Source organism: Muntiacus reevesi, chromosome 18 (genome assembly GCF_963930625.1).
Source record: "Muntiacus reevesi chromosome 18, mMunRee1.1, whole genome shotgun sequence".
NCBI lineage: Eukaryota > Metazoa > Chordata > Mammalia > Artiodactyla > Cervidae > Muntiacus > Muntiacus reevesi.
In genome coordinates, this window is record NC_089266.1 from 21,081,524 (window position 1) to 21,144,566 (window position 63,043).

At 39.6% G+C, this 63,043-nt stretch overlaps 5 protein-coding genes and 1 pseudogene across 18 annotated transcripts; 5 read left to right on the forward strand and 1 right to left on the reverse strand.

Annotated features, from left to right (window-relative positions):
* Positions 1-6,314: 6,314 nt before the first annotated feature.
* Positions 6,315-8,253, reverse strand: LOC136149383 (keratin-associated protein 9-1-like). Its single transcript, XM_065909617.1, has 4 exons — positions 8,243-8,253; positions 6,670-7,242; positions 6,478-6,552; positions 6,315-6,366 (listed from the first exon to the last, which is right to left on the reverse strand). The coding sequence occupies exons 1-4, from the start codon at positions 8,251-8,253 to the stop codon at positions 6,315-6,317; spliced, it is 711 nt and encodes a 236-aa protein (XP_065765689.1).
* Positions 8,254-12,539: 4,286 nt separating this feature from the next.
* Positions 12,540-13,034, forward strand: LOC136149033 (keratin-associated protein 4-1-like). Its single transcript, XM_065908885.1, has one exon. It carries the CDS (start codon positions 12,540-12,542, stop codon positions 13,032-13,034), a length of 495 nt encoding a protein of 164 aa, XP_065764957.1.
* A 13,198-nt stretch (positions 13,035-26,232) lies between these two features.
* LOC136150129 (keratin-associated protein 4-1-like) lies at positions 26,233-26,844 on the forward strand (annotated as a pseudogene).
* Positions 26,845-33,122: 6,278 nt separating this feature from the next.
* On the forward strand, positions 33,123-33,896 carry LOC136149031 (keratin-associated protein 4-7-like). Of its 9 annotated transcripts, none has more exons than XM_065908875.1 (2): positions 33,123-33,595; positions 33,704-33,896. In XM_065908875.1, exons 1-2 carry the CDS (start codon positions 33,123-33,125, stop codon positions 33,894-33,896), a joined length of 666 nt encoding a protein of 221 aa, XP_065764947.1. The 9 variants fall into 9 exon arrangements, with proteins under 9 accessions (XP_065764947.1, XP_065764946.1, XP_065764948.1 ...); XM_065908874.1 differs by having other exon boundaries at positions 33,123-33,571; positions 33,674-33,896; XM_065908876.1 differs by having other exon boundaries at positions 33,123-33,571.
* Positions 33,897-37,860: 3,964 nt separating this feature from the next.
* On the forward strand, positions 37,861-38,622 carry LOC136149032 (keratin-associated protein 4-7-like). Of its 5 annotated transcripts, XM_065908882.1 has the most exons (3): positions 37,861-38,174; positions 38,262-38,381; positions 38,493-38,622. In XM_065908882.1, exons 1-3 carry the CDS (start codon positions 37,861-37,863, stop codon positions 38,620-38,622), a joined length of 564 nt encoding a protein of 187 aa, XP_065764954.1. The 5 variants fall into 5 exon arrangements, with proteins under 5 accessions (XP_065764954.1, XP_065764951.1, XP_065764952.1 ...); XM_065908879.1 differs by having other exon boundaries at positions 37,861-38,410; positions 38,489-38,622; XM_065908880.1 differs by having other exon boundaries at positions 37,861-38,381.
* An 8,355-nt stretch (positions 38,623-46,977) lies between these two features.
* On the forward strand, positions 46,978-47,592 carry LOC136149489 (keratin-associated protein 4-7-like). Of its 2 annotated transcripts, XM_065909781.1 has the most exons (2): positions 46,978-47,114; positions 47,232-47,592. In XM_065909781.1, exons 1-2 carry the CDS (start codon positions 46,978-46,980, stop codon positions 47,590-47,592), a joined length of 498 nt encoding a protein of 165 aa, XP_065765853.1. The 2 variants fall into 2 exon arrangements, with proteins under 2 accessions (XP_065765853.1, XP_065765852.1); XM_065909780.1 differs by having other exon boundaries at positions 46,978-47,592.
* The last annotated feature ends 15,451 nt before the right edge of the window (positions 47,593-63,043 follow it).

The following is a 63,043-nucleotide window of genomic DNA, read 5'->3' on the forward strand; positions in this document are numbered from 1 at the left end:
AAGACTCATTAAGAAACAAAGAGAGAAGAACCAAATTAACAAAATAAGAAATGAAAAGGGTAAGATCACAACAGACAACACTGAAATACAAAGGATCATAAGAGACTACTACCAGCAGCTCTATGCCAATAAAATGGACAACTTGGATGAAATGGACAAATTCTTAGAAAAGTATAACTTTCCAAAACTGAACCAGGAAGAAATAGAAGATCTTAACAGAGCCATCACAAGCAAGGAAATCGAAACTGTAATCAGAAATCTTCCAGCAAACAAAAGCCCAGGACCAGATGGCTTCACAGCTGAATTCTACCAAAAATTTAGAGAAGAGCTAACACCTATCTTACTCAAACTCTTCCAGAAAATTGCAGAAGAAGGTAAACTTCCAAACTCATTCTATGAGGCCACCATCACCCTAATTCCAAAACCAGACAAAGATGCCACAAAGAAAGAAAACTACAGGCCAATATCACTGATGAACATAGATGCAAAAATCCTTAACAAAATTCTAGCAAACAGAATCCAACAACATATTAAAAAAATCATACACCATGACCAAGTGGGCTTTATCCCAGGAATGCAAGGATTCTTTAATATCCGCAAATCAATCAACGTAATACACCACATTAACAAATTGAAAGATAAAAACCATATGATTATCTCAATAGATGCAGAGAAAGCCTTTGACAAAATTCAACACTCATTTATGATTAAAACTCTCCAGAAAGCAGGAATAGAAGGAACATACCTCAACATAATAAAAGTTATATATGACAAACCCACAGCAAGCATCACCCTCAATGGTGAAAAATTGAAAGCATTTCCTCTGAAATCAGGAACAAGACAAGGATGCCCACTCTCACCACTACTATTCAACATAGTGTTGGAAGTTTTGGCCACAGCAATCAGAGCCGAAAAAGACATAAAAGGAATCCAGATAGGAAAAGAAGAAGTGAAACTCTCGCTATTTGCAGATGACATGATCCTCTACATAGAAAATCCTAAAGACTCTTCCAGAAAATTACTAGAGCTAATTAATGAATATAGTAAAGTTGCAGGATATAAAATTAACACACAGAAATCCCTTGCATTCCTATACACTAACAATGAAAAAACAGAAAGAGAAATTAAGGAAACAATACCATTCACCATTGCAACAAAAAGAATAAAATACTTAGGAGTATATCTACCTAAAGAAACAAAAGACCTATACATAGAAAACTATAAAACACTGATGAAAGAAATCAAAGAGGACACAAACAGATGGAGAAACATACCGTGTTCATGGATTGGAAGAATCAATATTGTCAAAATGGCTATTCCACCCAAAGCAATCTATAGATTCAATGCAATCCCTATCAAGCTACCAACGGTATTTTTCACAGAACTAGAACAAATAATTTCACAATTTGTATGGAAATACAAAAAACCTCGAATAGCCAAAGTAATCTTGAGAAAGAAGAATGGAACTGGAGGAATCAACCTGCCTGACTTCAGACTCTACTACAAAGCCACAGTCATCAAGACAGTATGGTACTGGCACAAAGATAGAAATATAGATCAATGGAACAGAATAGAAAGCCCAGAGATAAATCCACGAACCTATGGACACCTCATCTTTGACAAAGGAGGCAAGGATATACAATGGAAAAAAGACAACCTCTTTAACAAGTGGTGCTGGGAAAACTGGTCAACCACTTGTAAAAGAATGAAACTAGAACACTTCCTAACACCATACACAAAAATAAACTCAAAATGGATTAAAGATCTAAATGTAAGACCAGAAACTATAAAACTCCTAGAGGAGAACATAGGCAAAACACTCTCCGACATGAATCACAGCAAGATCTTCTATGACCCACCTCCCAGAATATTGGAAATAAAAGCAAAAATAAACAAATGGGACCTAATGAAAATTAAAAGCTTTTACACAACAAAGGAAACTATAAGTAAGGTGAAAAGACAGCCCTCAGAATGGGAGAAAATAATAACAAATGAGGAAACAGACAAAGGATTAATCTCAAAAATATACAAGCAACTCCTGAAGCTCAATTCCAGAAAAATAAACGACCCAATCAAAAAATGGGCCAAAGAACTAAATAGACATTTCTCCAAAGAAGACATACAGATGGCTAACAAACACATGAAAAGATGCTCAACATCACTCATCATCAGAGAAATGCAAATCAAAACCACAATGAGGTACCATTACACGCCAGTCAGGATGGCTGCTATCCAAAAGTCTACAATCAATAAATGCTGGAGAGGGTGTGGAGAAAAGGGAACCCTCTTACACTGTTGGTGGGAATGCAAACTAGTACAGCCACTATGGAAAACAGTGTGGAGATTTCTTAAAAAACTGGAAATAGAACTGCCATATGACCCAGCAATACCACTTCTGGGCATACACACTGAGGAATCCAGATCTGAAAGAGGCACGTGCACCCCAATGTTCATCGCAGCACTGTTTATAATAGCCAGGACATGGAAGGAACCCAGATGCCCATCAGCAGATGAATGGATAAGGAAGCTGTGGTACATATACACCATGGAATATTATTCAGCCGTTAAAAAGAATTCATTTGAATCAGTTCTAATGAGATGGATGAAACTGGAGCCCATTATACAGAGTGAAGTAAGCCAGAAAGATAAAGAACATTACAGTATACTAACACATATATACGGAATTTAGATAGATGGTAGCGATAACCCTATATGCAAAACAGAAAAAGAGACACAGAAGTACAGAACAGGCTTTTGAACTCTGGGGGAGAACGTGAGGGTGGGATGTTTTGAAAGAACAGCATGTATATTATCTATGGTGAAACAGACCACCAGCCCAGGTGGGATGCATGAGTCAAGTGCTCGGGCCTGGTGCACTGGGAGGACCCTGAGGAGTCGGGTGGAGAGGGAGGTGGGAGGGGGGATCGGGATGGGGAATATGTGTAACTATATGGCTGATTCATGTCAATGTATGACAAAACCCACTGAAATGTTGTGAAGTGATTGGCCTCCAACTAATAAAATAATATTAAAAAAAAAAAAAAATAAGGCCAATATTCCCCTGTTTATTTTTTGACCTGGATGATCTATCCAGTGGTGAAATTAATGTCCTCAAGTGGAATATTAATGTCCTCAACTATTACCATATACCTGTCTACTTCTTCATTAAGTCTGTAAATATTTGCATTATATTAATACATTTAGGTTATCCAATAGCATAAACATTTTGACCACAAAATTCCATAAGCTATTCTATAATTTTTGTTTTCCAACAAAAATGCAAATATATAAAAATTATGTAAGTAAATATATATTTATATGTAATATTTATTTATATATTTATCAAAAGACATACAGAAATGTTTTTAGTTAAACTAGTTTAACATCTTTACTTTTTCAATAGTCTCAAACTGCAAACTATAGATATATGATATATATATATATATATATATATATAAAATATCTATATAATATTTTTGGATGAAAAGCATTTTATAGCTGCAATTTAGAATACAGGGAGCTTTTTTCGGTCCTTAGATGTTGTCCAGCCACTCATGCATTCATCTTCATCAAATATTTGTAAGCATACAGTGTGAGAAAGAATATCATCTAAAGAAATGTTCTTTGACCTGAGAATGTGATGACCAAGTAGAAAGAATTAAGTAACTTCCTGCAAAATATATTATGCACCAAAGAAGTCTCTGAACTGATTCTTGCATACTCAGAGATCTGCTCTGATTCACATACCCCTCTCTTCGAGGCATAATAATTTTACCTATTCCATAAACTAATATGCCAATTTATTAACCACAATTGGGCTTCCCTGGTGGCTCAACTAGTAAAGAACCCACCTGCCAATGCAGGAGACACAAGAGACATGGGTTCAATCCCTGGGTCAGGAAGATCCCATGGAGAAGAAAATGGCAATCTGCTCCAGTGTTCTTGCCTGGAAAATGCTGTGGGCAGAGGAGCTAGAAGGCTATAGTCCATGGGGTTGCAGAGAGTTGGACACAACTGAGCACACATGCGCGCAAACACACATTAATCATAATTATAACTGTAATAACTATTGTTTTGACAGTCTATTAGATCGGTCATTTCTCTGTGCAGGAATATCTAAAAGGAAAGTCAAATAGTAACTAGAAGTTTATTTTGTGATAGCAAATAATCAAAATAAGTATTAGGAACAACAAAATGTTAAGTAGTATCCCACGCACTCATGTCAAGCACGTGGTCTTTCCTAAGGGACTGGAAAACTCAGGAGCAGGGCCCCTCGCCCCTGTGCACTGCCAAAGCTTTTATGTGTGCCTCTCCTGACTTCCATGGCCAGCTATCCCATCCCCATTTAAGAAACACACATTCATTTTTCAAATCCTCTTCAAGCTTGAAGAAATTCTGCTAGTCTTGATATCACATTTTCTCTCTAAAGTGTCTTGTTTTAACTGGTTCTATTTATGTCTATTCATGTCTGTAAATTCAACTTTAGAGGGGAAATCCTGTCAACTGCAGTTGATACGACTATTTGTGCAAAAAAAAATTTTTTAAGCCCATCTATTGATAAACGTTTAGAAATAATTAGAATGTTTGGTTATAATATCAACACACATAAATTAATTACTTTTATATATGTCAGAAATATTGAGAAATTAAAATTTTAAGTTGTACCCTATAGTAGCATAAACTATCAAGTAATTAGAAAGAAATATAATAAAAATGGGAAAGACCTCTATAGAGAACAGTATAAACACTTTGACCAAGCAGTTCTACTTGTAGATATTTATCCAACAGAAATGTTTATATATATGCAGCAAAGGACCTGTTTATAAAAACATTGCTTTTATTATCCCCAAACTGCAACCAATCCACATATATATCAATAGTAAATAAATAAAATGTATCATATTCAATCACTGAAAGATTATACAGCAAGGAGAATGAATGAACTGCCTGAAAATGACAGGGATGAATGTGACAATCATAATTGCCGGACCAGCTGGGAGGTTTCAGCGAGCAACAAGACTCGTTCCTTTAGGCTAAGAAATAAAGACACAGGACAGATGGGGTTGAGAGGATCGCTGCAGTCAACGATGATCCTTTATTTCTCTAAGCTTCATTTATACTTAAACCAAGAAGGAGGCATCCCAAAGAAAATTCTTCCCCATGTACATCATCTTTAAGATAACAATCACTAGAACTCTCACTAGGCGCCAAAGCACAGGAATGGCATCCTGATTTATCTTAGGGGTAATCGTAAAAAGGCTATCTGTCTGCGTCATGTGTGCATTCAAGGCTTACTAGTGTTCTGTTTAACTTTGGATAGTAAATTCCAGAGGGGTGGCGGGACAGAGAGCTATGTCCTTGAACAGACCCTTGATAATCAATCAAGGCAGCTCCCAGAATCAGCTCTTTCACGCCGCTCCCCGCACATAATATAAAGGGAAAGTGACCAATTCTGTAGTACTGAGAGTTATATTTGAAAGGGATGGGGTTAAGTTCTATTTCTTAACCTGATAATAGTGACATGTGTTCACTTTGAGATAGTTTATCAAGTTGGAGATTTTCTCACATGAGAAATGGAAAAAATAATTTGTGGGGGATTGTATGAGCTCAGAATGAATAATACATATCAAATGCACATGTGTATAAATCCTTACATCATGAATACTGTTGTTGTTTAGTAGCTAAGTCATGTTTGACCCTTTTGAGACTCCATGAACTATAACCCTCCAGGCTCCTCTGTCCATGGGATTTCCCAGGCAAAACTACTGGAGTAAGTTGCTGTTTCTTTCTCCAGATGCTGTATAATAACAAAAAAAACACAGTATGGGATGAATAGTGGCACAAGATTTATTTAGAAATCCAGGTAAAATTCCCTGCACCTAGAGAGACAACTCAAAGTGATTATGAAAAGAAGAAAGTAAGATGCAAAAATAATTGGTATATTGAAAAGATAGCGATTATAAAGACTATTATGAAGATAAATATTATAAACTAAAGAAAAAGTCTTGAGGATTTTTTCCCTAAAATACATGTACCAAGAAGGTGAAGATCTAGATTTCAAAGTCAAAGCCAAGATGCTCCATTATAATGATGCAGGAAGCTGGCACATGACCCACACAGATAGGAAGGGGAGAATCAGGGTGAAGTCCTCTACATTCCATCAGGCTGGTTCAGAAGCTTTTATATAGGTAGATGAATAACAACAACAAAAAAAAATTGGTAATAGACTGCTGGCTTTCAGCATCATTTGAAAGTGAATTTGTCCTAGGAACAGCAAGGTTGATTTGTGAGACGGTGGTTCTTTGGTGAGATTTTCAGCAGCAGGAAGGCTGGCAGCAGGTGGACACACAGCTGGGGTGGCAGCAGGTGGTCCTACAGCAGATGGGGAGGCAGCAAGACTGGCAGCAGCTGGATCTGCTGCAGGTTTGTCCACAACTGCTGGACCCACAGCACGTGGGCTGAAAGCAGGTGGTCACACAAGTAGGCTTGAGGCAGGTGGTCCTGCAGCAGGTGGTCTGACAGCAGACAGGGCGGCTGCAAGGCTGGCAGCAGCTGGACCCACAGCTCTGGCCTTGGCACCCAGGCAGGCAGCAGCATATGGGGTGGTAGCAGGTTCTGTGGCAGTACACAGGTGCACAGGAAGCTGGCTGGCAGCAAGACTGACAGCACCTGGACCCAATGCAGGTTTGTCCACAGCTGCTGGATCCACAGCAGGTGGGCTGGCAGCAGGTGGTCACACAAGTAGGTTTGCAGCAGGTGGTTTCAGTGGTTTGACAGCAAGTTTGGGGGCAGGAGGGCTGGCAGCAGCTGGCCTCACAGCAGGTGGGCTGGCAGCAGGAGGTCACACAAGTAGGCTTGAGGCAGGTGGTCCTGCAGCAGGTGGTCTGACAGCAGGCAGGGCGGCAGCAAGGCTGGCAGCAGCTGGACCCACCGCAGGTGGGTTGACAGCAGGTGGTCACACAGGTTGGTTTGCAGCAGGTGGTCCTACAGCAGGTGTTTTCACTAGTCTGATAGCAAGTTGGGGGGCAGCAAGGTTGACAGCAGCTGGGCTCACAGCAGCTGGGCTTACAGCAGGTGGTCACACAAGTAGGTTTGCAGCAGGTGGTCCTGCAACAGGTGGTTTGAGAGCAAGTTGGGGGGCAGCAGGACTGACAGCAGCTGGGCTCACAGCAGGTGGGCCGGCAGCAGGTGGTCCTGCAGCAGGTGGGCCGGCAGCAGGTAGGTTGACAGCAAGGGGAGCAGCTGGAATGGGTCATGGTGTCAGATGTGGAGGGGTGGCTTCTGAGCAGAGACAAATTTCTCAGAATCTGAATACCTCTTCTCTACTAGACCTTTTATACTCTGGTTCCCAAATTTAGGACCAATGAACAGAATTTTCCTTGTTATTATTTATAACATTTTTCATGATCCATGGAAAATTGCCTAAGGAGGAAGTGTTCCCTGAGTATTATGAATCTTCTGAAAACAGGATTATTTTCCTAGTTAATATTAAACCATAGAAACTTATTTCCAGAAATGGGAGAAACCATCAACATCCATACCCTTATTTAAGTATGAATCTTCATTTCTCAAGACAGAATTCATCCTTTTGTCACCTACCAGTTCAAGATAATTTGTTGAAGATTTCAGAGACATTGTCCCCACCTACATTTTCCTCTTGGAGCTACTTATTTTGGGATTCACCCCTCAAGATAGGTGAAACAAAAGTGATGGATTCAGCTCATATTTTAACACATTCTGAATTAAAGTTACTTTTTAATAAGTCTTTCATCTATGCCACACAAAATTCAATGATAGATAAATCTATGAGTAGGAAGCTTTTCCATTTGGTATCTCATTTCCTAAAAACAAGGGACTGAACTCACTATATTAAACATTATCTTTCCATGCTAAACTTCAAATCTGCTGACAGACCTGATAACAAACTTGCTCTGGGGATACTATCTTTATTATTTCCTTATTCCCTTTATTTCATGACAAAAGGAAGAGTCTCAAAGCAGTTAATTTGACAACTAAAATATTTTTCTTTCAATTGCAGTTTAAAAGAAAGGCTATGGAGGACAGCAAAGTGGGTAAAGATGGGCAAGTGTATGGTGAAGGAAACCATACCTTTGATGATGATCATTTGGTAGTGTATACAGAAATCTAAATAGAATATGGTACAAGCAAAACTCAATGTTATAAGCCAATAAAAATATACAAATGTCAATAAATTATTAACATGCAGGAACAAAAGGGACACCAATGACTCATTGGAGCAAAGCATAATATTTTGGATACTTAGCAATTTCCATATTTGTAACCTTTTGAAAGAAAGAGCATATTTATTTCACTAATTAACACTGTGGCCCCTGATACTTCATCTGCTCTGACTTAACTGCAGTTATGGATTTCTGATGCCTCTGCTGCTGGGCTTCCTGACCTTGGTGGCGAAGTTGTATAAACCCCCTGTTAGTAGATCCAGTAAATGGGTAATAGTATTACCAGTTCATCCAGTCTAATAATCTGCTGTTGTTCATTGAGTCAGAATGGAATCATAGCAGAAGTGGGATGGGTTGAATATCATCTTTCCCTTCTGTGCCTCTGTCCTGAGAATGGCTCTTAGAGGGTGGGAATCAACATGGATTCACTTGAATAAAGGAGAACTCCAAGTTTACTAGCTTGAAACTTGAACTAGAAGTAATTTGTAATAGGGCTGATTAATTGGGATGTTGGTTTGGAAAAGTGACCACCTCTATTTTGAACAACCTGAAGTCATGTGCCTTAAATCCAGTTATATTGCTTAGCTTCTTCATAAGTTATGAGTGTGTTATATGCTGATTTTGCCACCAGCCACTTTGCTATAGTGTATTGAGGTCTGAGTTTTGGTGCATTAGTTTATTCATGTTTGGATTTAAGTATTGTCCAAATAGCAAGAATTGTGATTGTGTGTCTGTTTTGGGTACAAGAAGTTAAATGTCTTTAAGGCTAAAGAATAATAATGTTCAGAGTATCAAATAACACATTTTGGAAAGTATAAGAGGGAGTAGATGAGATGAAGATGAAATAAGAAAAGAAAGGCAAATGCTCCTTTTTAGGGATAAATGATTAAATAAAGGTATGTAAGCATACTCTTTAAATACCAAAGCTAACCAAATGCTGCATCAGAATGTCTGATAATCTCCTTTTAAACATGACAAACAGCAGCTAGAAAATAATCTTGGACATGATGATGACATCTCCTCATCAGGGTATACAAAAGGATTTGGGAGAAGACTTCCATTTGAGAACCTCACTCTCCTGGAAACCCAGAACCTGCACCCTCTAACACCATGGTCAGCTCCTGTTGTGGCTCCATCTACTCTGACCATCTACTCTGACCAGGGCTGTGGCCAAGGTCTCTGCCAGGAGAACTGCTGCCAGCCCAGCTGCTGCCAGACTGCCTGCTGTCACCTCAGCTGCTGAGTCTCTAGTTGTTGCTACCCCCTGTGGCTACAGTTCCAGTTGCTGTGTCCCCAGCTGTGGAGTGTCCAGTTGCTGCTGCCCAGTCTGCTGCCAGACTACCTGATGTCTCCCAGCATTACAGATTTTCTTGTTGTTGGACTTCATTCCTCGCCCCAGCCCTGAGTCAACCACCAGTATTCTAGTGTATTCATCTTTTTTTTTTTTTTTCCATTTATTCTGTCCACAGCATCTGGACATTCAGATCAAATGTCTACTCTAGTTCATGGGGACAGGCTCCTTATCTCATGACTGCTGTGCATGACCTGGCCTTTGCAGTGAGTTCTGTGTGATGGAACAACTTCATATCCATAAACACTTGGTATCAGAAATATTTTTGGCCCTTTGTTTTATTTAGTGTTGATTATGAACTGGAGATAAACTTGTATTTCTGTCATGTGAACAAAGAAAACTGATTTTACATATCAATCAAATCCTGTATCAGAGAAAATGCTAAATAATGACTTTCCCCCAAAAAGTAGATTGTCCTCCTTGCCTGCAAGTTTATTGAGAGAAAACAAGAGCTTCCTTCTTACTACAGTTGAATTATGGCCCACCCTGCAAGGTCCTTTGGGGAAGCACTAAGTCAAATGTGACCCAAGTCCCATCCCAATGTAACTCACAATGAAATCTTGGATTCAATAGGAAGACACGTGTCAGGCAGAGTGTATTGGTGATATTGGTGAGAAAGAGAAATCATTCTGTTGGAGACAGGTAATGTATAAAGATGGATTCTTAGAAATAAAATGTGTCATGTATGAAAATTTAAGGAATAGTGTACAGTTTACAACCACATAAGACAAAGTGAAGGAGTGAATCAGAAGAAAGCAGAGTGTTTATATTCTTATAATGTAGTTATTACTTTAAAACTACTCCCTCAAAACACATTATAATCATTCTAAGGAGGAGGGATATTTCCTAGCTGTCTTCCTGCCTTCAGACAACACCAACCATCTCCAAACAAATGAATGACTGTAGAACTGTGGCCTAATTAGATCAAAATCTCTAACACCTGTTCTTGTCTTCACTTTGTGACTTCTTACTGATATATGAATTTATGTCTATATAAATTGTAACTTTCTTGCTATCATAAATGCTTTCAAGCTATGTTGGAACTAAGTGCAAAAAAACTATTATACACAGTGAAAATTTATAAAACCACAATTATAGCAGAGACTTTAACACCCTGTTTTAGAATGGTCATTTGAAGGAGAAAAATAAACAAGGAAATAGAGAATGTGAGTAGAACCATTACCAATTTAGATGTAATTGATATTTATATGCTCTCTCAGGTGACTCAGCGGTAAAGTATCTGCCTGCTGATACAGGAGCCACAGGAGATGTAGGTTCAATCCCTGGGTCTGAAAGATCCCCTGGAGAAGGAAATGGCAACCCACTGCAGTATTCTTGCCTGAGAAATGACATGGACAGAGAAGCCTGCCAGGTTATAGTCCATGGGATCAAAGGAGTTAGACATGACTGAGCATGCATGCCTGACAAACTTTTCATAATTTTCATATATATATCTCCAGGATGTTCACAAACATATAGACTACAAAGAAAACTCTTTTGGCAGAATAATATAAACTTCTCTCTCTTACCCAAATGCGATGAAATTAGACTTAAATAACTGAAAAACAGCACAACCAAACATGTTCATATAGCTTTACTTTCTTTTTTACCTTCTTCCCTCCTTGCTGAAATTTTGTCTAAAAAACAAGGTGTGTCCATATGGAATAGGTCTGTTTTGCTGTAAAAGTGTACTTCATTTTCCTTATTAAAATAATTTAAAAATTATAGAAAAGTTGCAAGAATAGCTCAAGAAGTGTTCTTCATGACAAAATGATGCTCTGTAACATGGACCCTGTACATCAGAGATATTCTCCTCCATAGTCACAATACAGTTCAATTTCAGACTTTCATTCTTACCAACAATGCTGCAAAGAACATTTTGAGTTTTTATCCTGGAGCTCCTGCTTATGTGCATCTGTTGAATATGTTTCTAGAAGTGAAATTGCTCAATCAAATCTTATAGTTACTGCTGTATTACTTTATAAAGAAGTTACTCCAGCTTAGACACCTAAGATATGAAAATATCTGTTTCCTTTTAAGCTCTCCAACTTATTAGAGTTTAAAAAATTAGATACTTTATATTTTTCATTTCAAACTATTCACTGTTGTTATTCCCAGAGCCTAGAGCAGGACCTGGGACATTATAAGTGTTCAATATTTGGTTTACAAATGTATAAATTGTTCAATTAAAATTTTCAAAATTATAAATGAGACTGAACATCTTTTAAAACCTTAAAAGGCATTCATATTTCTTTTTCAGTGAAATGACTGTTAATATCCTTCCCTCAACTTTCTTTTGTTGTTGGCCTTTTTTTTCTTACTATGCATTAGGTCTTTTGGGTTATATTGGTTAACCCATTTGTTATTTACTTACAGCTTGCTCTTTTGTAGTCTTTTGGTTTTGTTTAAAGCTTTAAAATGACTAATTAGACATTAAAATTTTTCTGCTCTAAAATTTTTCAATCTTTTCCTTTATTGTTTTAAGTTTTCTGTCTTAGAATAGCCTCTCCACTTTTTAAAGAAAAATGCCTCCAAGTACTCCACTATATTCACAGTTTATTTTTCTCAAACCGTCTTTAGAGAACAAGATCTACTATCCCACTTGAGGGCTGGTATGAGACACGGCTTTAAGGATGACGCAGAGTGTTGACATTTAAATGATGTATTATATGACAACAAATTAGATGAAGAAGCTGAGGAGTCTTTGAAATCAGATGACACATATAAGAAAGAAGATGAAATGTGAGTCAAGAGGAAAGACTAGATTGGATGAACCACAACACAGAGAAAGGAAAAATGCATTCTACTCAACAAATAACTAACTTGATAATTGCCTATCTATTAAGGTAAACAATAACAAGGAAATAGCCCTTAACATAGTGATAGGAGTCCCTCAGGTAGGTATAAAAGGGGACATGTTGCAATGAGACTTCCAAACTCAAGAATCTCACTCTCTAACCCACCTAGAACCTCCACCCTCTGACACCATGGTCAGCTCCTGTTGTGGCTCCGTCTGCTCTGACCAGAGCTGTGGCCGAAGTCTCTGCCAGGAGACCTGCTGCCAGCCCATCTGCTGCCAGACCACCTGCTGCAGGACCACCCGCTGCCGCCCCAGCTGCGGCGTGTCCAGCTGCTGCCGCCCCGTCTGCTGCCAGACCACCTGCCGCCCCAGCTGTGGCGTGTCCAGCTGCTGCCGCCCCGTCTGCTGCCAGACCACCTGCCGCCCCAGCTGCGGCGTGTCCAGCTGCTGCCGCCCCGTCTGCTGCCAGACCACCTGCCGCCCCAGCTGCGGCGTGTCCAGCTGCTGCCGCCCCGTCTGCTGCCAGACCACCTGCCGCCCCAGCTGCGGCGTGTCCAGCTGCTGCCGCCCTGTCTGCTGCCAGACCACCTGCCGCCCCAGCTGCTGCCGCCCTGTCTGCTGCCAGACCACTTGCTGCCGCACAACTTGCTGTCGCCCCAGCTGTGGTGGATCCTTTTGCTGAAATCAACCATAAACCAGTCACTATCACATTAGTGTGGACATGTCATTCATTTTAAATTTTCCTTGTTTTAAATGACCACCAGCTTTAATACCCTGTGGTACCACTAAGCCACAAGCAAAAGGGCCCCCATTCTGCATTCAGGACCATTCTTGTTCCCCACAGATCTCTTCCCTGCATCTAACCTCATGTGCATGACGCACTTGAACTAAACCTCCAAATATCTGACTATTATACTTGCCTTGACCTTCTCAATCATGTTAACTATTTCTAAATAACATCTAAATATCTTGATATAATAAATCGGTGTATTCTTCTTTAGTTATTTCTGAGAGTTGGTTTTCTATTTATTTTCCAGCATTCTTTTTCTCAAGATGAATAAAAGTGTGGGTTTCTATGGCCAGGAAAGAAAACTTGTTTTTCAAATATCGCCTAATGCCTGTATTATATAATAGAAAGGACTTCATGTATTTTTCAAAACAAGATAAGCCATCCTACCTAACAAACAATAATTTTCATACCCAGTTAGTAAAATGATCCATCCCTGGGCATGCTCTTGCACTGCTGGGCTCTGCAGATCTTTCCAACATGTGTGAAGCATGATTTCTTCCTATCAGGAGCTCACAGTCCAATACTGGAGTTAAGAGGACCCACCCAGGTAGGTAGAATATGTTGGGTAATATTCTTGAGAAGAGGGAATTTCTGTCTGCATGTGTACATGCTAAGCTGCTTCAGGTGTATCTGACTATGTGAGACCCCATGGGTTGCAACCCACCAGGCTCCTCTGTCCATGGGATTCTCCAGGCAAGAATTCTGGAGGGTGTTTTCATTTCCTTCTCCAGGGGATCTTCTCAATCTCTCAGCATTATTATCAAATTTCTAAGGTAATTATTAAGTACACCAATGTTAGAGAATCTCTGTTAAAACTCTAGCTCTCCAAAATCACTTACCACGCCTTAAACCTGTCTCTGCCTTTGTACATGTCAGCATTTCTGGCTCAAGTTCACTCTCAAACTGTCTCCTTCTTGTTATTCAAGGTCCATGTCTAACATCACTTTTGTGCATCAGTTTTAGACAGTTAGTTACTTCTCCTACCATATGGAGGTCCATAACACTTGATTTTCTATATAGAATTATTCTTTGTGCTGTAACTGTTTGTTTATCTCTTTCCCTACACACACTGAGTTTCTCAAAGGCAAGGATTCTATGAGTTATTCAACAGACATGTATATAGAGCCAGCTCTTGGCCATGCTGTGAACAAAGCATGGGGATTATAATAAAGACCTTTTAGTATCTTCACAGCAAGCTCTGGAAAAGTGATAATAAAGCAATGTGAAGCACATGAGGAGCATGCTCCTTGAATATTAGAAGAGGACTAGGGAACAGTGATTTGAGTGGAGAGTATCTGGAAGGGTTTATTGGAGGAGATAATGACAACTAAGTCTTAAAGAAGAAATAGGATGGTGGTTCATGCATAATGCCTAGAACAGAATAGAAGGCTCTCAACCACTATTTGTTGAATAGATGAGTGACAATCTACAGCAATATGGGACTCCAGGTTTATAATTCTATCAAATCCAAAAGAGACCTTTCAAGGGGTACATTTATACCCAAGATCTTGCAAACATGGACCTGATGTTGTAATTCCAACTATGAGTCACTTGGGGCTTTTTTAGACCTCAACCTAATCCTTACATGACCCTGTGTACATTCTGAACACTGAAAACTGTGGGGTCAGTGACTCACTTTCACTCTCAGGAAAGTAATTCCTTGCTAAGGGTATTATACATTCCTGAGAGTGTTATAGGTCAGTGCAATAATCCATCACTTGACTGACGTAGTACCTGAATCATTAAGAAAGGATTAGGACAATGTCCTGAATGTCTCTGACATTCTTTAAGTCTCTTCCTTTGATATTCAAGCAATAAAATCTAGTTAATTTGGGCACATCCCACTTTGGACATGTGTAGCTTATTTTTCCTGACCTGCATTTCTATAAAATTTGGCTTCTTCCATAAAATGATTGTTTGTAAGGCAAATTAAAGTAAATATAATTACAGAAGATATATTTAACTCAATGTGGACCTACTTAGCACTAATTAGGAATGAATCATATCATTCTCTACCTAAGCCTTGACTTATCACTTAGAAGCTTTCTTTAGCTATGATTCTCAATTATGCTTTAAATGTACTGGAAAGAAGGTAAAAGCTATATATTTTTAAAGTTCTAGCTAATCAAATTTGACAAGTTTGCCTTTTTGAAAAATTGAAGCATAGTTGACTTACAATATTATATTAGTTTCAATGTACAGCATAGTGTTTTGATATTTCTGTAACTATACATTATGCAAAGTTATAACATTATTGACTATATTCTCAGTGCTATATATTGCATCTCAGTGACATTTATTTTATAACTCATAGTTTGTACCTCTTAATTTCCTTCACCTATTTTGCTCTCCCCAAACCTCCTTTCTTTCTGGCAACCACTCGTTTGTTTTCTGTATCTATGAGTCTGTTTCTATTTTGTTACATTTGTTTGCTTTGTTTTTCAGATTCCACATATATGTGAAAACATACAGTATTTATCTTTCTCTGTCTCGCTTATTTCACTTAGATAATACTTTCTATGTCCATTCATGCTATTGCATGTGGTAAGATTTCCTCATTTTTTATAGTTGAGTAATATTCCACTTATACATTCTTCATCCATTTACATGTCAATGGACACATAAATTATTTCCCATATTATGACTACTGGAAATAATGCTGCAATGAACACTTAAGTGTATGTATCTCTTTGAGTTAGTGTTTTCCTTTTCTTGGGGGCAAATACCAGGAGTGGAATTCCTAAATTGTATGGTAGTCCTATTTTTAATTTTTTGAGGAAACTCCATACTGTTTTCCTTAATGTAAATGTTACCAATTTACAGTGTACCAACAGTGCACAACAGTTACCTTTTCTGTATATCTTTGCCAAGAATTATTATTTTGTGTCTTTTTAATGATAGCCATTCTGATAGGTATCAGGTGAATCTCAATGTGGTTTTGTTTGCATTAGTGATATTGAATATGTTTTCATGTGCCCACAGACCATATATGGAAAAATGCCTATTTAGGACCTCTGTCTATTCTAAAATTATATTTTCTTGTTCTTTGATATTGAACTATATGAGTTCTTTGGCTTCCCTGGTGGTTCAGACAGTAAAGAATCTGTCTGCAGTATGGGAGACACAGATTTGATCCCTGGACCAGAAAGATCCCTGGAAAAGGGAATGACAACCCACTCCAGCCTGGGAAAAGCCATTGACAGAGAAGCCTGGTGGGCTACAATCCATGGAGTTGCAAAGAGTCAAACACAACTGAGTGACTAACACTTTGACTTTCATTTGTATGAGTTCTTTACATAGTTTGGATGTTAATCCTTTATTAGTCCTATCATTTGTAAATATTTTCTTTCATTCACTAGGTTACCTTCTCATTTTGTTAAGGTTTCTTTCACTGTACAAAGACTTTTTAGTTTGATGTCATCTCACTTTTAATTTTTTTTTGCTTTTGTTTCCCTTGCTTAAAGAGAAAGATCCAAAAAAAAAAAAAAAAATTGTGAAGACCAAAGTCAAGGAGAATACTGTCTATTTCTTCTAGGAGTTTTATACTTTCTGGTCTTAAGTTTAAGTCTTTAATCTATTTTGAGTCTATTTTTGTATATTGTGTGGGAAAAAAATCTAGTTTTATGTTCTTCCATGTAGTTGTCCAGTTTTCCCATCACCAATTATTTAAGAGACTGTCTCTCCCCACTTTTCCTCATTGTAAATTTTTTCCCCTTTTGACATAGTTTAATTGAGCATATATGTATGGATTTATTTGGGGGCTCTCTATTCTGTTCCATTTATATATCTGTTTTTGTACCAATATCATACTGATTTGATTACTATAGCTTTGTGGAATAGTTCAAAGTCATGGAGAGTGATAACTTCAGCTTTGTTCTTCTTTCTCAAGATTGCTTTGGCTATTCCAAGTTTTTGTGGTCCTATACAAATTTTAGGATTATATAATGAGGTTATATCCTGATAGGCCAATTGTAATTTGAAATATCATAAGTTAAAAATGCATTTAATACACTTAACCTAATGAATATGATAGCACAGTGGTAAAGAGTCTGCCTGCCAATGCAGGAGACACAAGAGATGTGGGTTTGATCCTTGGGTTGGAAAGATCTCCTGGAGTAGGAAGTGGCAGTCCACTCCACTTGCTTGGAAAATTCCATGGATAGAGGAGACTGGCTACAATCGATGGGATCATAAAGAGTCAGACACAACTGAGTGACTGAGCACACACTCACACTGACTATCACAGCTTACCCTAGACTACCTTAAATATACTCAGAACACTTACTCTTGCCTACAGTAGGGCAAAATCATTTGACACAAAACCTATTTTAAGATAACATGCTGAATATCTCATATAATTTATTTAATATTGTACTGAAATGAAAAACAGAATGAGGATGGGTACAACATGAGCACAGAGTGGTTGTAGGTGTATTGGTTGTTTGCCCTTGTGACTAGGAGCTATGGCCCATTGCTGCTGCCTGGAGTATCATACAGTATATCACTAACCTGAGAAAAGATCAAAATTCAAATTTTAATTCAAATAAAATTTCTACTGAATGAGTATCACTTATGCACCATTGTAGAGTCAAAAAATCTTAAGTTGAACCACTGTAAGACAGGGACCATCTGTAGTGCCATTTACTGATATTAAGACTGAGAGAAAAATAAACCTGAAGGAAGAAATAGACCAAGAGTTCCGTTTTGACCATGTCAAATTGGAGATTAATATTATCCACCCAAATGAAACTATTAACTAGGGAGTCTTCAGCTCAGTGGAAAAGTCAGGGATTGAGTTAAAAATGTGGTGTTCACCACATTAACAAATTAAAAGATAAAAACCATATGATTATCTCAATAGATGCAGAAAAAACCTTTGAAAAATCCAACATCCATTTATGATAAAAACTCTCCAGAAAGCAGGCATAGAAGGAACATACCTCAACATAATAAAAGTTATATATGACAAACCCACAGCAAACACTATCCTCAATGGTGAAAAATTGAAAGCATTTCCCTTAAAGTCAGGAACAAGACAAGGGTGTCCACTCTCACCACTAGTATTCAACATAGTTTTGGAAGTGTTGGCCACAGCAATCAGAGCAGAAAAAGAAATAAAAGGAATCCAGATAAAGAAAGAAGAAGTAAAACTCTCATTGTTTGCAGACGACATGATCCTCTACATAGAAAACCCTAAAGACTCTACCAGAAAATTAGTAGAGCTAATCAATGAATACAGTAATGTTGCAGGATATAAAATTAGCACACAGAAAACCCTTGAGTTCCTATATGCTAACAATGAGAAAACACAAAGAGAATTTAAGGAAACAATACCATTCACCATTGCAACAAAAAGAATAAAATACTTAGGAGTATATCTACCTAAAGAAGCAAAAGATCTATATATAGAAAACTAAAAAACACTGATGAAAGAAATCAAAGAGGACACAAATAGATGGAGAAATATACCGAGTTCATGAATTGGAAGAATCAATATAGTGAAAATGAGTATGCTATGCAAAGCAATCTATAGATTCAATGCAATCCCTATCAAGCTACCAACGGTATTTTTCACAGAACTAGAACAAATAATTTCACAATTTGTATGGAAATACAAAAAACCTCAAATAGCCAAAGTAATCTTGAGAAAGAAGAATGGAACTGGAAGAATCAACCTGCCTGACTTCAGGTTCTACTACAAAGCCACAGTCATCAAGACAGTATGGTACTGGCACAAAGAACAAATATAGATCAATGGAACAGAATAGAAAGCCCAGAGATAAATCCATGTACCTACAAACACCTTATCTTCGACAAAGGAGGCAAGGATATACAATGAAAAAAAGACAACCTCTTTAACAAGTGGTGCTGGGAAAACTGGTCAACCACTTGGAAAAGAATGAAACTAGAACACTTTCTAACACCATACAAAAAATAAACTCAAAATGGATTAATGATCTAAATGTAAGACCAGAAACTATAAAACTCCTAGAGGAGAACATAGGCAAAACACTCTCCGACATAAATCACAGCAGGATCCTCCATGACCCACCTCCCAGAATATTGGAAATAAAAGTAAAAATACACAAATGGGACCTAATGAAACTTAAAAGCTTTTGCACAACAAAGGAAACTATAAGCAAGGTGAAAAGACAGCCCTCAGATTGGGAGAAAATAATAGCAAATGAGGAAACAGACAAAGGATTAATCTCAAAAATATACAAGCAGCTCCTGAAGCTCAATTCCAGAAAAATAAATGACCCAATCAAAAAGTGGGCCAAAGAACTAAACAGACATTTCTCCAAAGAAGACATACAGATGGCTAACAAACACATGAAAAGATGCTCAACATCACTCATTATCAGAGAAATGCAAATCAAAACCACAATGAGGTACCATTACATGCCAGTCAGGATGGCTGCTATCCAAAGGTCTACAAGCAATAAATGCTGGAGAAGGTGTGGAGAAAAGGGAACTCTCTTACACTGTTGGTGGGAATGCAAACTAGTACAGCCACTATAGAGAACAGTGTGGAGATTCCTTAAAAATCTGGAAATAGAACTGCCATATGACCCAGCAATCCCACTCCTGGGCATACACACCAAGGAAACTAGATCTGAAAGAGGCACGTGCACCCCAATGTTCATTGCAGTACTGTTTATAATAGCCAGGACATGGAAGCAACCTAGATGCCCATCAGCAGACAAATGAGTAAGGAAGCTATGGTACATATATACCATGGAATATTACTCAGCCATTAAAAAGAATTCATTTGAATCAGTTCTAATGAGACAGATGAAACTGGAGCCCATTATACAGAGTGAAGTAAGCCAGAAAGATAGAGACCAATACAGTATACTAACGCATATATATGGAATTTTAAAAGATGGTGACGATAACCCTATATGCAAAACAGAAAAAGAGACACAGATGTACAGAACAGACTTTTGGACTCTGTGGGAGAAGGCGAGGGTGGGATGTTCTGAGAGAACAGCATTGAAACAAGTATACTATCAAGGGTGAAAGAGATCACCAGCCCAGGTTGGATGCATGAGACAAGTGCTCAGGGCTGATGCACTGGGAAGACCCAGAGGGATGGGATGGGGAGGGAGGTGGGAGGGGTATCGGGATGGGGAACACATGTAAATCCATGGCTGATTCATGTCAATGTATGGCAAAAACCACTACAATATTTTAAAGTAATTAGCCTCCAACTTATAAAAATAAATGAAAAAAAAAAAAGACTAAATTGAGACTAAATCCACTTAAAAAATAATGTGGTGTTCTTGGTGTTCTATGGAGTTGGGTGAAATCAAACAAGGAAGATACATAGGCAAACAGAAGATAAATAAAAGGAGCTAAAATCAGAGCCATGGGGGTATCTCACCATTTCAAGGTTAAGAGAAGGGAAATTACAGCAAGGAAGATTTAAAAGGACAACCTTTAGAATTTTAATGTGGGATAACAGGGACACAGAATTGTCTTTATAATTTTAATAATGATTGCCAACTCATCCTCCAAAGAGCATCATCAATGTACACTCTGACCTTACATTCTACAAGCCTTCCAGTTTCTATGCATTGCCACCAACCCTGGTTGTAATCAATCCAAAATAGGATTTGTTTTTTTAAGTTGTATTTTCTTAATGACAAATTAAATAGCTTTTCTTATGTCTATTAGCTACATGCCTCTATTATCCAGAGGGGGGGGGCAGAGTGTACCACCCCAAAATATGCCTCTTAGGCATAAATACTATTTTAGGCTGATTATTCTTGAGACAGTAGATATGGGAGACACTGAGTAGAATCACCCTTTTGTAAGAGGCATTTATGTTTATAATGGAAGTCTACATTTGTAAGGGTGTCTCCCTCTCTATACTAGGAAGAAAAAGGTGATTCTAAATTTCTAGAAACTCTTATTACTGGACAAGGCAAATAACTTAAATCTGCAAAACAACCTTACCACTCTTTACTGTGTTTTTCCTGGTTAACTCCCATAATTAGCCTCTCCTGTTTCCAAAATCTTTTGCATTTAGCTAGAGATGATATTTGGAGAAGGAAATGGCAACCCGCTCCAGTATTCTTGCCTGGAGAATCCCAGGGACAGAGGAGCCTAGTGGGCTGCCATCTGTGGGGTCACGCAGAGTTGGACATGACTGAAGCGACTTAGCAGCAGCAGCAGGGATGATATTTAAGGTGGTAGCCTGGCTCATTTTGAGGAGCTCCTTAGTTTTTCTGGGTATCTCCCATGTACACAGAGGTATCGGTTCAGTTGATTTCTGTTCAGTCACTCAGTCGTGTCTGACTCTTTGCAACCCCATGAATCGCAGCACGCCAGGCCTCCCTGTCCATCACCAACTCCCGAGTTTACTCAAACTCATGTCCATCGAGTCGGTGATGCCATCCAGCCATCTCATCCTCTGTCGTCCCCTTCTCCTCCTGCCTTCAATCTTCCCCAGCATCGGGGTCTTTTCCAATGAGTCAACTCTTTGCATCAGGTGGTCAAAGTATTGGAGTTTCAGCTTCAGCATCGGTCCTTCCAATGAACACCCAGGACTGATCTCCTTTAGGATGGACTGGTTGGATCTCCTTGCAGTCCAAGGGACTCTCAAGAGTCTTCTCCAACACCACAGTTCAAAAGCATCAATTTTTCGGGGCTCAGCTTTCTTCACAGCCCGAGGTATACATGTAATTAAATTTCTGTTTGTTTTTTGCCTATTAATCTATTTTATTACAGGTGGGTCTCAGCCAAGAACCTAGAAAAGTAGGTTCTCTCTAGAAAGGTTTCCCTCTCGAATGATAGAGGAAACATTATTTTTCCTCCCCTGAAATGCTCTCTCGATCTAATTCACAGCATGCTCCATTCTGATAGTTCCACATATACCTCTGCTTCTTTAAGTTGCCCAGTTGCTGCAGCGCCAGGTCCAAATCTGGCATCTCATTCTGGGTGCTTGAAGCTCTAGCCATGCACTGGAATTGCCTTTATAATGAATAGAGAGATGCTTCTCCCAGACCATATAAGTCAAACTATATGGAGGTGTACTGAGAATCATGCCTAGTGCTGCGCCTCCTATCCAGCACTATATGAACATTTCTGGTTTATAATAAGCCTCTTTCCTCTGGTGGAGCTTTGGTTTCCTGCCTACTAAGCAGTTTAAACGTACACTTTTTGTTGAGTGCGCTCACCTGAAATGTATCATTGTCCACTCTTGGATTTGTGAATTGGCATTCCAGGGCAAGAATGAGATTCAAATTATTTATAAACCAGTAGTTCAAAGTCACCAAATAATCAGAATAGACATAAGGCTTATCCCTAGAAGAGCAGCCCTTCTCACATTCTTGACTACATCATAACAACCAGTGCAGCTGAACTGGTGCTACCCTCTGAGCACCATGCTAGCCTGGAACTCCCCCAATACCCAGTCCCAGTGGTTCACAGTGGAGATCTCTATGTAATGGTATGACAGTTTTCTTAAAAATTCTTTCTGTTTAGAAAAGAAAAACAAGTCATTAAAGAAAAATCAAAGAAAAAGTATTAAGAAGAAAATTAAGCTTCCATAAGTCTATCAACCAGTGATAATTACTATGCACATTTCTGGTAATAATGTCAATATTTTTCTTTTTATTTATTTATTTATTTTAATTGGAGGCTAATTAATTTACAATATTGTGGTAGTTTTTGCCATACATTCACATGAGTCAGCCACAGGTGTACATGTGTTCCCCATCCGGACCCACCCTCCCACCTCCCTCCCCATGCCATCCCTCAGGGTCATCCCAGTGCACCAGTCCTGAGCACCCAGCCTCATGGATCAAACCTGGACTGGTGATCTATTACACATATGATAATATACATGTTTCAATGCTATTCTCTCAAATCATCCCACCCTCACCTTCTCCCACAGAGTCCAACAGTCTGTTCTTTGCATCTGTGTCTCTTTTGCTGTCTCACATATAGGGTCATCATTACCATCTTTCTATATATACATTTTTTCATTTATTTTTATTAGCTGGAGGCTAATTACTTTACAATATTGTAGTGGTTTTTGTCATACATTGACATGAATCAGCCATGGATTTGCATGTATTCCCCATCCCGATCATATGACCCAGCAATCGCACTTCTGGGCATACACACTGAGGAACCAGATCTGAAAGAGACACGTGCACCCCAATGTTCATCGCAGCACTATTTATAATAGCCAAGACATGGAAGCAATCTAGATGCCCATCAGCAGACAAATGGTTAAGGAAGCTATGGTACATATACACCATGAAATATTACTCAGCCATTAAAAAGAATTCATTTGAATCAGTTCTAATGAGATGGATGAAACTGGAGCCCATTATACAGAATGAAGTAATCCAGAAAGATAAAGACCAATACAGTATACTAACGCACATATATGGAATTTAAAGATGGTAACGATAACCCTATATACATTTTTCTTTTCACAATTCAGGTTACTCTGTATATTCTATTTTGATGTTGTTGTTGTTCAGTCGCTCAGCTCAGTTGTGTCTGACTCTTTGTGACCCCATGGACTGAAGCACGCCAGGCTTCCCTGTCCTTCACCATCTCCCGGAGTTTGCTCAAACTCATGTTCATTGAGTTGGTGATGCCATCCAACCATCTCATCTTCTGTCTTCCCCTTCTCCTCCTGCCTTCAGTCTTTCTCAGCATCAGGATCCTTTCCAGAGAATCAGCACTACACAACAGGTAGCCAAAGTATTGGAGCTTCAACTTCAGCATCAGTCCTTTCAATGAATATTCATGGTTGATGTTCTTTAGGATTGACTAGTTTGATCTCCTTGCAGTCCAAGGGAATCTCAAGAGTCATCCCCAGCATCACAGTTCAAAGGCATCAATTTTTTGGCGCTCAGCCTTTTTTACTGTCTAGCTCTTACAGTCATACACAACTACTGGAAAAGCCATAGCTTTGAATGTAAAATGGCAAAGTAATGTCATTGCTTTTTAATACACTGTCTAGGTATGTCATTGATTTTCTTCCAAGGAGCAAGCATCTTTTAATTTCATGACTGCAGTCACCATCTGCAGTGATTTTGAAGCCCCCCAAAATGAAGTCTGTCACTGTTTCCATTCTTCCCCCATCTATTTGCCGTGAAATGATGGGACTGGATGCCATGACCCTTGTTTTTTGAATGTTGAGTTTTAAGGTAGTTTTTTCACGCTCCCGTTTCACCTTCATCAAGAAGCTCTTTAATTCTTCTTCAGTTTCTGTCATAAGGGTGGTGTCATCTGCATATCCGAGGTTATTGATATTTCTCTCTGCAATCTTGAGTCCATCTTGTGCTTCATCCAGCCTGGCATTTCACATGATGTACTCTGTATATAACTTAAATAAACATAGTGACAATGTACAGCTTTGACATACTCCTTTCCCAATTTTGAACCAGTTTCAATTCTACTTTATACATAAATATAATTTTTTAAATAACATAAGCACTGTTTCCCACTTCAGTGGTGATTCCAGGTGGGCTATGTCCCATTGCAGATATATTGTTCTGTTTTTAAATTTTTTATTAAAGTTTATTTACAATGTTGTATTAGTTTCAGATGTGTAGCAAAGTGAATCAGTTATACATACACATATATCCACTTTTTTAAAGATTCTTTTCTATATATGTCTTTACAGAATAATGAGCAGAGTTCCCTGTACTATACAGTACAGGGAACTGTACTGTTATTAGCTATCAATTTTATATGTGTGAATATGTCAACTCCCATCTCCTAATCTATCCACCCCTACCCCTGGGTAACCCTAAGTTTATTTTCTACATCTGTGACTCTATGTTTTGAAGATAAGTTCATTTGTACTCTTTTTAAGATTCCATATATAAGCAATACCATATGATATTTGTATATGTTGTTCTTTGAAAACAAAACAAAAAAAAATCTGCCAACATTTTAAGTCCAGGAAATGAGATGAGAACACAGTTTGTGTGTCCGGGGTTTCTCCTATCTATACACTGACCAATTTTGCTTAGAACTGACCACACTGATAAAAGTTTTGCCCTAACTTCTCATCTTACCTACAAGTTGCTCAGTCATGTCTGACTCTTTGTGACCCCATGAACTGTAGTCCGCCAGGCTCCTCTGTCCATGGAATTCTCTAGGCAAGAACACTGGAGTAATCTTTCCCTCCTCCAGGGGATCTTCCCAACCCACCCAGCGACTGAACCCAGTGATTGAACTGAGGTCTCCCACATTGCAGGTGGATTCTTTACCATCTGAGCCACCAGGGAAACTCATCTTAAGATTCCATCTTCTGAGATTTCCTTTTGAACTGAATGTACAACTAAATCTTTTTTCTCCCCATAAGGAATGCTACAAAAGTTGTGAGCATGGTAAGATCCACAGATGTGGAAGGGTGATACCTGGACTACTCCAGGTGAAAGTTCATATGACAATGCTTTGTGGAAGGAACTACAGTATCTGTAAACATAGATGATCCCTGCAAGGAAGGAATGACAGGATAATAAGTCAGGAGCAAAAAGCATATAGGTGAGAGTCAGCATATTCAGCTTAGAATGTTTACCCAGTATCTGTAGCAAAGGAAGACAACCAAATATGATGCAGGTAGGGTCACTGAGGTAAATATTCAGTCAGTTCAGTTTAGCTCAGTTGCTGAGGCGTGTTCAACTCTTTGCCACCCCATGAATTGCAGCATACCAGGCCTCCCTGTCCATCATCAACTCCCGGAGTTTGCTTAAACCCATGCCCATCGAGTTGGTGATGCCATTCAGCCGCCTCATCCTCTGTCGTCCCCTTCTCCTCCTGCCCCAAATCCCTCCCAGCATCAGGGTCTTTTCCAATGAGTCAACTCTTCGCATGAAGTGGCCAAAGTATTGGAGGTAAATATTAGTCCATCAGAAATAGGAAACTGTTTCCCATCCAATCTGGAAAACATAATTGCTTAATTTAATAATTGCTCACTTATTAGGATAAACAATAACAAGAAAAGAGCTCCTTCAGCAGAGTATAAAATGGGACCTGGAGCAAGAAGGCATTCAGATTCAAGAAATATACTCTTCTGAAAATCATCCCAGAACCTCTACTCTCTGACCCCATGGTCAACTCTCATTGGGGTTCCGTCTGCTCTGACCAGAGCTGTGGCCAAGGTCTCTGCCAGGAAACCTGCTGCTCCCCTGAGCTGCTGCCAGACCACCTGCTTCACAACCACCTGCTGCCCCCGCTGTGGTGTGTCCAGCTGCTGCCACCCTGTCTGCTGCCACCCCACCTGCTGCAGAACCACCTGCTGTCACCCCAGCTGCTGTATCTCCAGTTGCTGCAGGCCCACATGCTGTATCTCTAGTTGCTACCGCCCCAGATGCTGCAAGACCACCTACTGCCACCCAGTCTGCTTTAGGGGTTCTTGCTCCTGAACGTCCTGTTCTGCACCATCAACCAACCTGATGTCCAAGTATTAGCTGAATCATGAGAGGCCAACTACCAAACCTCAGTTCTAACAGATTCTTACACTGAATTTGGCCTCCAAATATATTGCCCCCTCTCCATCATGATACTTTCTCTCTGCTAAACAAGCACAAAGTATCAATTTTTTCTGAAATCTGTCAACCAATACATTCCAATGATATATTTGTTCCCCACCAAATTTTCTTTTTTCTTTTTTTCAGGTCATGGAAGCAACCTAGATGCCCATCAGCAGACGAATGGATAAGGAAGCTGTGGTACATATACACCATGGAATATTACTCAGCCGTTAAAAAGAATTCATTTGAATCAATTCTAATGAGATGGATGAAACTGGAGCCTATTATACAGAGTGAAGTAAGCCAGAAAGATAAAGACCATTACAGCATACTAACACACATACATGGAATTTAGAAGGATGGTAATGATAACCCTATATGCAAAACCAGGGAGAGTTATAGTGCTTTAAAAGATCCAAAAGTGACACAGAAGATATTGTAGAAGTAAAAACCATGAGATAAAATTATGAATCAGAAAGTGTGACTGGAGTGATTATTCTGTGGTCCAATCAACTTTACCTTAGGATGGATTTTAAGTGAATAGAGCATCCACTAAGTGTACCCTTCACCCAGTTTCATTTGGCCATTCTAATACTCTATGTTTGGAATTGTTCAAGCCCTTCTAGATGGAAAATAGTAAGCAATAAATCATTTCAGAAGAGTAACAATTCCTGCAACAAGCTCTGCTTCAGGAATAGCTAAAGCAAAATCATAATTCCCACAAGCTCCTTTTAATAGTCCTGACTGGTAGTATGTGGGAAGACAGTTCTCAGAAATTAACAGTAGACTTTCAGGGATAAAACAAGACCATTCCTTTTAACTGTTCAGATGTAATTAATATACAAGAATTTACGGGAAGCACAAGTCTAACAAGACTAATATGTCATCACAGACGTGGATAGTGTCTTCTTTATTTTTATATTTTTTATTTTATTTTTTTAATTGGTTGGAGGCTAATTGCTTCACAACATTTCAGTGGGTTTTGTCATACATTGGTATGAATCAGCCATAGAGTTACACGTATTCCCCATCCCGATCCCCCCTCCCGATAGTGTCTTCTTTAAAATGCCAACCCCAGAGTCCAACCAGGTGCAATTTATTTTCTCATGGCAGGGAACCCAGTATACATTTACTGTTGTGCCACATACAAATATTTGAGTTAACTAGCATATTACCACAATTTTGGACTTGAGCTTGTAGTTACTAAGATCAAGTTAATATTATACATATTAATACCCTAGTGCATTGAAAAATCATAACGAATTGTAAAAAACAAGTCTAAAACTAGACACAAATGCATACGAGAATTTAGTATATAATAGTGATAGTACTATTTTCAATACGTGGGGGGAATATATTACTTAATAAATGGTGTTGGGTTATGTTCATACCAGATTCAAAAATGTTTAAACTGCATATTCTATAACTGTATAAATACCTAATAGACCAGTTGAGGTATTTCAAATTCTAAAAGATGATGCTGTGAAGGTACTGTACTCAATATGTCAGCAAATTTGGAAAACTCAACAGTGGCCACAGGACTGGAAAAGGTCAGTTTTCATTCCAATTCCAAAGGAAGACCATGCTAAAGAATGTTCAAACTCCTGCACAATTCCACTTATCTCACACGTTAGCAAAGTAATGCTCAAAATTCTCCAAGCCAGGCTTCAACAGAACATGAACCAAGAAGGTCCAGATGGTCAGGATGGATTTAGAGAAGGCAGAGGAACCAGAGAGCAAATTACCAACATCTGTTGGATCATGGAATGTTCCAGAGTTCCAGAAAAACACCTACTTCTGCTTTATTGACTACACGAAAGCCTTTGACTGTGTGGATCACAACAAACTGTGGAAAATTCATAAAGAGATGGGAATACCAGACCACCTGACCTGCCTCCTGAGAAACCTGTATGCAGGTCAAGAAGCAACAGTTAGAACTGGACATGAAACAACAGACTGGCTCCAAATTGGGAAAGGAGTACATCAAGGTTGTATATTGTCACCCTGTTTATTAAACTTACATGCAGTATACATCAGCTGGAATCTTAAGCAATCTTAAGCATCTTACAAGCACAAGCTGGAATCAAGATTGCTGGGAGATCAATAACCTCAGATATGCAGATAAAATCATCCTTACGGCAGAAAGCAAAGAGGAACTAAATAGCCTCTTGATGAAAGTGAAAGAGGAGACTGTAAAAGCTGGCTTAAGAGTCAACATTCCAAAAACAAAAATCATGGCATCTGGTCCCATCACTTCATGACAAATAGATTGGGAAACAATGGAAACAGTGAGAGACTTCATTTTCTTAGGCTCCAAAATTACTGCAGATGGTGATTGCAGCCATGAAATTAAAAGATGCTTGCTCCTTGGAAGAAAAGCTATGACCAACCTAGATAGCATATTAAAAAGCAGAGATATTACTTTGCCAACAAAGATCTGTCTAGTCAAAGCTATGGCTTTTCCAGTAGTCATGTATGGATGTGAGAATTGGACCATAAAGAAAGCTGAGTGCCGAAGAACTGATACTTTTTGAACTGTGGGGCTGAAGAAGACTCTTGAGAGGACCTTGGACCACAAGATCAAACCAGTCAATCCTTAAGGAAGTCAGTCCTGAATATTCATTGGAAGGACTGATGCTGAAGCTGAAACTCCAATAATTTGGCCACCTGATGTGAAGAACTGACTCATTGGGAAAGACCCTGATGCTGGGAAAGATTGAAGGCAGGAGGAGAAGGGGACGAGAGAGGATGAGATGGTTGGATGGCATCACCGACTGGAAGGACATGAGTTTGAGCAAGCTCTGGGAGTTGGTGATGGACAGGGAAGCCTGGCATGCTGCAGTCCATGGGGTCACAAAGAGTCAGACATGACTGAGCAACTGAACTGAACTGAGAACAATATTTGAAAATATAAAACATGAAACTTTGAACTTCACAGAAGAAACTATGGGACAAAGTTTATGCAACTTTACAACTGGATAGATCTTTCAAAGTGTGACACTTGCCCTGGGAGCCATAAAAGAAAAGAAAAGATTAATAAATGTGAGTGTAAATTCAGTGCATGAAGCAGGGCACCCAGAGCTGGTGCTCTGGGACAACACAGAGGGATAGGGTTGGGAGGGAGGTGGAGGGCAGGATTTCAGGATGGTGAGACACATGTACACCCATGACTGATTCATGTCGCTGTATGGCACAAACAACCACAATATTGTAAAGTAGTTAGCCTCCAATCAAAATAAATGAATTAATTAAAAAAGCAAACATCTATGTGGTAAAAACACAGAAGCAAAATTAAAGAACAAAGGCAAACTAGGAAAAAATTGAAATTCACATTATATAAAAAGGCTAATTTTGAAAATATACAAAGAGCTCCTGCAAAAATCACTGTATAAAGGCTAAACACAGTGAAAAACCAAAAGCATAATTATAGATATTAGGGGATTTTTTCCTATAATTTTCCTTGTAGAAAAGGAAAAATTCCGATAACTCTTAAACATACGAACTCTTTAACATATGAAGAATTGTCTAATCTCCTTTACAATAAGAGTAATGCAAATTAAAATTGTATGGAGAAACCTTTTCACCTACCATCATGTTGACCAAAATACATATATACATAGATGCCTATATATACAAATATATGTCTACATGAGTATCTAAGATCTGCCTGCATGCCAGAGACCTGGGTTCAATTCCTGGGCTGGTAAGATCCCCTAGAGAAGGAAATGGGAACCCACTCCAGTGTTCTTGCCTGGAGAATCCCATGGAGAGAGGAGGCTGGCAGGCTACAGTCCATGAGGTCACAAAGAGTGGACATAACTAAAGCAACTTAGCATGCAGCACGTAGGCATATATTGTACCAAACTGTGCCAACTGTGCAACAAGTGCATAAATGTGCCAAATATTCCATTCTAATTTTTTGATGCATACGTCTTTTCCATATCTCCAAGTGATTTCAGTTCCTCTTCTTCTTCTTTTTTTTTTTTTTTTTTAACACAACTTACCATTTCTCTTAGTCTATCCTTTAAATTTTTAGATTAATATCCCCTAGGAGGTAGGATGGAGAAGGAAATGGCAACCCACTCCGGTATTCTTGCCTGGAGAATCCCGTGGACGGAGGAGCTGAATGGGCTGCTGTCCATGGGTCGCACAGAGTCAGGCACGACTGGAGTGATTTAGATGCAGCAGCAGCAGGAGGTAGGAAGCTTAAGATATATATGTGTGTGTGTGTGTGAATGTGTGTGTGTGTGTGTGTGTGTGTTCAGTGTCTGACTCTTTGCAGCCCCATGGACTGTAGCCCACCAGGTTCCTCTGTCCATGGAATTTCCCAAGCCAGAATACTGGAGTGGGTTGCCATTCCTTCCCCTAGAAGATCTTTCCAATCCAGGGATTGAACCCACATCTCATGTCTGCTGCATTGGCAGGTGAATTGTTTACCACTAGTGCCATCTGGGATATGTGTGTGTGTGTGTATATATATACATTATATATGTATAGCTATATATTTTATATATTTATGTATATTATATAAATATATATTTATATGTATTTATATATTTTATATATTTATATATAATGTATGTGTATATTATATATTTATGTATTATATATATATATACATAAAGTGTATAAATGGTTAAACTGAGATATCTTTTATAACTCTTATGAAGATCCCTCCTTATAGCTCTATTTTCAGTTTGGTCAAAGTATCTGCTGATACTTTCTTTGTAATAACTCTATGATGCTTATTGCCATCACCTGATTCTGTGAGCTCACCTCTCACCCTGCCCCAGTTCAACCTTTTAAGCAATGTCTCCCTCATTTTTGGATTTTTAAAGGCAGATCAAAAATTAAAATAATTCATATATAGTGTATATATTTTATTATCTTCCCACCTAAACACTTTTAATAGACCTACTACTTTTTTTTTTCTAGAATTCAGGGCTACATAAGACCTCTCCCACATACCAAGAATCTCAACTTCTCTCTCATTTCTTCTTAAAATAGACTTTCCAGACATACCTCTTTCACCATCACAAACCAGGGTTATGCCCAATCTCAAATATAGCTCCCTCTTTCAAATCCCCCTTCTGCCCATCTATATGAATAATATGTGTTCTCAAGGTCAGTGTGTCTTCTTTGATGGCCTAGACTAGACAAAACCTTCACTCATTACACAGACATCTCCTTTATCAAAAACTCATCTCATTTCAGTCCCTGAAGATATGATGATAAGTAAATCATAGTCTTTGTACAAATGGAATTTATATTTTAGAGTGAGCCAGATACATAAGTGCATCTCTGGTAGAGAATATTCGGTAGAGCCCATGAATACTCAAAGCACAGCAGAAGTGTAGCAGAGGGAGGACTTGACTTCATGGCATCAAAGAAGATTTAGGGGGAAGATGGCAGTTGAACTCACTGGTAAAAGATCACTAGGAGAATGCTGAACTCACAAGATTTTGCAGGAAGAGGGAATATCAAGAAGATTACCTTCTCTTTCCTAGAATGTTGTTTTTCTCTAAATGCCTGTGGCACTAAAAAGACCTCTAATTTAGCAGCCTAATCATATCTGGTTTTGGTTATAAAGCTCTTTATGGATGCAATTTTTGTGTAAGTACAGGTAAGATAGTGAATGTTATTTATATTCCCCTTAATGCATCTAAGAATATCTTAATCATAAGTAATACTACAAAAACTGCTAGGCATTTTAGCTCAGAATATTTGAAAAAGATTTTAATAAAATGTCCACAAAGCATAAATATGACATATTTTGATTCAAAACTATTGTGTCAATTACTGTACCCTAGCCTAGAAGACAGGTCTGAAGATCAAAGACATTTCTGATTAATCTCAGATGACTGTTTGCTGCTTAAAAACACCAAGTCACAGCTAACTGTTTCAAAGTTCATCAAGGTGATGAGAAATAACACAGTTTGGAATGTCATTAGCTCAGTGACCACCCAGAATACACACAATGAATCATAAGTTTTCTCACATTCAAAAAGCGAAGCTTACTTCCATTTTCTTGACAAACATTCCATCTGATTGAAACGTGAAATTTCCACTGGAGATCCTAATCTCATCAGAAACTCTCCCAAAGTCATATCAAGGTGAGAAATAAACAAGGAACAGAGGCCCACCAATGTCACATGATACCCAGGGACTGAAGTCTTATAACCTTACAAACTAAAGAAGAAACAGAACAGGTGATTCATGTGAAAAGACTGGGGAACTTGAGAAAAGGGAAATGATTATTTTCTATATATTGCCAAATTTTACTAGAAAAACACATATGACTTACTAATTGTATTTTAGTCATGCAAACAAAAAGAAGGAACTACTCTCTTCATAATCACAGAAGTCTCTCAGCTGAGTATAAAAGAGGATATGTGGAAGGGAAACTTCCAAATTTGAGGAACTCACTTTCCTGGAAAGTCACCCAGAACCTCCACCCTCTGACACCATGGTCAGCTCCTGTTGTGGCTCCGTCTGCTCTGACCAGAGCTGTGGCCGAAGTCTCTGCCAGGAGACCTGCTGCCAGCCCAGCTGCTGCCAGACCACCTGCTGCAGGACCACCTGCTGCCGCCCCAGCTGTGGTGTGTCCAGCTGCTGCCGCCCCGTCTGCTGCCAGCCCACCTGCCCTCGTCCCACCTGCTGCATCTCTAGCTGCTGCCGCCCCTCCTGCTGTGTTTCCAGCTGTGGTTCCAGCTGCTGCAGGCCTACTTGCTGCATCTCCAGCTGCTGCAGGCCCCAGTGCTGCCAGCCTGTCTGCTGCCAGCCCACCTGCCCTCGCCCCACCTGCTGCATCTCTAGTTGTTTCCGCCCCTCCTGCTGTGGGTCCAGCTGTGGTTCCAGCTGTGGTTCCAGCTGCTGCAGGCCTACCTGCTGCATCTCCAGCTGCTGCAGGCCCCAGTGCTGCCAGCCTGTCTGCTACCAGCCCACCTGCCCTCGCCCCACCTGCTGCATCTCTAGCTGCTACCGCCCCTCTTGCTGTGGGTCCAGCTGTGGTTCCAGCTGCTGCAGGCCTACCTGCTGCATCTCCAGCTGCTGCAGGCCCCGCTGTTGCCAGTCTGTGTGCTGCCAGCCCACCTGCTCCCCCATCTCCAGCTGCTGCCGCCCGAGCTGCTGCCTGCGCCCAGTGTGTGGCCGGGTCTCCTGCCACACCACTTGCTATCGGCCCACCTGTGTCATCTCCACCTGCCCCCGCCCCGTGTGCTGTCCCTCCTCTTGCTGCTGAGCCACCTGTCTGAACCCACCCTCTCCTCTTCATCCATCTTATCACAGAAGCAGACTTCACACAGACACGAGAGGAGAGGCCATTCCCATAGTCTGTGTGTCCACATACTGGCCTCAGGCCAGACTCTCTCCTTCGTTGGCCTTTTCCTTGCTAGCAAATGAAACTAGGTGGTATTTAGAGAAAGAAATTAGCAGAGTTGCCCCAGTTCTATACTTTTGATTTGGGAGTACTGGGTCTTCCAGTCCCAAACATGAAAATTCCTACAGGGCCTATAGGGGCCCTGATGTCACAGCCTCAGATCTGAAAGTCTGGGGGCTACATCCTATAAGTCTTTTACAGGGATGTTTCTGTGTCTTGTTGCTGCTTCTGAATAAAGCTCCACTTTCCTGGCCCATACAATGTTCTTGTGTTTGCTGCTTTGTAATGATTGTCCTCATTTCCTGGGAAATGGTATTCAACATATTAATGCAACTTTATCAAGCTTACCAATTTCTGCTCTCATCTTTAGGACAAATCCAACATGCAGTGACATAGAAGAAAACAAACAATCCCAGAAATAACACAATACATAACACAATATCTCCAAGAGAATTGAAAAACAATAATTTTTTTTAAAAATTTAAGTTTATGGAGGAGACGGATTATACACCACAGCAAACCTTTCTTAAATATTTTTAAAGCATGTGCTGTATGCTCAGTCGTGTCCGACTCTTTTCGACCCCATGGACTGTAGCCCACCAGGCTCCTCTGTCCGTGGGATTCTCCAGGCAAGAATGCTGGAGTGGATTGCCATTTCCTTTCCCATTTTAAAGCATATATTTCCCCAAAATTCCACTCCTCTCTTAGTTGCCTCATCCCTCCATTTTCCTTTCTTCCTTTTTTTCCTTCCCTCTCTCCAAATATACTGCTCTGCCCTTGCTCTTCTCCTTGGAAAACCAGAGTCTTCCCTTGGGTTTATCTATCCCACATGTAACCCAATTTATTCACTCTCATATTTCTTATTTCCTTTCCATCCACTGACAACAAAATAATTGTTTTGGGAAAATCAACCTTCCTGAGAAGTTGAGGGCTAACAAACTATTGAAAATATCCAAATTTAATATTTTCTTATCTTAATGACTTTTCTAGGATGTGTATTTGACAGCATGGGTCTTGGGTACCTTGTCAACAAATTCAATGAGAAATGTGGAAACTAGTAGGGAATCCAGTTAATGGACCAATTTTTAACTTAGGTTAACTCAGAACACTCCCAAATTCCTATGAAGTCTCTCCTAGGAAAGAAGGATAAAAGCAAATTCCTGATGAATTTATGCTAGTGGAAGTAGGAGAAATATATAGAAAGTTTTGTATATGCATATTCTAAGAGTTATAGGGTAAATAAGTAATTCAATGGTAATGAATCATGAATGTGTTTGACTCCCATAAATTCTACACATAAATAACGAGATAATAATTTAAGTTGTATAGGGGCATTATTCCCCATTCTTACTCAAAACACACAATTCCGAATGGATCTGAGATGGTAGATGAGAATTGGTTGCACCTTCTCTTGGTCTCAGCATAAGAAAATTTTTTTGTTTTATTTTTCTCTGGAGTGAGGGGCTCTTTCAGAACTTTTCTTCACAATAAAGAAAGATTTGCTTATTTATTTTTGTTAATTTATTTTTAATTAGAGGATAATTGCTTTATAATGTTGTGTTGGTTTCTGCCATACATCAACATGAATCAGCCATAGGTATACATATGTCTCATCCCTCTTGAATTTTTCTCCCAGAAACAGAATATGTGAAGAACTGGAAAGAAAATAAACCAATAAATCTATCATTATTTGCAAATAATATGATTATCTTCATGGAAAATGTAGTAGACTTTCACAGACCAGGAATTGGTATGTGTATTAGTTACCTAATGTTGGTTAACAAGTTATCCCCCCCAAAACATTTATTATCTCATGGACTTTCTGAGGGTTAGAAATCTGGAAGTGGCATGTCAGGATCTCTCACGAGGTTGCAGGCAAGTGGCTGGCCAGGACTGCACTCTTATGAAGAGAGGAAAATCCACTTTCAAGCTCACTCACATGGCTGTTGGCAGGAAGACTCAGTTCTTCACCACATGGACTGATCACTCAAGGTAGCTGGCTTCCTCCAGAGTGAGCGACCTAAGAAAGATCAAGAAACAGAAAGAAAACCCAAATCTTACAATAACCTAGTCTGGAAAGCTCTATGTCCTCATTACTGCTGTATTCCATTCATTTGGAGTGAATCACTATGTACAGCTTACACTCAATGGGAAGGCGTTACATAGGACATGAGTCAGAGGAGGTGGGATCCTTGAGAGTCATCTTAGTGCCCTCCTACCACAGTCGGCAAGTGAGGCACTAACAAATCTAAAATGATTTTTAATGCCATGGGCCTATAGAGATACAAGAAAGGCTTCTTATAGTAGAAGCTCCTATTAAGTAAGATTTATCATATACTTTAATATTTCCCCCCCAAAGACACAAACTACTTCCTCTTAATATACTAACACCGTGGGAAAAGATTTTTAATCTTAATTTGTTTAAGTATTTTTTTACTTTTTTTTTTTTCACCTACCTCAGTTTATTTGTTATCATTTAAATAGGCATTTGCTTATTTATGAAGGATGTTGGATTATTTTGTCATATTTTCTTTTTCTTTTAATTAATTAATTTATTTTAATTGGAGGCTAATTACTTTACAATATTGTGATGGTTTTTGCCATACATTGACATGAATCAGCCACACATGTATATGTGTACCCCATCCCGAACACCCCTCATGCCTCCCTCCCCAAAACGCAAATTGAAACCACAATGAGGTACCATCTCAGGCCAGTTGGAATGACTGCTATCAAAAAGTCTACTTTTTATTTTTAAAAATATTTCAAATTTACAGAATAGTTCAAACAGTAATACAAAGAACTTCTTTATACTATATAGTTTTTACCTATATTCAAAATCATGCCACATTTTTTTCTCTCATAGATGGATATAGGTAGGTAGGTAGGTAAATAGATGATAGGTAGATATAGATAGATAGATAGGTAGATTATGATATGGTTTAGATAAAGATAGACTTAGGGTTAGGATTAGGGCTACATGAATCAAGTTTTACTATGAGGATGGTAGACAGTGATTTTTAAATCCCTTTTTCTTTCTATATTTATTAGTTGACATTCTACTGTCGTGGATAACTTTCTCTTATTTTTTTACACAATGGGCCTCAGTATGGACTCATGGATTTTTATTTAACGGGTTAAAATCCTTTATTGCCATTTATTCATTGTGTTGTTCAAGTTGCTCCTTATTGGGTCAGTGAGAGTCCCTTCAAGGTGGCTCCAAATACTTTTTAATACTTAAAAAAAAATGAGTCATTGGTAACAGTTTCAAATTGGATGCAGGAAGTAGTACCTGACACATCCTTTGAAGCACCAGAGACAGTCCACTATCTAGTCAGTATTCATGACTCACGGATTGGATCTGTCTTCCTCATGGCGTACAGGTAACTCACAAGGATGACCATTTTTCTATTTGCCTACAATAATTCTGCTTCTCTTTTGACATCAAAAGAGATCTTGGCATCATGAGGACAATTCATGCAAACAACATCATGGAGTCATACACAGATCACAGGTAAATTCCAGCGATGGAGTTCACGACAAACAGGGAAATAATAAAATCTATTCTGTAAGAAAGGCTGGACTGGAAAATTTTAACAAACTGGGAAAAGGAAATCTTATTATTCTTCATTTTAAAATAGTTAACCAGAAAAACATGATGATCTAACATAATGACTAATGTTTCTTCAGGAAAATGAACTAGGAAACAGTCTAGGACATGAACACAGCAGTCTCAGTGGGGTATAAAAGAGGACAAGCAACAGAGATACTTCAAATCACTAAGTTCACTTTCCTATTAACATCAGAACCTCTACCCTCTGACACCATGGTCAACTCCTGTTGTGGCTCCGTCTGCTCTGACCAGAGCTGTGGCCGAAGTCTCTGCCAGGAGACCTGCTGCCAGCCCAGCTGCTGCCAGACCACCTGCTGCAGGACCACCTGCTGCCGCCCCAGCTGTGGTGTGTCCAGTTGCTGCCGACCCGTCTGCTGCCAGCCCACCTGCCCTCGTCCCACCTGCTGCATCTCTAGCTGCTGCCGCCCCTCCTGCTGTGTTTCCAGCTGTGGTTCCAGCTGCTGCAGGCCTACCTGCTGCATCTCCAGCTGCTGCAGGCCCCAGTGCTGCCAGCCTGTCTGCTGCCAGCCCACCTGCCCTCGCCCCACCTGCTGCATTTCTAGCTGCTGCCGCCCCTCTTGCTATGGGTCCAGCTGTGGTTCCAGCTGCTGCAGGCCTACCTGCTGCATCTCCAGCTGCTGCAGGCCCCAGTGCTGCCAGCCGGTCTGCTGCCAGCCCACCTGCCCTCGTCCCACCTGCTGCATCTCTAGCTGCTGCCGCCCCTCCTGCTGTGGGTCTAGCTGTGGTTCCAGCTGCTGCAGGCCTACCTGCTGCATCTCCAGCTGCTGCAGGCCCCGCTGTTGCCAGTCTGTGTGCTGCCAGCCCACCTGCTCCCGCATCTCCAGCTGCTGCCGCCCGAGCTGCTGCCTGCGCCCAGTGTGCGGCCGGGTCTCCTGCCACACCACTTGCTATCGGCCCACCTGTGTCATCTCCACCTGCCCCCGCCCCGTGTGCTGTCCCTCCTCTTGCTGCTGAGCCCGCTGCCCTGTAACCACTGTCTCCGTTTACCTCTGTCCCCATAGATCCAGACCCTCCTTTGGGGTTGATGTTGCTCAGCTGAACTAGGCTTCATGATTCCAGTGAGGAACCAGACCATGCTGTTGAAGGGGACGGATATGGCATGGAGCACTTCTCCAGTAACAGATTTTCCCCTTTCCCCTGACAATTGGTAAACTCATTCTTCTAACTTCTTTTCCTAAGACTTTTCTTTAACCTGGTCTATTTCTGTACCAAAATAAAGTGATACTTTCCTGCATTAAAAATTCATTGTGATTTTTCCTCCTTTAAAATTTTGTCTTTGGTTGCTAGACAAGTGTATTTAAACTACACCTGCAGGACACACAGTAGGGCCTTGCCACTTCTCAGTGAGAAGTTCCATTATTCACCATCCAATTCTTTCCTCAGTTCAGTTCAGTCGCTCAGTCGAGGTGCCTGCTGACTTCATGAGCAAATCAGCTAACACTATAAATCCTAACCCTAACATTAAGAAAAGAACAGAAAAGTGAAAAGTAGTTTGGAGAGCTTCTCGTATACAAAAGCAAAAAGAACACAGTATACGGTTCAGGCATCACATCAGCTACACAATATGCTATTTAACACAGCCTGCAAGTTTATATTCAGACTTGCACTAAGTGCTAGGTGTCATCCATGCAGCAAACCAAGTGTGCACTGGTTCTCCCCTATTTACAATAGGACCTCATTTGTGGTTCTTTTTTTTTTTTTTTGAAGAAAGTTTCAAATCCACACGCACTCAAAGAACAGATAGGTGACCTAGACAAGTGAAGTAAGTCTTTGATAAGACAACATGCTTGGTGGAAACTGGCAAATTGCAGTCTGCATGACCACATCTGAGAGTAGCATTGAGCTCCTGTCAGTTGCTTCTGTAGGAAAATGGGAGCCAATATTTTCACTGAAAAGTGAGTCTGTTTTCAGTGGTTCCTTCCAGATGCCATTCTCTTCTTTCATTCATTATTGAATATTTATTAAATGCGAGACATGCTTAAAGGCACTGAAGTATCTGGGAAAACAATACAGAACAAACTCTCTGCACTAATGGAGTGACATTGAAGTGGACTTTCTCAGCAAAAAGCACTGTTTGATGTGTTTACTTGTAAATATTTTTTCTATACATTTATCCACTCAGGTTTATGCAGTTTTATTTCCTCTATGCTTTTACTTATACAAATAAGATGAGCTTTGGAGTCATTCTTTAGATGCAGGTATTAGTGCTACAAGTGGGGACAGAGTCCCCTTTTCAAAGGTTTTAAAAGTTTTTCTGAAAGTAGAGAATCAATTGACAGTAGTCTATAAATTGGGCTCATAGAATATTATATAAAGATATTTATATAAAGGCAATTGTCGGTGCAAAATACAAACTTTCCTAAATATCAAAAGACATACTAAGAGAGAAAGAAAATAAAACAAATAATGAAAGATTATATATAAATATACAGAAAGATATATATGTATTAATATATACATTAAATATATATATATAATTCACCATACATTATACATCACCATTCATTATATATTTTGTTGTTGTTCAGTTGCTACGCTGCATTTGACTCTTTGTGTCCCCATAGACTCAGCACTCCAGGCTCCCCTGTCCTTCACTATCCCCGGGGGTTTGGTCAGATTCATGCCCATTGACTCAGCGATGTTATCTAAACATCTCATCCTCTGCCACACTCTTCTCCTTTTCCCTTCAATATTTCCCAGCATTAGATGACTTTTTTCCAATGAGTCAGATCTTCTCAACCAGTGGCCAAAGTAGGGGAACTTCAACTTCAGCATAAGTCCTTCCAATGAATATTACGGATTGATTATCTTTAGGATTGACTGGCTGACTCTCCTTGCAGTTCAAGGGACTCTCAAGAGTCTTCTCCACCACCACAATTCAAAAGCATTAATTCTTCGGTGCTCAGCCCTCTTTATGGTCCAACTTTCACACATTGGAAAAATCATTGTTTTCACTATATGGGCCTCTGTCAGCAAAGTGATGGCTGTACTATTTATTAATAATACACTCTCTAGGTTTGTCATAATTTTCCTTCCAATGAGCAAACGTCTTTTAATTTCATGGCTTCAGTCACCATCCACAGTGATGCTGGAGCCCAAGAAAATAAAAGCTTTGACTGTTCCACTTTCCCCCCTTCTATTTGACATGAAGTGATGGGACCAAATGCCATGATCTTGATTTTTATAATGTTAAGCTGGTTTTTTTTTTTAATGTTGAGTTTTAAGTCAGCTTTTTCACTCTCCTCTTTCACCCTCATCAAGAGGCTCTTTGGTTGCTTTCATCTTCTGTCATTAAAGTGGTATCATCTGTATATCTGAGGTTGTTATTTCTTCCTGCAATCGTGATTCCAGCCTGTGATTCATCCAGCCTGGAAATTTGCATGATGTACTTTGCATATAAGTTATATAAGCAGAGTGACAATATACAGCCTTGACATACTCTTTTCCCGATTTTGAACTAGTCTGTTGTTCCATGTCCAGTTATAATTGTTGCTTCCTGACCCTTATACAGGTTTCTCCAGAGATAGGTAATGTGGTATGTTTTTCTCACCTCTTTAAGAATTTTCAACAGTTTATTGTGATTCACACAAAGGGTTTAGTGTAGTCAGTGTAGCAAGAAGTAGATGCTTTTCTGGAATTCCTTTGCTTTTTCTGTGATCCACAAATGTTGGCAACTTGATCTCTGGTTCCTCTGCCTTTTCTAAATCCAGCTTGTACATCTGGAAGTTCTGAGTTCACTAACTGCTGAAGCCTAGCTTAAAGGATTTTGAGCATAATCTTGCTAGCATGTGAAATGAACACAATTGTACAGTAGTTGGAACAATCTTTGGCATTGCCTTTCTTTGGGGTTGGAGTGAAAGTGGAACTTTTCCAGTCCTGTGGCCACTGCTTTTTCCAAATTTGCTGGCATATTAAGTGCAGCACTTTAACAGCATCATCTTTCAGGATTTGAAATAGCTCAGCTGAAATTCCATCACCTCCACTAGTTTTATTCATAGTAAATATTCCTAAGGCCCACTTGACTTCACACTCCAGGAGGTCTGACTCTGAGTGAGTGGCCACACCATCATGGTTATCTGTGTCATTAAGACCTTTTACATACAGTTCTTCTGTGTTTTCTTGCCCCCTCTTCCTGAATCTCTTCTGCTTCTGTTAGGTCCTTACTGTTTCTCTCTTTATCATGTCCATCCTTGCATGAAATGTTTCCTTGATATCTCCAGTTTTCTTGAAGAGATCTCTAGTCTTTCCCCTTCTATTGTTTTTGTGTATTTTCTGCAATGTTCACTTAAGAAGACTTTCTTATCTCTCCTTGCTATTCTCTGGAACTCTGCACTCAGTTGGGTATATCTTTCCCTTTCTCCCTTGCCTTTCAGTTCTCTTCTTTCCTCAGCTATTTGCAAAGCCTTCTCAGACAACCACTTTGCCTTCTTGCATTTCTTTTCCTTTGGGATGGTTTTGGTCATTGCATCCTGTACAATGTTACAAAGCTCAGTTCATAGTTCTTCAGGCACTCTATCTACTGGATCTAATCCCTTGAATCTGTTTATCACCTCTACTGTATAATCATAACAGATTTGATTTAGGTCATACCTGAATGGCCTAGTGGTTTTCCCTACTTTCTTCTTCCATTTAAGCTTGAATTTTACAATAAGGAACTGATGATCTGAGCCACAGTCAGGCTCCAGGTCCTGTTTTTGCTGACTATATAGAGCTTTTCCATTTTCGGCTGCAAAGAATATAATCAATCTGATTTTGGTATTGATCATTTGATGACATCCATGTGTAGAGTCATCTCTTGGGTTGTTGGAAAGGGTGTTTGCTATGACCAGTGTGCTATGTGTTCTCTTGACAAAACCCTGTTAGCCTTTGCCCTTCTTCATTTTGTACTCCAAGGTCAAACTTACAGGTATCTCTTGACTTTCTACTTTTGCATTCCAATCCCCTACAATGAAAAGGACATCTTTTATTTTTCTTTTTGGTGTCAGTTCTAGAAGGTCTTGTAGGTCTTCATAGAACCAGTCAACTTCAGCTTCTTTGGCATCAGTGGTTGGGGCAAAGCCTTGGATTACTGTTGAATGGTTTGCTTGGAAATGAACCAAAATCACTCTGTCATTTTTGAGATTGTGCCCAAGTACTGCATTTCAGACTCTTTTGTTGACTATGAGGGCTACTTCATTTCTTCTAAAGGATTCTTGCCCACAGGAGTACATATGATGGTCATCTGAGTGAAATTCACCCATTCCCACCCATTTTAGTTTACTCACTGATTCCTAAGATGTGGATGTTCACCCTTGCCATCTCCTGCTTGATCACATTCAATTATCTTGATTCATGGACCTAACATTCCAGGTACCTATGCAATATTGTTCTTTACAGCATCAGACTTTACTTTCACCACTAGTCACATCTGCAACTGAGTGTCATTTCCACTTTGGTCCAGCTGCTTCACCTTTCTGGAGCTACTAGTGATTGCCCTCTGCTCTTCCCCAGTGGCATACTAGATACCTTCCCACCTGGGGTCTTATCTTCCAGTGTCATATCTTTCTGCCTTTTCATACTCTTTGTGGGGTTCTTCTCATAACAAGAATAATGGAGTGGTTTGCCATTTCCTCCTCTGGCAGGCCATATTTTATCATAACTCTTCACTATGGCCCGTCCATCTTGGGTGGCCCTGCATGACATGGCTCATAGCTTCATTGAGTTATGCAAGTCGCTTCACCATGACAAGGCTGTGATCCATGAAGATGTCAGTATATTTTATATATATTATACATTATGTGTCACTATGTATATTATATATATAGTAAAAACTACTTGGTTAAAGCCAACAAATTGATCAATTGATGATACCAATACATGTAACATGCTAAATAAGTCACATTATGTCCAGAGAATGGGCTACTTTGTGGCTGAGAATGGAATGAAGAATATCTGAATATACTAATATAAAGCAATCTTTGGGATAAATGGTTAAATGAGAAAAAGCAACTTGGAGTCAAGTGTGTATATTATATAACCATTTATCTAAGAAACAAAAGAGATACAGATATGCAAAAATGATTTTGAAATAGCAATAGGAAGGAAAACTTTAAATTATAAAAATGACTATCTGTGGGGAGCAAGGGAATGCATAGAGAGATTAGAAATAACTTCCTTGGATAAGCCTGACTTTGTAGAACTTACTTTAGGGCCACACACACTTTGTGTAATTATACAAACAAATTTAGAAAGAGATTCCTAGAAATACAAAGAAAACACTGGTGATGTGCTCCATTTCATGCACGTTGGTGATGATGTATGGTCCAAGTGTTCACCTCAGGTATTTACCGTCCAGCTGGAGACAGACATTTAGGTATAGTCCGATGTGCAAAATTCTAGTGTTGCAAATGTAATCAAGTAGAATGGAGGAACAGATGATTTTTCTTTAAATATGTCAAGGAAAACCATAAGAAGAGACTTCTAAGCTGAAACTCAAAGGAAAAATAAAAAAGTACTGAGTTGTTAAAGGAAAAGGAACATTTGAAGGAGATATAACATCATGTCAAAGGTGTGAAATTAGTGCTATTTATACTTCATAGACAGGCTTCCACCGTGTCTCAACTGGTAAAGAAACTGCCTGCCAATGCAGGAGACACAAGAGATGTAGTTCAGTCCCTGGTCAGGAAGATTCCCTGGAGAAGGAAATGGCAACCCACTCCAGTATTCTTGCCTGAAGGATCCCATGAACAGAGGAGCCTGGTAGGCTACAGTCCATGGGGTCACAAAGAGCTGGACAAGACTGACTGCTCATGCACACATACACATACTTTATAGACTATTAATATTACAGGATTTGTAACCTTAATTCATTCTTATGTGGACTCTTAGAGAATAGCAAGTACCTCATGGGTTCTTTGAGAAGAAAAACCAAGATAATAATTACAAAGCATTCAGCAGAATATTGGGCACTTGGCAAGCACTTACAAATAGTAGCCCTCTATATTATCTCATTTTTCTTTGGAAGTATGTAATGCTTGTTTTATTTATTTTTGGCATTTTTCTGGCCTTTTAATAGATGATATATTGTTGGAAAGAAAGAAATAACAAATATAAAATATATAATTTAAGGCACAAATAGCATTTTAAGATTTTTTTAAAATTTTTTCTTTATTTTTATTAGTTGGAGGCTAATTACTTTACAATATTGTAGTGGTTTTTGCCATACATTGACATGAATCAGCCATGGATTTACATATGTTCCCCATCCCGATCCCCCTTCCCACCTCCCTCCCCATCCCATCCCTCTGGGTCTTCCCAGTGCACCAGCCCTGAGCACTTTAAGATTTAAGAGTAATCAGAGAAAACTGTTTAAGCTAAGGCCAAGGATCTATAACGATTATGAAAAAGAAATATTAGTTCCAATATATTGGGTGGAAGGTTTTCCCAGGATATTTTTTGTCATAATATTTTATTGGAGTATAGTTGATTTACGTTGTGTTAGTTTCTGTTGTACAGCAAAGTAAGCCAATCACACATACACATATGAAAGTGAAAGCAAAATTCACTCAGTCATGTCCAACTCTTTGCGACCCCTTGTACTATATAGTCCATGGAATTCTCCAGGCCAGAATACTGGAGTGGGAAGCCATTCCCTTCCCCAGGGGATCTTCCCAACCCAGGGATCAAGCCCATGTCTCCTGCATTGCAGGTGGATTCTTTACCAGCTGAGCCAGTAGGAAAGACCAAGAATACTGGAGTGGGTAGCTTGTCTCTTCTCCAGTGAATCTTCATGACTCAGGTATCAAACCAGAGCGTCCTGCATTGCAGGCAGATTCCTTACCAACTGAGCTATCAGGGAAGCCCACACATACATGTATATCCACTCTTTTTTAGATGCTGTTTCCTTACAGGTACTACAGAGTATTGAGTAAAGTTTCCTGTGCTATTCAGTAGGTACTCTTTATGTTAGTTATCTATATACAGTAGTGTATATATAACAATCCCAATTTCCCAATTTATCCTTGTTTTAAACACATAATGCTTGTTTTGGAAACTCATGCTTTGGGTGTTTTGACTACTTGTCAAAATCTTGCCTTTTCATATATTTGACTATCTGTAGGATAATGAGCATGGAGAAGAAAATGGCAACTTACTCCAGTATTCTTTCCTGAAGAATCCTATGGACATTTCTTTCCTTCTGCTAACCCTGGGGTTCTTCATTTCTTCCTTCTCTAATTGCTTTAGGTGTAGAGTTAGGTTATTTATTTGGCTTTTTTCTTGTTTCTTGATGTAAGCCTGTAATGCTATGAACCTTCCCCTTAGCACTGCTTTTACAGTGTCCCATAGGACAGAGGAGCCTGGAGGGCTACAGTCTGAAGGGTCACAAAGAGTTGAACATGACTGAGCGACTAAGCTTGAGCAGGAGGATAAAAAGCAAGGCTTGCCTATTTATAGCCTCTTTATCCAGAATGACTTGAATTCAAATTTTTGAAAGAGTACAAAAAAAAAAAAAAAACCCACTTTAAATGAAACCTTCTGAATAATGCAGAATTCATTGCATATGCTGGCTTATGAAGACAGGTCAAGCCCACTCACTTTTAGCACATTATAGGGAAAAGTTCATCTTTGTAAATGGTTCTTACCACTGAAAAGGAAAAATTAAAAGCTAACTCTTGGGGGTAGTCATTACAATGAGACTGGAAGTCTTTTGTAAACCCCGACTCTCTAATTAGCCAGGAAACACATCCTAGTCTTCTCTCATTGTACCAAAGCGTGTCAACAAGTTTACCTCCCCACCAGTCTCCCCACACTGTACACAAAATCCCAACAAGAGTCTTTTCTCTTATTTCCTTATCAGCACTCTGCCTATCAGTAGCATGCATTATTTCCACTTTGATATAAAAAGAGACATGGCCATTCTCAAAGTATTATCATGGAGTTATACACAAAGAAGGAAAAAAAGTGACACATAAAAACTCAGTAATAAAATATCACATGATAGTTCCAACTTAGAAGACACATTAGAGGAAGAAAAACAAAGTGGTTACACACGGTTTAACAAGATTCAGTGAACATAACAATAGAAAAGGAAATGATGCTTTAGATACCGATGCTTAGATATTGGCATAATTAACTTCATAAACACAATTATGAACTTAGTAGTATTGTTAACTGATGACCGAGTAGGAAAAATAACAAGGAAAAAGCATTGCTCATGGTAAGACCAGCTAAAAGCAGAGTATAAAGAGACTGGGGTAAGGAAACAGTCAAAAACAAGAAACCATCCTTTTGCAAGCCCACTCGTGGAACTTCACTCCTTCCATTGACACCATGGTCAGCTCCTGTTGTGGATCCGTCTGCTCTGACCAGAGCTGTGGCCGAAGTCTCTGCCAGGAGACCTGCTGCCAGCCCAGCTGCTGCCAGACCACCTGCTGCAGGACCACCTGCTGCCGCCCCAGCTGTGGCGTGTCCAGCTGCTGCCAGCCTGTCTGCTGCCAGCCCACCTGCCCTCGCCCCACCTGCTGCATCTCTAGCTGCTGCCGCCCCTCCTGCTGTGGGTCCAGCTGTGGTTCCAGCTGCTGCAGGCCTACCTGCTGCATCTCCAGCTGCTGCAGGCCCCAGTGCTGCCAGCCTGTCTGCTGCCAGCCTACCTGCTCTCGCCCCACCTGCTGCATCTCTAGCTGCTACCGCCCCTCTTGCTGTGGGTCCAGCTGTGGTTCCAGCTGCTGCAGGCCTACCTGCTGCATCTCCAGCTGCTGCAGGCCCCGCTGTTGCCAGTCTGTGTGCTGCCAGCCCACCTGCTCCCGCATCTCCAGCTGCTGCCGCCCGAGCTGCTGCCTGCGCCCAGTGTGCGGCCGGGTCTCCTGCCACACCACTTGCTATCGGCCCACCTGTGTCATCTCCACCTGCCCCCGCCCCGTGTGCTGTCCCTCCTCTTGCTGCTGAGCCTGCCGCCCTCTGACAACTGTCTCTGTTTACCTCTGTCCCTACTAATGCAGACCCTTCTTTTGTGCTGATCATGAGGACACCTGGGCTGGGCTGATGTTGCTGAACTGATTTGGGTCTCATGATTTTAATGAGCCCACCACAGGTCCACGATCTCTGTGAGCACATTTTGGCGTCAGTCTAAATTCTACTTGTCTGGACCTCTCCCCTTCATCCAAGTGTGAATTTGCTTGTATCAGTAACACACCAACTCTTGTGTTGATCAATTCTCTTCAAATTCTCCTTCTTAACTTTTGGCCTTCAAGTCATCAAGCAGCTAAAGTTCAGTTGCAATATTTCTGCATTATGAATATTTATAGTTGCTCTCTTAATGGCTCCAGTGAAAATTCCCCTTTATCATTTTTAGTCCCCAAATTTTCCTAAGTTGTAACTCTATGACAAAAATAAACTATCACTTTCCTATATGAAAAATGTAGTGTGATGATACTCTTCTTTGAGATTTTTTTATGCATTCTGGACAACTGTATTTTACCTACACTTATAGGATAGATAACATGGCTTTGTTAAGTTCACAACAGAGGTTAAGCTCCCTAGTCACAGTTCAGGTTCCATTGTAAATCTCCTTAGTTCTTAGACAAAATAGATATTCTCAGGAATTCATGGATAAAATTCAAAGAAATGATAACTTCTGCAAAATCTAGAAATAATTAATGCTCTATGGAACCTCTTTTTCATATTGTCTGCCTGTGAAATCAGTTAATAATTGTAAGAATAATGGAACTGAATGTTTGTAGCTGGGAGAAAACACAATGAAAGGTTAAAGGTGATATGTTAGAAATTAAAAGAAATGACAGATGTAAAAGTCAGAAGTTTCATTAAAGTCGAAGTCAAAGTGTTAGTTGCTAAATTGTGTCTGTCTCTGTGCAATCCCATGGACTATAGCCTGCCTGCATTCTCTTAGTCCATGGAATTCTCCAGGCAAGAATACTGGAGTGGGTTGCCATTCCTTTCTCCAGGGGATCTTCTGACCCAGTGATTGAAACTCAGCCTCCTGCTTTGCTGGCAGATTTTTTACCACCTGAGCCAGAAGGGAAGCCCAAAGGAAACTTTCACTGGCAGCATAGAAATTGACTCTCATCTCCTGCAGCTAGAGGGTAGATCAAGCTGAGGATCAAGTCTAGTTCAGTTCAGTTCAGTCTCTCAGTCATGTCCAATTCTTTGAGACTCCATGGACTGCAGCATGCCAGTCTTCCCTGTCCCATTACCAACTCCGGAGCTTACTCAAACTCATGTCCATTAAGTTGGTGATGCCATCCAATCATCTCATCCTCTGTCATCTCCTTCTTCTGTTTTCAATCTTTCCCAGCACCAGGGTCTTTTCAGATGAGTCAGTTCTTCGCATCAGGTGGCCAAAGTATTGGAGCATCAGTCCCTCCAATGAAAATTCAGGACTGATTTCCTTTAGGACAGACTGGTTGGATCTCCTGTAGTACTGGGAAAACCATAGTCTTGACAAGATGGACCTCTGTTGGCAAAGTAATGTCTCTGCTTTTTAATCTGCTGTCTAGGTTGGTCACAACTTTTCTTCCAAGAAAAGGACTGTTTCTGTCCTTTATTGTGCCCATCTTTGATTGAAATGTTCCCTTGGTATCTCTGATTTTCTGGAAGAGATCTCTAGTCTTTCCCATTCTATTACTTTCCTCTATTGCTTTACATTGATTACTAGGGAAGGCTTTCTTATCTCTCCTTGCTATTCTTTGGAACTCTGCATTCAAATGGGTATATCTTTCCTCTTCTCCTTTGCCTTTCCTGTCTTTTCTTTTCTCAGCTCTTTGTAATGCCTGCTTGGACAACCATTTTGCCCTTTTGCATTTCTCTTTCTTGGGGATGGTCTTGATCACTGCCTCCTGTACAATGTCATGAACCTCCATCCATAGTTCTTCAGGCATTCTGTCTATCAGATCTAATCCCTTGAATCTGTCACTTCCACTGTATAATCATAAGGGATTTGATTTAGGTTATACCTGAATGGTCTGAAGGACATAAATAGTAGGGACTTAACCGAAGCAGAAGATATTAAGAACAGGTGGCAAGAATACACAGAGGAACTGTACAAAAAAGATCTTTATGACCCAGATAATCACCATGGTGTGATCACTCACCTAGCGCCAGACATCCTGGAATGTGAAGTCAAGTGGGCCTTAGGAAGCATCACTATGAACAAAGCTAAGGGAAGTGATGGAATTCCAGTTGAGCTATTTCAAATCCTAGAAGATGATGCTGTGAAAGTGCTGCACTCAATATGCAGCAAATTTAGAAAACTCAGCAGTGGCCACAGGACTAGAAAAGGTCAGTTTTCATTCCAGACCCAAAGAAGGGCAATGCCAAAGAATGCTCAAACTACCACACAAATGCATTCATCTCACACGCTAGTAAAGTGATGCTTAAAATTCTCCAAGCCAAGTTTCAGCAATATGTGAACCATGAATTTCCAGATGTTCAAGCTGATTTTAGAAAAGGCAGAGGAACCAGAGATCAAATTGCTAACATCCGCTGAATCATCAAAAAAGCAAGAGAGTCTCAGAAAAACATCTATTTCTGCTTTATTGACTATGCCAAAGCCTTTGACTGTGTGGATCACAATAAACTGTGGAAAATTCTGAAAGAAATGGGAATACCAGATCACCTGACCTGCCTCTTGAGAAATCTGTATGCAGGTCAAGAAGCAACTGTTAGAACTGGGCATGGAACAACAGACTGGTTCCAAATAGGAAAAGGAGGATGCCAGGCTGTATATTGTCACCCTGCTTAATTAACTTATATGCAGAGTACATCATGAGAAACGCTGGGCTGGATGAAGCACAAGCTGGAATCAAGATTGCCAGGAGAAATATCAATAACTTCACATATGCAAATGACTCCACCCTTATGGCAGACAGTGAAGAACTAAAGAGCCTCTTGATGAAAGTGAAAGAGAAGAGAGTGAAAAAGTTGGCTTAAAGCTCAACATTCACAAAACTGAAACTAAGATTATGGTATCCAGTCCCATCACTTCATGGCAAATAGATGGGGAAACAGTGGCTGACTTTATTTTTCTGGGCCCCAAAATCACTGCAGATGGTGATTGCAGCCATGAAATTAAAAAACGCTTACTCCTTGGAAGGAAGGTTATGACCAAACTAGACAGCATATTAAAAAGCAGAGGCATTAAAAAAAAAAAAAAGCAGAGGCATTATTTTGTCAACAAAGGTCCGCCTAGTCAAGGCTATGGTTTTTCCAATGGTCCATCCTAAAGGAGATCAGTCCTGGGTGTTCACTGGAAGGACTGATATTGAAGCTGAATACTTTGGCCACCTGATATGAAGAGCTGACTGATTGGAAAAGACCCTGATTCTGGGAAAGATTGAGGGCAGGAGGAGAAGGGGATGACAGAGGATAAGATGGTTGGATGGCATCACTGACTCAATGGACATGGGTTTGGGCGGACTCCGGGAGTTGGTGATGGACATGGAGGCCTGGCGTGCTGTGGTTCATGGGGTCACTAAGAGTCCAACACGACTGAGCCACTGAACTGAACTGAATGATTTTCCCTACTTTCTTCACTGTAAGTCTGAATTTGGCAATAAGGAGTTCATGATCTGAGCCACAGTCTGCTCCCTGTCTTGTTTTTGCTGACTGTATAGAGCTTCTCTATGTTTGACTGCATAGAATATAATCAATCTGATTTTGGCGTTGGCCATCTGGTTATGTCCATGTGTAGAGTCTGCTGTTGTGTTGTTGGAAGAGGGTGTTTGCTATGACCAGGGCATTCTCTTGGCAAAACTCCGTTAGCCTCTGACCTGCTTTGTTTTGTGCTCCAAGGCCAAATTTGCCTGTTACTCCAGGTGTTTCTTGACTTCCTACCTTTGCATTCCAATCCCCTATAATGAAAAGGACATTTTGGGGGGATGTTATTTCTAGAAGGTCTTGTAGGTCTTCATAGAACCGTTCAACTTCAGCTTCTTCAGCATTGCTGGCCAGGGCATAGAGTTGGATTACTGTGATATTGAATGGTTTGCCTTGGAAAGGAACAGAGATCATTCTGTCATTTTTGAGATTGCATCCAAGTACTGCATTTTGTTGACTAAGATGGCTACTCCATTTCTTCTAAGGGATTCTTGCCTACAGTAGTAGAACTCAATCCTAAGAGTCGCAGAACACCATACGTGGCTGTTTTCTCACCCTTGGCAGTTCTGCCATGCCAACATCGGAGCCCTAAGTGGGGGAGAATGGGTCCCTGAGATGTGGGATGGGGGCATCTGGGTTGATGAACTCTTGAAGATCCAGAGTTCCCAAACTTCCCTGATCCCTCTGGGCTTGCAGAAGTGTTCATTTTTCTGCCAATATTTAGTTACCTCCATTCCTGAAGATGATTCAGAAGCTTCAGTCTTGAAATATAGCACAAGCTCCCTCACATCTTCTCCCACCTTTCTTTGTTGCAGACCAGTGACTAGAGTTCAGTTCAGTTCAGTTCAGTTCAGTCGCTCAGTCATGTCCAACTCTTTGCGACCCCATGAACTGCAGCACGCCAGGCCTCCCTGTCCATCACCAACTCCCAGAGTTTACACAAACTCATGTCCATTGAGTTGGTGATGCCATCCAACCATCTCATCCTCTGTCATCCCCCTCTCCTCCTGTCGTCAATCTTTACCTGCATCAGGGTCTTTTCAAGTGAGTCAGCTCTTCGCATCAGGTGGCCAAAGTATTGGAGTTTCAGCTTCAACATTAGTCCTTCCAGTGAACACCCAGGACTGATCTCCTTTAAGATGGACTGGTTCGATCTCCTTGCAGTCCAAGGGACTCTCAAGAGTCTTCTCCAACATCTCAGTTCAAAAGCATCAATTCTTCTGCGCTCAGCTTTCTTTATAGTCCAACTCTCATATCCATATATGACCACTGGAAAAATCATAGCCTTGACTAGATGGACTTTTGTTGACGAAGTAATGCCTCTGCTTTTTAATATGCTGTCTAGGTTAGTCATAATCTTCCTTCCAAGGAGTAAGTGTCTTTTACTTTCAGGGCTGCAATCACCATCTGCAGTGATTTTGGAGCCCAGAAAAACAAAGTCAGTCACTGTTTCCACTGTCTCCCCATCTATTTCCCATGAAGTGATGGGACCAGATGCCATGATCTTAATTTTCTGAATGCTGAGCTTTAAGCCAACTTTTTCACTCTTCTCTTTCACTTTCATCAGGAGGCTCTTTAGTTCTTCTTCACTTTCTGCCATACAGGTGGTGTCATCTGCATATCTGAGGTTATTGATATTTCTCCTGGCAATCTCAATTCCAGCTTGTGCTTCTCCCAGCCCAGCATTTCTCATGATGTACTCTGCATATAAGTTAAATAAGCAGACAGAGGGCAGACAGACTGAAATCACAATCACAGAAAACTAGTCAATCTGATCACATGGACCACAGCCTTGTCTAACTCAGTGAAACTAAGCCATGTCATGTGGGGCCACCCAAGATGGACAGGTCATGGTGGAGAGTTCTGACAGAACGTGGTCCACTGGAGAAGGGAATGGCAAACCTCTTCAGTATTCTTGCCTTGAGAACCCCATAAACAGTATGACTAGAGTTGCTACTATGTGATTTGCCCAGAAAATGTCTGAACTTGCTAATGAGAGACTATATTCCCAAAAGATCTGCAGGACTCCAACTGCTTCATAGTTAGCAGTGTTCTTTATCCATCAGGAAGCACATATTGTCTGGTTGTTTTTCTTTTTGTGATATTAGATACTGTGGGTGATTATTGTCTAGAACCCCTGCTTCATTTGCCACAGCAAAAACATCATTTTGCAGTTCGATTATTCCTCTGCCATGTATTGCCTAGAATAATTTCATAAAGAGAAAATTCCCCTCATCAGTGTTTGGTTATCTTGAAAAATAGTATCTGCACAAAAGACAAAATAAATGCTTGAGTCTTTCTCTTTATTTACTAGGGTACCTCCTTCAAAAGCAACCAAAGAGTTTTTCAAAATTCCCATCAATATGAACTTATGGATTTCAGTATACTTCACAGTGTATTAATCCATTCCAGTTCACATGCCAAGTGATGTTCAAATAAGCAACTTCAAATTGGCCTTGGGGTTTTTGTGAATGAATCTGGTAGTCCTCAAGGACTTCCTTGCTTTTTAATATAAAAAGATATTTCAGACTCATTTGTATATTTGTTTTCCCAGACTTCTAATCACTCCTTTCTCCAAGGAGTCCCTATTTCTTTCAGAGGAAAACACTATTTGAGACCACAAATTGAAATATGAGAATGCTCATTACTCCTAAACCATGTTCTATCAGTCTTTTCGATGTTTACAACTAGAAGACATATATATAAAGGCCAGACGATGTCAGGAGTTTCTACTGAGAACTACAGGGTTTTTACTTAACTTCAGATACCTTACCTACAAATCTCATTTCTACCAATGCCCAAATACCAGTTCCCAGGTTCACAAGTGTAATAACTCATTTTGTTTATTCCTCAATGTTTGCATACCAGTTCAGAATAATATCACCAACATTAAAAAAATATATAGTTACTGAAAATAAATTCAAGATTGCTTTTAGCTTTTTTTTTTTCTCATTCTTCCAAGTTTTTATTTGAAAAGTTCCTTCACACATATTCGATGCCCCAGGTAGTATTTCTTTTTGTTGTTGTTGTTGTTGTTTTTTAATTATTTTTTTTATTATTTTTTTTCAGTGGGTTTTGTCATACATTGATATGAATCAGCCATAGAGTTACACGTATTCCCCATCCCAATCCCCCCTCCCACCTCCCTCTCCACTCGATTCCTCTGGGTCTTCCCAGCCCACCAGGCCCGAGCACTTGACTCATGCATCCCACCTGGGCTGGTGATCTGTTTCACTATAGATAATATACATGCTGTTCTTTTGAAACATCCCACCCTCACATTCTCCCACAGAGTTCAAAAGTCTGTTCTGTACTTCTATGTCTCTTTTTCTGTTTTGCATATAGGGTTATCGTTACCATCTTTCTAAATTCCGTATATATGTGTTAGTATGCTGTAATGTTCTTTATCTTTCTGGCTTACTTCACTCTGTATAATGGGATCCAGTTTCATCCATCTCATTAGAACTGACTAAAATGAATTCTTTTTAATGGCTGAGTAATATTCCATGGTGTATATGTACCACAGTTTCCTTATCCATTCATCTGCTGATGGGCATCTAGGTTGCTTCCATGACCTGGCTATTATAAACAGTGCTGCGATGAACATTGGGGTGCACGTGTCTCTTTCAGATCTGGATTCCTCAGTGTGTATGCCCAGAAGTGGGATTGCTGGGTCATATGGCAGTTCTATTTCCAGTTTTTTAAGAAATCTCCACACTGTTTTCCATAGTGGCTGTACTAGTTTGCATTCCCACCAACAGTGTAAGAGGGTTCCCTTTTCTCCACACCCTCTCCAGCATTTATTGCTTGTAGACTTTTGGATAGCAGCCATCCTGACTGGCGTGTAATGGTACCTTATTGTGGTTTTGATTTGCATTTCTCTGATAATGAGTGATGTTGAGCATCTTTTCATGTGTTTGCTAGCCATCTGTATGTCTTCTTTGGAGAAATGTCTGTTTAGTTCTTTGGCCCATTTCTTGATTGGGTCATTTATTTTTCTGGAATTGAGCTTCAGGAGTTGCTTGTATATTTTTGAGATTAATCCTTTGTCTGTTTCTTCTTTTGCTATTATTTTCTCCCAATCTGAGGGCTGTCTTTTCACCTTACTTATCGTTTCCTTTGTTGTGCAAAAGCTTTTAATTTTCATTAGGTCCCATTTGTTTATACTTTTTAGCTTTTAAAACAATCTTGGAACTGTTCCTGTCTCTGAAGTTATACCTCGATTTATAGTTCGGTTCCTTTGTTGCTGTTGCTGTTATTTTAACAATTTTGAGAAATTTTTGAAAAAAGTTTTTTTATAATTTTGCAAAATATTTGCATAGGGTCAAAGTCAAAGCTACGGAACAGGGTATATTCAACGAGATTTAGCTTTTATCCTTTGTCTTCTCTATCCTATTCTCTCCACTCTTTATGGTCAAGATTTTTAAAAATTATGAGTAATACTGCCATTGCTTCTTTCAGCCTTGTTAACATACAATTGACATACAAAACCTACATACACTTAAAATATACAATTTGATGTTTTATATGTGCATACTCATGAAATCAACACTACCGTCAAGATAAAGCACACCCATCACCCCCTTTTGTACTTCTATCCCATCCCCTGCCCACAGGCAACTGCCATTCTGGTCACTATAAATTTATTTGCATTTTCTGGAATTTCATATAAATAGAATTCTTCACTGTGTACTCTATCTTGCTGGGCTGTTCACTCAGCCCAATTAGACTGAGATTCATGTGGTTGCCTGTATTACTAGTTCATTTCTCCTTATTGCTGAGAAATGTGGACTTGCAACAATTTTTTATCCACTCACTTATTGATGGACACGGGTTACTTCTGGATTATTTTTTCTATTGCAAATAAAGTCACCATGAACGTTGTGAACAAGTCTTCATACAGATCTATACTTTAAATTTCTCTTGGGCAAATACTTTGAAGTGGAAGGGTTAGATCATACTGTGTATGTATCTTTAGCTCTTTAAGAAAGCATCAAACTGTTTCACAAAGTGATTGTGCTATTTTATGTCCCTTTGTTGTACAACAGCATCAATAACTTCACATTAACATCAATGTTTGCTAGGGTCAGTCTTGTTAATTTTAACCATTGTAGGTTTGTGTGGGCTTCCCAGATGGCACTAGTGGTAAAGAGTCCACCTGTCAATGCAGGAGACAGAAGAGAAGAGGGTTCAATGCCTGGGTCTTGAAGATCCCCTGGAGGAGGGCATGGCAACCCACTCCAGTATTCTTGCCTGGAAAATTCCATGGACAGAGGAACCTGGTGGGCTACAGTCCACAGGGTTACAAACAATTGAACATGACTGAAGTGACTTAGTACGCAGAGTGTGTATAGTGTTATTGTGATTTTAGCTTGTATTTTCTTTTTTTTTTTTTTATTTTAAATATTATTTTATTAGTTGGAGGCCAATCACTTTACAACATTTCAGTGGGTTTTGTCATACATTGACATGAATCAGCCATATAGTTACACGTATTCCCCATCCCGATCCCCCCTCCCACCTCCCTCCCCACCCGACTCCTCAGGGTCCTCCCAGTGCACCAGGCCCGAGCACCTGACTCATGTATCCCACCTGGGCTGGTGGTCCGTTTCACCATAGATAGTATACATGCTGTTCTTTCAAAACATCCCACCCTCACGTTCTCCCCCAGAGTTCAAAAGTCTGTTCTGTACTTCTATGTCTCTTTTTCTGTTTTGCATATAGGGTTATCGCCACCATCTATCTAAATTCCGTATATATGTGTTAGTATACTGTAATGTTCTTTATCTTTCTGGCTTACTTCACTCTGTATAATGGGCTCCAGTTTCATCCATCTCATTAGAACTGATTCAAATGAATTCTTTTTAACGGCTGAGTAATATTCCATGGTGTATATGTACCACAGCTTCCTTATCCATTCATCTGCTGATGGGCATCTGGGTTGCTTCCATGTCCTGGCTATTATAAACAGTGCTGCGATGAACATTGGGGTGCACGTGTCTCTTTCAGATCTGGATTCCTCAGTGTGTATGCCTAGAAGTGGTATTGCTGGGTCATATGGCAGTTCTATTTCCAGTTTTTTAAGAAATCTCCACACTGTTTTCCATAGTGGCTGTACTAGTTTGCATTCCCACCAACAGTGTAAGAGGGTTCCCTTTTCTCCACACCCTCTCCAGCATTTATTGCTTGTAGACTTTTGGATAGCAGCCATCCTGACTGGCGAGTAATGGTACCTCATTGTGGTTTTGATTTGCATTTCTCTGATGATGAGTGATGTTGAGCATCTTTTCATGTGTTTGTTAGCCATCTGTATGTCTTCTTTGGAGAAATGTCTGTTTAGTTCTTTGGCCCATTTTTTGATTGGGTCATTTATTTTTCTGGAATTGAGCTTCAGGAGTTGCTTGTATATTTTTGAGATTAATCCTTTGTCTGTTTCCTCATTTGTTATTATTTTCTCCCAATCTGAGGGCTGTCTTTTCACCTTACTTATAGTTTCCTTTGTTGTGCAAAAGCTTTTAATTTTCATTAGGTCCCATTTGTTTATTTTTGCTTTTATTTCCAATATTCTGGGAGGTGGGTCATAGAAGATCTTGCTGTGATTTATGTCGGAGAGTGTTTTGCCTATGTTCTCCTCTAGGAGTTTTATAGTTTCTGGTCTTACATTTAGATCTTTAATCCATTTTGAGTTTATTTTTGTGTATGGTGTTAGAAAGTGTTCTAGTTTCATTCTTTTACAAGTGGTTGACCAGTTTTCCCAGCACCACTTGTTAAAGAGATTGTCTTTTTTCCATTGTATATCCTTGCCTCCTTTGTCAAAGATGAGGTGTCCATAGGTTCGTGGATTTATCTCTGGGCTTTCTATTCTGTTCCATTGATCTATATTTCTGTCTTTGTGCCAGTACCATACTGTCTTGATGACTGTGGCTTTGTAGTAGAGTCTGAAGTCAGGCAGGTTGATTCCTCCAGTTCCATTCTTCTTTCTCAAGATTACTTTGGCTATTCGAGGTTTTTTGTATTTCCATACAAATTGTGAAATTATTTGTTCTAGTTCTGTGAAAAATACCGTTGGTAGCTTGATAGGGATTGCATTGAATCTATAGATTGCTTTGGGTAGAATAGCCATTTTGACTATATTGATTCTTCCAATCCATGAACACGGTATGTTTCTCCATCTGTTTGTGTCCTCTTTGATTTCTTTCATCAGTGTTTTATAGTTTTCTATGTATAGGTCTTTTGTTTCTTTAGGTAGATATACTCCTAAGTATTTTATTCTTTTTGTTGCAATGGTGAATGGTATTGTTTCCTTAATTTCTCTTTCTGTTTTTTCATTGTTAGTGTATAGGAATGCAAGGGATTTCTGTGTGTTAATTTTATATCCTGCAACTTTACTATATTCATTGATTTTAGCTTGTATTTTCCTAATGGTTAATGTTGTTGAACATCTTTACCTGGGTTTCCTTGCCTTCTGTGTATTTTCAATGGTGAATTTCAAATCTTTTGTTCATTTGGAGGTAGAGGGTTATTCATTTTATTATTATTGAATGGCAGGAGTTTGAGTTCTTTATATATTCTATAAACAACTTATTTGTTAGATTATGTTCTGTATTTTCTCCAAGTATGTGGCTTACCCTCTTATTGCTCAAACAGTATCCTTTGAAGAGAAAAAAAAATTTCATTTTGATGGAGTCCAATTAATTGATTGTTCTGGGATGAAATTAAGTTATTTAACAGTTTGATCCTCTCAAGACTTACTTGTAAGCTGTGTGAAATAGTACCAGAACAGCTTTACTCCAGGGAAAAATTTGCCCCACTCTTGAGGCAATACCTTTCAGAGTATTCTAACCATGATTTATGAGGCTCTTCACTGACTCATGAAAACATAGACTATTTTCGGCCCAGTGTCAGCTCTAAGGATTGCTCCCTCTGCCTTTTACTGGGATGACTAGGGGTGGGGTTCTCTGCCCTTGACTAGTTTCTTCACATGCATGCACTGATCAGTAATTAGCTCAACACTCCAGGTGGAATTTCTGCAGATCTCTGGGGATCTCTATGCAGCTCTCTCCTCTCTAGTATCCTGCCCTGCAAATTCTAGCTGTCTTTCCTCCTTCATCCCAGCTCCATCTCAAGTCAGCATAATTACTAAGCTGTACCTGATTCTCCCCCTTGGAGCTGCATCCCAGAAACTCTCTTCAAGAAATAAACTGGGGCAGTCCTAGGATCACCTTAGTTGTTTCCCCTCTCTAAGGCACCAGTGTTCTGCCTCGATTGCCAAGCCAATCCCCATTACTCCCTCTTAGCTGGAAGTGTAAGTCCTCCTTTCTTGTTTTCTCATCTCCTCTTTCTTTATTCTTCCATTATTTTATAAAATAATGGAAGCAAGTGTTTTCTATATTTGTTTTCTTTTAGAAATTTTAGAAATATTGTAGAACACTACAGATATTTTATCCATTGGCTTGACCATATCTTAGCAATATATTCTTGCCGGGCCAGCCGGCTAAGGAACAGGTCGAGGACGCAATCACCAGAGCACCTGAGAAATGAAAGACTAGGAAAGATGGGGTTGAGAGGGACGGAGTCAGCTTGTGACTGATTCCAACGACTTTATTGAAGGGTAACATACATATATATGCTCACAGGACTCACCAAATTTTAGATCAAAGACATGCATACGTGCAGAACTGCAGACACTAGTTTTAGCTCATGAATTTTATCTCAACTCTTTAAGACTAGCAGAGGATGGCACTGGCGTCTTACAATCAGTTAAAGATTCACAGGAGCCTGATAATCTTGTCAGAGTCAGGAAAATGGGCAAATGGTGGCTGCAGAAATTTCCTTGAGGGAGGTAAGAAAGGCCAATTTGCACTTTAATAAATCAGGGGTGGCGGGACAGAGAGAGACCCTTTGATCTCTCCCAGGGCCGAGAAGGGGCCTGAGCAGTCAGGCCGGCTCCCCGCATATCCTAAACATTACTTCATAGTAGCATATACAGATTCTCCTTATCACTTTTTACCACTGAATATTAGGTTGGTTCAAAAGTAATTACAGTTTCTGTGAATTTTAAATCATTATAACTAGACTCAAATGCATTAGGAACCATTACAATCAACTCATTTTTGCCAATGAGAAATAAGTCTGTTTATTCCTGTAGCATAAAAATCCATGCTTCAGGGTTCAATGAATTCTTGGAAAGCATTTTCTGCCTCCTGGCAGTTGTGGAAGCGTTTTCCTTGCAAAAAGTTGTTGAGACGCTTGAAGTGATAGTTGGTTGGCTAGAGATCAGATGAATATGGCAGAAGAGGCAAAACCTCATAGTCCGATTTGCCCACGTTTTAAAGTCTTGGCTGTGTGATGTGCAGTCAGGAATCATCTTGGAGAATTGGGCCCTTTCCTTTAACCAATACTGGCAGCAGGCATTGTAGATTTCAGTGTACCTTATTGATTTGCTGAGTATACTTCTCAGATGTAATGGTTTTGCCAGGATTCAGAAAAATGTAGTGGATCAGTTGGGCAGCAGACCACCAAAGAGTGACCATGACCTTTTGTGGTTGCAAATTTTGCTTTGGGAAGTGCATTGGAACTTCTCAGTCCAACCACTGAGCTGGTCATCAGTGGTTGTCATATAAAGTCCATTTTTCATCACATGTCACAATCTGATTGGGAAGGTTCATTGTTGTTGTGTACAGTAAGAGAAGACAAAATGATTTTTTTTTCTTTTCAGTCATCTCATGAGGTACCCACTTGAGGAGTTGTTTCATCTTTACAATTTGTTTCAAATGCCAAATGACCGTAGAATTGTTAATGCTGAGTTCCTTGGCAATTTCTTGTGTAGTTGTAAGGGGATCAGCTTCAATGATTGCTCTCAGTTGGTTGTTGTCAGCTTCTTTCTTTTTTTTTCCATTTATTTTTATTAGTTGGAGGCTAATTACTTTACAATAATGTAGTGGTTTTTGTCATACATTAACAAGAATCAGCCATGGATTTATATGTATTCTCCATCCCGATCCCCGCTCCCACCTCCCTCTCTACCCGATCCCTCTGAGTCTTCCCAGTGCACCAGGCCCGAGCACTTGTCTCATGCATCCAACCTGGGCTGGTGATCTGTTTCACCCTTCTGATGGCCGGCAACTATGTTCCTCATCTTCAAGGCTCTCATCCCCTTTGCAGAACTTCTTGAATCACCCCTGCACTGTACGTTTGTTAGCAGTTCCTGAGACAAATGCGCTGTGGATGTTGTGAGGTGTCTCTGTTGCTTTACACCCCATTTAAACTCGAATAAAAATATCGTTTGAATGTATTTTTTGTCTAACATCATTTCTATAGTCTAAAATAAATATAAAACAAACAGCAAGTGATGTCATTAGCAAAAATCAAAGTGATAAATGTGCATTAAAATTATGCCTAACATAACCACACTTATTTAAGAATGTATTCCAATATCAAACAGAAAATTTCAACAATGCAAAACCACAATTACTTTTACACCAACCTTAATATTATTCCATGATGGGAACGCACTATAGTTTTTTCACCAGTACCATATTGAAGGACATCAGATTTATCGTTGCTTTGTTTTTACAAATAGCACTGCTATGAATAATCTTGCATGCTTTCATATTTTTTTCTGAGTACTTTTTGGATAATTTATAGACTCGGAATAGCTGAATCAAAGAATAATGCTGCTACTTATTATCAAATCATCACAAGAAAACCATGAACAAACTTATTTCCATAGTCTTATGATCAGAGAATGTTGTCAGATCTTGAATTTTTGACAGTCTCACAGGTGAGAAGTGGTATCCTGTATAATTTCATTCCTATTTTTATATGTGAAATTGGGCATCTTTATATGTTCAAGAAATAGTTGCATTTTATTTTCCATCAGATTTTTGGCCTTTTATCTAATTGAATCTAATTTTATAAGTGCTTTATATATTAAAGCCATTAACTCTGTCTTTGCCATACATTGCAAGTAATTTTATTTTCAGTTCATCTGTTCATTATTCATCTTTTTTTTTTTTTTTTTTATGGGGGATTCCTATGTATTTATTTTTCATTACAAATGATTGTCTTCTCACTATTAGAACTTAACTGCCAAATGTATGTGTATGCAATTGAAAATTATTAAACTGAGTCCTCTTTAATGATGAAATCTTCTAGTACTTCCATTTCCATCTTGTAAGTGGTCCTAGTTGACTCTCTTAGAAACATCTATTGCATAAATATCTTCCTTACCACATTCATTGTAACCAATCTAGAAAGGCATTCACCTCTCACCCCTAGACTGCAACCACCACCTATCTTTCCACTTCCTGTCACTCCACTCACCTCTAGCTAAGTAATATTTACAAAGCTGAGATATTGATTCACAACTTTCTCCCAACTGTATGATGCTATCTACTTTCCTTTGTATAAATTCAAGATTATCTTTAAATTCTCTCATTCTATCAGTGAACATTATTTTTTCTCTACTCTTCTACACTTACCATCTGGACAAGTCATTTACTTCATCAAAAGTCAACCTATGCCCTCATTCAATAATGTCCCCATTGTCTGCTCTGCTCTTCTCCATCCATCTAGATCATCTGTAGCATGTTAAAGGATAAGTAAATGCCCTGTGTTTTCAATAAATCCCATGGTCATTCAACTAACATTCACTCAGGGCAATTGCTGGGTATCATATCTATAAAATTGAATAAAGGCAGTGCCTGACCTCATAGGGGCAAACAGAAGGACTGGACATAGACATACAAACCAGTTAGAATCAAGTGTGATACTCTAAATCACA

Coding starts and splice junctions, on each gene's coding strand:
- LOC136149383 (XM_065909617.1), bottom strand. Junction 6,553..6,669: donor CAAACCTGCATTGGGTCCAG/GTGCTGTCAGTC, acceptor CTGTGGGTCCAG/CTGCTGCCAGCCTTGCAGCC. Junction 6,367..6,477: donor ACCTGCCTCAAGCCTACTTG/TGTGACCACCTG, acceptor CTGTAGGACCAC/CTGCTGCCACCCCAGCTGTG.
- LOC136149033 (XM_065908885.1), top strand. CDS start 12,540: ATGGTCAGCTCCTGTTGTGGCTCCGTCTGCTCTGACCAGAGCTGTGGC.
- LOC136149031 (XM_065908869.1), top strand. CDS start 33,123: ATGGTCAGCTCCTGTTGTGGCTCCGTCTGCTCTGACCAGAGCTGTGGC.
- LOC136149032 (XM_065908879.1), top strand. CDS start 37,861: ATGGTCAACTCCTGTTGTGGCTCCGTCTGCTCTGACCAGAGCTGTGGC. Junction 38,411..38,488: donor TGGTTCCAGCTGCTGCAGGC/CTACCTGCTGCA, acceptor GCTCCCGCATCT/CCAGCTGCTGCCGCCCGAGC.
- LOC136149489 (XM_065909780.1), top strand. CDS start 46,978: ATGGTCAGCTCCTGTTGTGGATCCGTCTGCTCTGACCAGAGCTGTGGC.